Source organism: Lissotriton vulgaris, chromosome 1_2, assembly GCF_964263255.1.
Source record: "Lissotriton vulgaris chromosome 1_2, aLisVul1.2, whole genome shotgun sequence".
In the NCBI taxonomy this organism is placed as follows: domain Eukaryota; kingdom Metazoa; phylum Chordata; class Amphibia; order Caudata; family Salamandridae; genus Lissotriton; species Lissotriton vulgaris.
The window spans coordinates 193452174-193505377 of record NC_141686.1 but is presented as its reverse complement, the minus strand read 5'-3'; the positions used below and the strand labels follow the sequence as shown (position 1 = coordinate 193505377).

The following is a 53204-nucleotide window of genomic DNA, read 5'->3' as shown; positions in this document are numbered from 1 at the left end:
CACATTATAAGAAGATGTATAATGAACTGAATATGCATTGTCTAAATATGCAACAACGCCAAAGTCTCTTAAGACAGGAACAGGGGGGGTAGAATACAAGGAAAAGGAGCTGGGAAGAGAGAACACACTCCATGGTTATCTTCAAAGCTAAAGAGGCCACTGAAATCCCGAGTTATCTCTACACAGCTCAAGCATTTCAGACTGAAAGCATTTACCAGGTCTCATTTTATGTCTTTCACTTTGAAGATACCAAAAGGGCCACTTTTGAAAAGCATTTTACTAGGCCTAATTTGATGTTTTATGTGCCATGTGTTTTTCACTTGCATCAAAATCTGCGTGTCATTGTAAATGAATAGACAAGAAAACAAACAAATATCAATATTTTGATACAAGTACAAGCCACATAAATAAATATTCAATAAGTCATATGAAGAGCCCTGCCCCTGCCACCTCTATAACCTTGCAACTTGTGGGACACCCCCGCGCCGCACGGCCACCAGCTGCTGCGTGTGCCCCAGTGCCTGCCCTCTGCCTCAGCGCCGGCCTCGCTGGCGCCTGGAGCGCTCCCCTTTGGTTTTCGCCGGTTTTTTTGACCGAAATTTGTGCTTGTTTATTTTGTTTGCCGTATGCTCGTTTGTTATCTGTTTTTGCATCCGTTTTGACCTGCATTGTTGCCTGTATTTTTAGTACCGTTTTTTTCTTCGTGTTTTGCACTCCTTTGGTGCATCTGTGCCTGTCTCCTTCCTGTTTGCTCGCCGCCCTCCGCTCTCCCTCCCCGCTCCCGCTTCCCGCCACCGCCATTAGCCCCGCCCCTTTCTCTTCTGTTCCCTCCCCGCTCCCGCCTCCCAGCTGCTCCGCCCACCCGCGCACTTCGCCTTTATATGGCGACCGTGCGAACGCGCAGCGGTCACGCGCAGCGGGCGCGCCGATTGTGCGCCGAAGGCGCGCCAAAGGTAAGCCCGTCCGCGACCGGATCGCGACCAGCGCCAGGACCCCTGGCCCCCGAAGACCCCGACCGACCCGCCTGACGTACACCGCCGCCACCCTCATCGCACTCAACACCGGCCGACTCCCAGAATGCCATCAAGCCACTCCACGACGTACCCACGGACCTTTCAGCTGCCACGCCTGCAAGTTCTCCTGCATCCGGACCAGCCTCGCACCAGCACCCGCCAAGCTGAACACCAGCAGCACCCACCTCAAGTGCATCCTGCTCAACACCCGCTCCGTCCACAGACACGCCATCGAACTCTGGAACCTTCTAGACGCCACAGCCCCCGACGTTGCCTTCCTCACGGAGACCTGGATGAACGCCTCTTCAGCTCCCGACATCGCCATCGCTATCCCAGAGGGCTACAAGATCGTCCGGAGGGACCGCAACGCCAACCAGATGGGAGGAGGCATCGCCATCATCCACAGGAACACCATCCGTCTCACGACCAGCACCGACAACACCCTGACCAGCGCCGAACACCTGCATTTCCAGATCCACACCAACCCAAACACCACCCTCAGAGGCACCCTGATCTACCGACCCCCTGGACCACGCACACAATTCAGCGAGGACATCGCCGACTTCGTCAGCCCGCATGCCCTCCCCTCCGCTGACTACATCCTCCTGGGAGACCTCAACTTCCATCTAGAGAACAACAACGACCGCAACACCAGCACCCTGCTCGACAACCTCGCCAACCTGGGACTCAAGCAACTGGTGTCCACCCCCACCCACCTCGCCGGACACACACTCGACGCAGTCTTCTCTTCCAGCACAGACATCGACTTCAGCCACGCCACAGAGCTTCAATGGACAGACCACAGCTGCGTCCACTTCACCTTCAAGAGAACGACGACCCACCAACACCAGCAACAGGCCGCCCGCAGAAGCTGGAACAAGATCACAGCAGACCAGCTCGCCACCTCCCTGAGCCAGCACCCTCCTGCCAGCTCAGCGAACCCCAGCCAGGCCGCCGACAACCTCACGAAGTGGATCAGCAAGTGCGCGGACGAACTCGCCCCACTGAGGACCCCGCCTAGCAGACCCGGCAGCAAGAAGGCTCCATGGTTCACCGACAAACTCAAGAGCTCCAAGAAGAACTGCCGTGCCCTCGAGAGAGTCTGGAGAAAGGAACCAACACCGGACAACAGGACCTCCTTCAAACTTGCCACCCGGAAACACCACCAGCTGATCCGCGCCGCCAAGAAAACAGCATTCAAGGACCGGTTGGACAACAACGCACACAACTGCAAGGAACTCTTCAACATCGTGAAAGAGCTTTCCAACCCCAGCGCAGGAAACAACGACATCACCCCATCGCAAGACCTCTGCAACTCCCTCGCTTCATACTTCCACAACAAGATCGCGGACATACACAACAGCTTCTACAACCAACCAACACACACCATGACCGAACAACCACCCCCCACCACCACCCTCCATGCCTGGACCCCGATCAGCATCGAAGACACCGTCCGCACGATGAACTCCATCCACTCCGGATCACCGACCGACCCCTGCCCTCACCACGTCTTCAACAAGGCCGACGCTGTCATCGCACCCCACCTGCGAGACATCATCAACACATCCTTCGACACCGCCACCTTCCCTGAGAGCTGGAAACACGCCGAACTCAGCGCTCTACTCAAGAAACCAACAGCGGACCCCACCGACCTCAAGAACTACCGCCCCATCTCGCTCCTCCCGTTTCCAGCCAAAGTCATCGAGAAGACCGTCAACAAGCAGATGGCCGCCTTCCTCGAGACGAACGGATCCCTCGACCCCTCACAGTCTGGCTTCCGAGCCAACCACAGCACCGAGACCGCCCTCATCGCCGCCACCGATGACATCCGAGCCCTGATGGACAATGGAGAAACAGCGGCCCTCATCCTCCTGGACCTCTCCGCGGCATTCGACACGGTCTGCCACCGCACCCTAGTACGGCGCCTCGGCAACATCGGAATCCAGGACAAGGCGCTGGAATGGATCATCTCCTTCCTCGACGGAAGAACACAGAGAGTCCGCCTACCACCGTACAAGTCAGAGGCCTCCGAAATCATCTGCGGCGTCCCTCAAGGATCATCTCTGAGCCCCACCCTCTTCAACGTCTACATGAGCCCCCTCGCGGCCATCGTACGCAAACACAACCTCAGCATAATCTCCTACGCCGACGACACCCAGCTGATCCTCTCCCTGACCAACGACCCCACCGCCGCCAGAGCCAACCTGCACGAAGGGATGAAAGAGGTAGCCGAGTGGATGACGACCAGCCGCCTGAAACTGAACTCGGACAAGACGGAGGTCCTCATCCTGGGCCCCTCACCCTCCGCCTGGGACGACTCCTGGTGGCCTCCCGCCCTGGGCACCGCACCCAAACCGACAGACCACGCACGCAACCTGGGCTTCATCCTGGACTCCTCCCTCTCCTTGACCAGGCAAGTCAACAACGTCTCCTCGGCGTGCTTCAACATCCTACGCATGCTACGAAAGATCTTCTGGTGGATCCCCACCGAGACCAGGAAGACCGTCACCCAGGCCCTCGTCACCAGCCGACTGGACTACGGCAACGCCCTCTACGCCGGTACCACCGCCAAGCTCCAGAAGAGACTCCAGCGGATCCAGAACGCCTCAGCCAGACTCATCCTGGACATCCCACGAACCAGCCACATCTCCGGACATCTGAGAGACCTTCACTGGCTCCCCGTCAACAAAAGAATCACCTTCCGCCTCCTCACCCACGCACACAAAGCCCTACACGACCAAGGCCCGAGCTACCTCAACAGCCGAGTCAACTTCTACGCTCCCAAACGCCACCTCCGATCAGCCAACCACGCCCTCGCTGCCGTCCCCCGCATCCGAAGAGCGACTACAGGAGGAAGGTCCTTCTCCTACCTGGCCGCCAAGACCTGGAACTCCCTCCCTCCCGACCTGCGCCTGACCCAAGACCACCTCTCCTTCAGGAAGAAGCTGAAGACCTGGCTGTTCGAGCAGTATTGGCACCCCCCCACCCCCCCAGCGCCTTGAGACCCTACGGGTATGTAGCGCGCTTTATAAGTGTCATTGATTGATTGATTGATTGCAACAAACCCAAACAGTAACCGTTCTGGACAGATGGAAACACGCCGATGTCAGACCCGTCCTAAAAAAAAGCTTCCCCTACCCCTGCGATCTCAAAAATTATCATCCAATCTCCCTGCTCCCCTATCCGGCCAAAGTACCTGAGAAAGCCATCAACCAGAAGCTCACTGAGTTCCTAGAACAAAACCACCTACCGGATGCCTCACATCAGGATTCCGTGCTAAACACAGCACTGAAACCATGCTGATTGCCTCCAGAGAAAACATCGGAACATTCCTCAACTGCAGAAAACTGTGGCTCTGATCCTCCTTGACCTCTCCGCGGCGTTCAACACACTCTCCCAAAAAAACCTCATTAACAGACTCAACAACATAGGCAAACAGTAAGATGCTCTCAAGTGGATCACCTCCCTCCTTACAGCTCCTCAGAAGACTCCTGACCATATATAACTCCACAGCCAGACTTATCCTGAACCTCCCAAATCAAACCCACATCGCCCTCGCACCTGAAAGAACTCCACTGGTTCCCTATCCAGAACAGATGCCAGTTCAAGATCCTCACACATGCCTACAAAGTCCTTCATGACCTGCCTACTTCAACCATCGACTAAAGTTCCACCTACCCTCCTTACACATGCGCTTCTTTTCATTCGCCCTCACAAACCCCTATATCCATCACAGCCACAGTATTGGCCACTCCTTATCTTACATTTCTGCCAAGATCTAGAATGACCTTCCCCTACAGCTCCGTACAGTCCACTCAATGGTAGGTTTCAGAAAGAGACTCAAGACCTCAAGACTCTTCGACGGAGACACAACACAGCACCCTGATACCACTAGGGGTGACAGTTTTACGCTTTATAAATGCTGATTGATTGATTTGTTGATTGATACAAGTACAAACTACATAAATAAATATTCTATAAGTCAAATCACAAGGTTACAAATGTTCAATATAAAGTGCTGAGGAAAAGTGCTAAATGCAATTTAAAGTGCTGATACCAGTTCTAAAATATAAGCACATGATTTACATTACACACAACCACTGTAGGACGTAACTTTGAATCTCCTGTTCTACCTACTAGAACTTTCTACTCTGTTTTTAGAACTGCAGCATTTTTCTTTGTTTAGCTAGTACCCTGGATTAGAAACGGCTAACTGTTCTCTGTTCCATATGTCTAAAGATGTAGTTAACTGCCCTGCTCGCCTAGCTTAGGCTGATCCAGCAGTCATTTCACAGTAATTTCTTAATGCATGGCCTCATTTACCTCTATTTTACCGCTGTAAATATCCAAAGGTCCACTGGGTATCATCTTCAGGAGACTTTACATAAACATGAAAAATCAAAATAAAATGTATATCTAAGCCAATAAAGAGAGTTGGTGAGTATTTTAATGGGTTTTATTTTCTAGTCAAAAGTTAAGTTTCTCTGACCCTTTATTCATTAGTCAAATATCAATCAAGTTACAGAATTTGGAAAACAGGAAAAATAGAGAATATAATACAGAACATATTATAGGTTGCATACAAAGCATTCCATAAGGGAAGGGAATGAGGCATCAACTGTCAGTCAGAATTCTTTAAAGAGTTCAAGAAAATATAATTCAAAAGTGAGTTTTGCAAGGCTAATTAATAATTAATAATTGGCAAAAATCTCCCATAAAGAGAAATAAATGCATAAAACAAATACATCTTTTCAAATCAGTTAATTAGTCAAAGCATAAACTTAGAGTTTTAGCATCTAAATATAAACCTTTTCTATGTGTTGCTCTCTCTGCCCTGGTCTGTTCATCTCTGCCTGGTCTGTTCATCTCTGCCTCTCTGTGCTATACAGAGAGAGACAGCCCGCCCATCACAAGACCACAGAGGAATGTGATCTGCTTTGCCTAAAATATGACGTACAAAGACTTCTCTGCAAAAAAATATGAGCTACAACGCCCACCTCCCTCTGTCTCTCCTCGGACACAATCTCCTCCCAGGCTGCACCCGCGACGTTCACGTGCCTAACCCATATGATGTCTGGTCTAATCTGCTTCTTCTCCTCTCCTCCCTCTAAGACTTTTAAGGCTCTAAAGCTTAAGGTTCTAAAAGCACTAAAAGCAAACACGGCCCCTATGGGATAATTTTTATACTCTAATTCTTGGCTGACTATACTAATAACGTTGCAGTTTTTCAGTAGAAACCTGCACTGTGATTGGTTAGCATAGATGACATGAGGGTCTCACCATCCTGTTCTCATTGCAAATCCAACCCATACCAGTTTTAACAAAGGAAGCATTAAAACTTACCACAGTAATTATATAAATATAGAACCTTAAGGCAGAAAAATGTATCATTCCATATCCTTCTTCCTTTCACATCGCACACAGGAATAATATTTTCCACAAACACTGGTACATTGGCATGATAACAAGAATGTACAGTTCACTGTGGCCTTGACTTATTGTCTCTTTACTTGAGGCAGCTGGCATAATCTGCACATGCATCTCTCATTTCAGCACAATTCTCAGCCAAGCTGGATTCTTAGGCAGCATTTTATAGTGGGCCCATAAACAAAAAAAAACACATATCAGTATTAATTTATGAAAATAAAACCCATTATGTTGACCTTCCCCATACTTGTACCATGTATTAGTTATTACCTAGCAAAAGCTATTAGTTGGAGAAGCTTTTCTATCATTTGTGCACAACATGCAAAAAGTGCAAATTTTCAAAGCACACACAGTTAATACATACTCATAGCAACATGCTCTAATGTTTTAGATAGCTTTTCATGCAAAATGCGTTTTTCCCCACATGTAGTGTTGGTGCAAGGTTAATTAATACAAATTATAAGAAGATGTATAATGAACTGAATATGCATTGTCTAAATATGCAACAACGCGAAAGTCTCTTAAGACAGGAACGGGGGGGGGTAGATTACAAGGAAAAGGAGCTGGGAAGAGAGAACACACTCCATGGTTATCTTCAAAGCTAAAGAGGCCACTGAAATCCCGAGTTATCTCTACACAGCTCAAGCATTTCAGACTGAAAGCATTTACCAGGCCTCATTTCATGTCTTTCACTTTGAATGCACCAAAAGGGCCACTTTTGAAAAGCATTTGACTAGGCCTAATTTGATGTTTTATGTGCCATGTTTTTTTCACTTGCATCAAAATCTGTGTGTCATTGTAAATGCTGTCTGTCTGAAACACAAAAATAAAGCAATGGCTAAACCCAGATGAAATCTGAGCTACATCAGGCCTCCACAAAAATCTTGGGTCTTTGCATTTTGGCCTGCCAGTGTCTCAAAGAAGGAACCTCCTTTATTCTTCACTTCTGCAGTATTAAGCTGTGTGCGACAGAAATACCAATATAGAGCAAACACTTAACGCTGTTATAAGCTCTTCAAGTGACATATGAGGAGACAAACAAAGGAAGCAAGAACTCAGCGATGTATGAGTCTGCGTTATATCTGTAAGCTTCAGGAAACTATTCCCCCATAGATCTTGGAGTGCAGGCATGTAAAAAAACAATATCCAGCCAGTCTCCTGCTCCATTTAGCTTACAGCGAAAATACTGATCTGGAACAATGGCATGCATCCAATGCAATCTATTGGGAGTGTAATAGGCCACTCACCTTGACAAGAACGCCCTTCTCTTAAAATGTGTGGCTGTCAGGGACCTTTAACCCAATTCTAAGATATATACCCATTCTCCTTTGGAAATGAAATAACCAGTATTATGATTGAAAAAAAAAATCCTCAACCAAAACATTTTAATATTGTTCCATATATCTCCGGATAACAATCTCCCAAGCCTGTTAGGTTACCTTTATACAGCAGGCACGTCAGCACATATGTTTCAGGGCTTACAGTAGTAGAGTTTGAGGAAACAAAGCTAATAATCTGTTGTCCGCTAAATGTCAGGCCTCTAGCTTTTGCACCTAAGCGCAGGTTTGTTTCGTCCCACATTATGTGTCTTTCACTATTGTAAGTGTCATCTGGACTGGTGAACCCCTTTTGATTCCAGCTTTCCAGAATCGTATCAGGGATGCTAATATAAATGATTGACAGTCTTCTAATAGAGTTAAATAAAGCATGGCAGTTCGAGATTCCCCAAACCCTGAAAAGATCTCTCATGCAACATATTCAAGTGTGTGTAATGACTTACACCTAGTTCGTTTGAGAAGTTTGGGTATTTTAGAGAAAAAAAAACGATAACTTAGTCACCTAGTCTTCGGCCATCTGTATCAAAATTAAAATGTTTTTTTTTCAGTGCTTGTCATAATTTGAGCTATACTATCCAAAAGTGTGGCCTGGTAGTATGTGTGACAATGAGTTAATGCTAATCCCCTTTGCGATTTTTCTGACTGCAATACTGCAGGTCACACATCCTAAAAAAATAAGTGGGGGGACTATTCAAGTTAGGTGGTGCCATGGTAAGTGACATCACAGCAGGAAGTGACATCACGGCAGGAAGTGACATCACAACAGGAACTGACAGCACATGTGCAGCAGATCTATCATTTGCACGTATTGCAAGATTTAACAATTGAAGCTGCTCTGTTCTTAAGCCTGTGCCTTAAGGAATTAACAGCCCAAATGTGGATGGAGTTTGGTGTACAAGTACATTAGTCTAGCAGTGGATGTATTGTTAAGTAATATTTGCCAGCTTAAATACCTAAAACACAACAGACAGCAAAGTATGAGTGCACGTCTATCAGTTAAATAAATATGGAAATGTACAGTTTAACAACTTCATTTATACGCAAAGCACAAACTAAATATGGAAAAATACAGATAAATTGGCCAAAAGATAAATATAGATAAATACAGACGGAAATGTTAAAAAAATAAATACCATAAAACCGGAGCCCTACTCATGTGTGACATTTCCATGGTTTTAGTGTGTATTTGTGACACTTACAGTGACACTTCCCACTCAGTGAAAACCAAGCTACAAAGTGCAAAGCAGTAGATATAAGTCATTGCACCTGTTGGAAATGGCCCTTTTTGCAGGGTTATCCCCAAACTGTTTGCTTCTTCCTCCCTTGTTTTTCCTGACCTGTGGTTCAGTGCTAAAGTGCATATGCTCCCTGTATAAATTAAAATTATGATTGGTTATCCATGATTGGCAGATTTGTTTCATCAATAGGTCCCTAGTAAAGTGCACTGAGTGTACCAGGGCTGGTGCTTCAAATACTACTAGTGGGCCTGCAGCCCTGATTGTGCCACCCACATAAGTAGCCCTAAAATGATGTCTCAGGCCTGCTGCGCAGTGCCTGTGTGCAGTTGCTAACAGCCATGCTGACCTGACCAGTGCCCCACTGGCCAGGCCTAACCCTTCCCTTTCTGTACACAGTGGATACCCCTATGGAAGCCCCAAGGTACCCCCCTTGGCAGGGTGCAGTGTATGCGAAAGGTAGGACATGTACTAGTGTGGGTAACTTGTCCTGATAGTGAAATACTGCCATTTTCGTTTTTCACTATTGAAAGGCTGTCATGCCCATTGCCTACAATGGGAAATGTTGTGTATAATGTTTACCTGCATATCTTCCCATAGGAGCAAGATAGAAAATTGTAGTCTGGTATCCCTAAACTCAGAATTGAATAACCCATCTTTTAGGAAGGATGTTTTTTAAATCCTGTGTTTGAAAACAGCACTTTTACAAGGTGCTTGTTTTCTTGTCTGACCTTGCTGTGTGCCTTTGCCTGTTTGTGAATTGACTGTCTGGTCTGTGAGTGACAGGGGCTGGGGTGGCTCCAGGAGGCTGGGTGAGTCAGCACTCGGTTGAACATCTTCATCTGCATCTTGAGTGGTGCGAGGGGATAGCACCTGGGCCTGAATAGGGCTGTGCCTGCCTTCCACAATGTTGGCTCTACCTCCTGCTGGGCTGCTGATGACCCTACCCCTCTCTCTCAAAGGAAAGAAGGAGTCATGTAAACAGAGTGCTCCAGGACTGACAAGTACTGGCTCGGACGAGGCAAAGGCCTCTCTGCCTTCAGAGATCAAAGGGACTATTGGTATAAAAAGTGGTACTCAGACCCCAAGACTTTAGATCATCCTGGAATCAAGAAGGAACCTCTGCCATTGAGAAAAGCTGGAAGACTGAAGAGGAAGGACTGTCCTGCTGTGTGTTGTAGGCTGACCTGCATTTGCTATTCTGCCAAGGAGAGGGGAAGGTCTTTGCTTTTGCTGTGTCCCCTGCTTGAAGAGATCTCCAAGGGCCTGATGAGAGCTGGTCTCCTGTTAAGAAGTCCCAGGAACAAAAGGACTTCACCGCCAGCTTTCCCCCTGAACTCTGCTGTGTGGGTTCTGACCTGCCTAGAGTGCTTGATGGATTTGTGGGGCCTCTGGAGGTTGTTGCCTGCTGTTTGGGGAGCTGGAAAAGAAGAAGGAAAGACGATCTAAAATTTTGCATGCATCACTGGCTTGCAGAGCGCATCGTCGACGGTGCGAGAGAATTCCCGTCGCCGCGAAGATCGGCGCAGCGCCTGCTGCCGCTGCAAGAACCGACACATTGTTTGCTTGCGGAGCGCATCTTCCCGGTGCTGGGAGATTCCTGACACTGCGAATATCGTAGCATAGCCTGTTGTTGCTGTGAGAACCCGTTGCATCGCCTACCTGCGAACTGCATCCCATCGCTGCGTTCATTGTCGCAGACTCCAGTGACAAAGCATCGAGGGGGCGCGACGGAACAGGAACAACGCTGCGCCGCGCATCGCCTCTGCACCGAAGATCGTCACATTGTGCCTGTGCGAGATGCTTCCTCTGGAGAACCTGCACCCTGGAATCCATACAAGGTATCGCATCTCTCCCCATACAGACCACATTCGTCGCAACAAGCCTCCTGCGTGCAGCGGGGTTGTTGCATCACCTCCCCAGGGTCTCAGGAGTGGCGCATTGCTTGTTTTTCGATGCTGCAGTTGCTGCTAGGAACGTTTGTCGCATCTACAGGTACTTTGGGCTAAAACTGACGCAACTGTGGATTATTTTGACGCAAACCCTAGAACTCTTTTAAAATCATACTCTTGAACTGTGTATGTTGGATTTTTTGTTCTAGTGAAGTTTAGATAAAGATACTTTATTTTTCTGAACTGGTGTGGAGTAAATTTTTGTTGTTTTCACTGTGTTACTGTGAGTGTTGGTACAAATACTTTACACATTGCCTTTGATAAGCCTGTGTGCACGTGCCGAGCTACCAAGGGGGTGAGCAGGGGTTATCCAAAGAGTGTATCCCCCTTACCCTGACTAGAACAAGGGTCTGTATTTGGACATTAGTACCTATCACTGCCAACTAGAGACCCCCAGATCTAACAGCACCCTATTCAGCAATGAGAAGCTGTTGCAAAACACCTGAAATAAAAAGTTGTGTTTCATACCATGTTCACACATTCAAATGCAATCTATAGTTGTGAAAACTTGGAGAGCAAATATTGTTTAACCTAAAATGCTTCAAGCAAGGAAAATGTAACTTTCTAAAAGCCATCCAATTAAAAGTGATGGTAAAGTACCTATGCTTCTTTGGAGGGATGAACAAGATTGCAAGTTGAGACACAAGTACTGACCACACATCTTAGTCTTCAGTGTTGTGTTGCTTTATCCATCATGTGCTTTCTTCAGCTTCTAAACACCCCTGCACTCAGTGTTGCTCTCTCTCCTGTGTGCTTTCCCCTGCAAATCCCTGTCTTCCTCATTTCTCCCTTGCCCTTTTACTGTATTTCTCTCCCTCTTGTGTGCTTCTCTCCCCTTTAAACCTCCCTTGCCCCATGATCTCTGTTTCTCCCTATCTGTTCTGTGCTTCTCCCCCATGAATATGCTCGGTCTGCTCTGTGTTGCTATCTTACTCGTGTGCTTCCCCCTGCAAACTTCCTCCAGTCTTTGTGTTACTCTCTCCCCCTCTGTGTGATTCTCTACCCTGAAAACACCCCCTGCCCCGCACTCCATGTAGCTCTCTACCTTTGTGGTCCCCCAAAACCTGTTTTGCTCTCTGGCTTGTGTGCTTCCACTGCAATCACCCCTGTGACCCATGTTCTCCCCTCCTGGAAAACACCTCCCCTGCTCCGTGTTGGTCTCTCCCTCATGTGCCTCCCTCCTCTAACCAGCTAACCCCCCGAAACAGCATTGGCAAAACCAGTAGCCCAAAAAACGAGATTTATCGGCTGATCAGGTCCTAGTTCCCTGGCAACATGTGTCCATGCTGCTATCATCACTTGACATGAGCTCTTATCAGAATGTTTTATGTTCCATGCCCTAAATGTCTTTCGTCAAATCTGACCTTTTTTGAAGTTCAAAGCACAGAGAAGCGACCTGCAACTTTCATGGTTTAATCACTGACCTGCTTCCTTTCTAATGTATTTGACACCAGGATTCTTTTATTCGTTACAATAGTCACTCACGAACACAGCCCTCATGTTTGGAAATATTTTTTTTCCCACTGACTGGAACATTGTGTCATGAAATCACATTTTCTCAACAATTACGGTCTTTCTTAAGTTTCAAGAACAAAATTTTATTAAAAGAAGTTCAGATAAGGTAAGCATAACATATCATAAAAACATGTTACATAAAAATGAATTCAAATATTCTTAAAGAAAAGAAATAAGTATAAAGCATCGCAAAAGAGAAAAGAATGAAGGTATAGAAAAGAGAGAAAAGAAAAATGCAATATGCTATAAGCACGACTAATATCTATAACAAAATACAGCTGAGAAGGTATATACTATACATAACAGTCACAATGAAAACAAATGTAATTCAGAAATGCAAATATAAAGTAACAACATGTATTACATTTAAACAATATGGAACATCAAGGCATCCTCACGGAGGCTTAGAAACTTCTTTTTGCAAAGGAGAAATAGGCAAAGAATGTCTGGCACTATCATCAAACAAGGTGGTAACAGGTGCCCATAACAGTTTTCGATTTGTCGCCATGGACAATGGATAAACAAAAGTCGTATCTAATCTGTGATTATAACAGACTGCATACCATCAGGCCTGATAAGAAATTTTGGTAAAGTCTATCCAATTTTTTGTAATTTGTTGAAAAGCAACTGCTAACAATAGATCTATAATTCTGGTACCCATATTGCAGTGTTTCCAAATAGGAGAGACACTCCCCAGGAAAATGTGCGAGACGGAAAAGGGGTGTGTGGAGAGAAAAATTTTGTTAATCTGGGACCATACTTGGGTCCAAAAAGCATGTGAAAAAGATCTGCTCCGGGCTTAGAACACGACCAGCATGAGTCCGTGACAGCTAGAAATTGCTTGCTTAGAGTGAGAAGGGAAAATAATAGGCGATTATAAATAAAAAATAACGTCTGAGTTGCGCTGGCGGCTCTAGAAGATTTGCGTAGTTTAAGCCAAATTTTATCCCAGAGAGCAGTAGTCCAAGAAACTTGTAACTCTCTTTCCCAAGTCTCCTCCGTTTGTGTTTTAAGCCTAGGTGAGGGGGAGGATAAAAGAGCAGCATAAATATTGGAAGCCTTAGCACGTTTGAGGAGTAAAGAGTGCAAAGAAGGCATACAGGAGGGTATTGGATAAACAGGAGAAGGAGAAGTGAGATAGGTATTGTGAGCCTCTTGAAAAGCAGAAATTAACAAGGAATATTTGGTTCGGAAGGAAGAAGGAAAATTAAACAAAGAAGTGGCCGAAGAGAAGGAAAGGGGCCGACCATGGTTATATAGTTGGTGAACCCATATAAGACCATGTGATCTCCATGCCTTCCAAAAAATGGGCTTCTTATTTATCAAGATAGAACCATTATGCCAAATGGGTTGATCGAAAAAGGAAGTGATAGGGAGAGTAGGAAGAAGTTTAGTGGTATGTTTGATAATAGGAGTAACTACACCTTGTGGTTTGCGAGAGAACATAAGATACTCTTGAAAAAGAAAGGGAGAGATGAAAGATTCCTCTAGATCTAACCAAAGAGGAGAGGAAGCATTAATACCCAAAAGCCACCTGGAGATGTGGTGTAACAAAAAAGATTTATGGTACAAAGAGAAGTTGGGAAAATTCACCCCCCCCCTCTGATTTGGGTCGAGATAGTTTGTTCAAGGACATACGAGATTTTTTGTGCCCCCACAAGAAGGCTGAAAGGATAGAATTAATTTTCTTAAAATATTTGGAAGGAAAGGACAAAGGGATGTTGGAAACGGTAAAAAGTATAATAGGGGATAGCATCATCTTAATCGTATCTAGCCTCCCCCAAAAGGATAAATAAAGAGGATGCCATTTAGAAGTAAGGGTGAGAATCTTTTGAATACAATCCTCTAAACAGCGAACAACAATTACGGGTTAAATGGTCAGAAAATTGCTGTTGTGGGAGCTTCTACTGCAAACCTTTTTATACGATTCGCCAAATAATGATGGCTCTCGGGGTAAGACAATTGCCTGAAATGACGTCCGCTCTCTCTGAAAAGAACTAGTCAGTCGCATTAATGGCGCTCTGGCTGAACGTTTACCCTTCTGCTAATGGGACCTTTGGGTTCAGTTCGCCACCATGTGCACGAACTGTTAAGAAATTCAGCTCTTTGCCCATTATCACTTTATTGTAGTTTTTACAGTCGTAGCTTCGAAACTGAAGGCCCTGCTAATAAAATGGCACATGTGTAAGTAACTTATTTTAGTGTACTGACTTGTGATATCAAGAACTGCCATTCTCCAGTACCTAATCATGTTCTGCCCTGCTCGTCCACTACAGCATCAGCTCCGGCGCACTTGATCGTCTTAGTCCCAGGTAAAATGTCAGTTTGCCATTTGTGCCCTCCCAATCTTCGTGATCCAAGGCCATATTTTCCGGCTATGAGTTGGTATATGATGCCCTCTTGCTGACTCTCATGGTACCATAATGAGCCATAAAGCTAGAAGCACCCCTTGGTGGTCCTCGGTTTCTCTGAACCTGTAGGTTTTTCGTAAATTGCTAAATAGGGCCGAAAGACAATACTAACTTCAGAAATAGCCAAGAAAATAGCAAATTATCCCCGCTACACCCCACCCTCCCTGTCACGGACACTGCAGAGCCCTGGTGCCATCGGCTGGTCCCTTACCTTGTGATCGACTTCACAAAACCGTTGACAAGCCGAAAATAATTTTGTCACTGGATGTCAGCAGCACATTTTAACTTCTTCACTCTCGGGTAGGTCGGGCAGGTCAGGCAGGTCAGGCAGCAGGCAAGGCCAGGAAAGGAAGTGGAGTCTTGTTGAGTAGTAGGGCGATACATGACGATATCCGGATCAGGTGACTGAAATGCAAAAACAAGCATTGAAAGTGCAACAGTTCTCGCCTTTGGTTAAGTTAAAGCCATTTGCTTTGCTAATGGTATTGTACAGCAAAGCAAAATGGCTTTTACTTAATAAAAGGCGAGGTGTGATCTCACCACTTGTGATCCCAGCCTGTTACAACCTCTGTGGTAAGAAGGAGGCAATTAGGTTACCCCCCCAGGACATTGCACGCAAGCAGTGTGTATTGGCCGAATGAGTAAACACCAGCGACTTTCGACTCTAACTCCACAGGCGATGGGGCGCACCCCAGTCTCGTGAGTGGTTAGCCTGGACTCCAGGTCACAGGAAGCACCACCTTTACCACCCATTCATTTATTTAGAACAAAATGCATTCTGGGAGTTCTGGTCTAGATCAATGTGACTTGAAACAGTAGGACTACACAATTGGGTACTGAAGGGTAAATAAAGTCTGACACCACACAGGGCTTGTCTGCATTTAGAGAAAACACATGATGGGCAAGTGTGGGCCCAATTCGTACAAACTCACTGAATGTTCTAACATTATTCCCATACCAGGCAGCAGTTATTGCAAGGGGTAATTGTCTGTCCTTCAGCCATCTACCATGGCTATCGTAAAAAGTGGGTAGGTGGCTATTGGACTAAGTTCCACTCATCAAAATTAACTCTGTTGTTGCCAGCAGCAGACCGAAGCCATGAACGGTGGGGCGAAGCCTTCAACTTATTCTAACAGGTCACGCCGGGGACCCCTTTCTGTGGGTGGCTCCTTGATGCGGTGCAGCTGCAGGCTGTCCTCCCCCGTTGCTGCCGCGCCTCCGATACCCCTGTGTGGCCCTCCCTTCTTTATTCCACCTCCCCCTGGCTTGCCACTGTGGCGAGAGAGGCCGTGGGAGATCTTGCGGGCCAGGTGGGTGAGTGTGCCTCCTTTGACAACATAGTCTCGCTCCAGCTCCTCCCGGGAAATGTCGATATTGCCCATGTACCAGAAGATCCAACCAATGAGGCTCAGGAAAACCAGAATGGCGCCTGTGTAGATCAGCAAAGTCCCTCCCGTTGATCTGCAGCTGGGCGAAGATACCCACTAGGAGGGAGGCCAACCCCACCAGGTCCATCAGAACAAGGAACATGAGAGCCATCTGGCACCGTCCGAGAGCTGTTGGAGCCATGTCTGTGCAACCCCAGGTGGCAGCGTGAGGGCGAGGTGGCTGCAAAGGTGTGTTGTCCAGGAGACTCCGAAAAACGAACAAACCTGTTGTAGGAGGAAGATATCACGTTACAGACTGCTGGAGGTGGCGAGCAGGCTTAATTGTTTTGCCTCATCTCACCCCACACAAACACATGCTGCAATGACAGAACTAGATACCCGTAGGCATGGCTTGGCAGTTCGGTCTGGACTGTTCCCATGAGGCACAGGGTCAGACTGATTTTCATATAGCCATGTCTGAAATGGGGTGGCAGAGTGGGCTAAAGAATGGTGATGGATCAAACCCAGATCTTTTGACTGGGTGTGAGTGTTGATTGGTTCAGATGCTCCGTCCATCACTAACCCTTTTTGTACCACTTTGGCCGCCATAAGTGTGGAAGGGTATGCTCAGACGTGAGTCCCTTGCTCACTTTGCCACTGGATTCAAGCAAGCCGGGCTGAAGACAGCTGTAATGCCAGAAACCGGTCCTTAGAAGCTTGTTTCCGGTCCAGGGAAGGCATGGCTTGCCAGTTCGGGCTGGACTGTTCCCATGAGGCACAGGGTCAGACTGATTTGCATATAGCCATGTCTGAACTGGGGTGGCAGAGTGGGCTAAAAAATGGTGATGGATCAAACCCAGATCTTTTGACTGGGTGTGAGTGTTTGATTGGTTCAGATGCTCCGTCCATCACCACCCTCTTTTGTAACACAAGATTGACAGGCAGCCCTGTACTTGGTAGATGGACGGGTAAGTCAACGCCATCTAAGAACATTAGGGGCGGTTGTGCGGGCAAGTAACGTCGCCATCTTAGAAAGTCACTCTTTTCAGCAAGGGGTCCACATCCTGCGTGGACCACTGATCCGTGCCCTGCTGCTATTTTCGTCCTGGGCTGTCTCTTTTCCTAGATGATTTTTGAAACAATTGATCTAGTTCTCTAAAGTATGATTTATTAATTATAATGAGGAATGTAATTGATAGGAAAAGCCTTAACTGGACAACCAACATCTTTATCAAGGCCACTCTTTCAATAACCTTTGTATGAGGGAACCACGATATGATAAATAATGCGGGCCCGATTCACAGTACTAACTTAAGACAAAATCCTAAACTTACTACTTTTGGTATTCACAGAAGTTAGGATTTTGTCTTAAGTTTGTCTTAAGACAAACTTAAGACAGACTTAAGACAGACTTAAGTTAGGATTTTGTCTTAAGTCTGTCTTAAGACAAACTTAAGACAAAATCCTAACTTCTGTGAATACCAAAAGTAGTAAGTTTAGGATTTTGTCTTAAGTTAGTTCTGTGAATTGGGCCCTGCATGCCTGAACCACGCATGCGAAACAACAACAACACAAGAACAATGCACATTTTTACCAGGAATGTCTAAACCACACATTTCTTTACAATACGTTAAAAACGTATCAACCACGAAAATTAATACTCCGCATGCCTTAACCACGTATTTTTGCATATTAATAATAAAACTACCATTAAAATGAATATCCAAACATACTATATAATTTAAAAAAATGCATCACATGTTGCTTACAACACACTATTTATATATAAAAAAAAAAAAGATTTGAAGACTCAAAATGCAGTCCTTATCCAATTTTTACACATATCACAAAATACAGTGGGCCAGACTCAGAAGCCCCTTGCGTCATTTGTCATTTTATTTGCCCCCGTTGTGTCACTATTTAGGACACAGTGGCTGCGTAAAAATGCAGCCCATTTACAACATGGCGCATCTAGGGTGATGTGTCACATTGTAAAGTCCTGCATCTCATTATATCTGCGTCAGGAAGCCTGGTAGAAGTGACGCAGAGAAATCTAAAAGATTGCACGGCGCCACTTCTAGGACACCACTGCGTCAAAACCTTACGCCTGCTTGGAGCAGGCGCAAGGAGTGACACAGCACAATGAGGATAGGCCTCGTCATGCATTGCTGGAGTTGCGTCGTGATTGCAACACGACTCCAGCAATGCGTGACTTTTGCGCAAACAAATGCGTCAGAATTTCTGATGCATCTGTTAATCCTTGTGCCATGGTGCACCGTATTGTAAATAAGGCGCTTCCATGGTGGCGCAAGTGTTTCTCAGGGTGGCATAGGGAAAGCGGCGCATCTCTACAGTTGCACTTTCTTGTGAATCTGCCCCTATGGTTTCTAAAATGGTGGACAATCGAACACTAGAATGCGTGTAAATACATTTTATAAAACGTGGAAAAATTAATGCACTTTCTTTCATAACGAAACGTTCCCATTTAAACTCTTTTCAGAACATCATTTTTTTGTAAAAGAACAAATCTCGGAACATGTAAAACAAGCATTTGCAATGCAATAGGTCTTGCATTAATTACGTTTGAGCTATTGGCATGGCTAAATATTGCAACACCAACTGTAACAAAAGTCTATAAATGGTAGGCCAAAAAAATGTGAATTTATTTTTGTAGAAATGGTGGAATGCTGCGCTTTAGATAAATATGTTTAAAAGTACAGTGCGCCGTACTGCGATTGCTACACTATTTAATTGTGGATGCGTTAACAATTGATGTGTGAACGGATGGCTGGTGGTGTGTATGCCTGTAGAAATTGTGCACTGATGGCTGTTGGTGTGTGTGTGCACCTGGTGGAAGTGTGCACCACTGCTGGCTGGTGGTGCGTGTGCCTGGTGGCAGCGTGCACTGACGGCTGCTGGTGTGTGTGCCTGGTAAAAGCGTGCAATGATGGCTGGTGGTGTGTGCCTGGTGAAAGCATGCACTGACGGGTGGTGGTATGTGTGTGCGTGGTGAAAGTGTGCACTGACGGCTGGTGGTATGTGTGTGCCTGGTGGAAGCGTGCACTGACGGCTGGTGGTGTTTGTGCCCGGTGAAAGCGTGCACTGATGGCTGGTGGTGTTTGTGCCTGGAGAAAGTGTGCGCTGATGGTGTGGTTGTATGTGTGGTTGTGTGTGTGTGGTTGTGTGTGTGTGGTTGTATGTGTGGTTGTGGTTGTGTGTGGTTGCATGTGTGGTTGTGTGTGTGTGGTTGTATGTGTGGTTGTGGTTGTGTGTGTGTGGTTGTGTGGTTGTGGTTGTGTGTGTGGTTGTGTAGTTGTGTGTGTGTGGTTGTGTGGGTGTGTGTGGTTGTGTGTGTGGTTTTGGTTGTGTGTTTGTGATTGTGTGTGTGGTTGTGTGTGTGGTTGTGTGTGTGGCTGTATGTGTGGCTGTGTGTGTGGTTGTGTGTTTGGTTGTGTGTGTGGTTGTGTGTGTGTGGTTGTGTGTGTTGTCTGTATGGTTGTGTGTGTAGTTGTGTCTGGTTGTGTGTTTGGCTGTGTGTGTGGTTGTGTGGGTGGTTGTGTGGTTGTGTGTGGTTGTGTGTGTGTGGTTGTGTGTGTGGTTGTGTTTGGGTGGTTGTGTGGTTGTGTTTGGGTGTGTGTGTGGTTGTGGTTGTGTGTGTGGTTTTGTGTGTGGTTGTGTGTGGCTGTGTGTTTGGCTGTGTGGTTGTGGTTTTGTGGTTGGGTGGTTGTGTGTGTGTGTAGTTGGGTGTGTGGTTGTGGTTGTCTATGTGTAGTTGGTTGTGTGTGCAGTTGTGTGTGTGTGGTTGTGTGTGTGTAGTTGTGTGTGTGGTTGTGTGTGGTTGTATGGTTGTGTGTGTTGTTGTGTGTGTGGGTGTGTGGTTGTGTGTATGGTTGTGTTTGGGTGGTTGTGTGGTTGTGTGTGGTTGTATTAGATGGGTGTGTGGTTGTGGTTGTGTGTGGGTGTGGGTGTGTGGTTGTGTTTGTGCAGTTGGGTGTGTGGTTGTGGTTGTGTGTGTGTAGTTGGTTGTGTGTGTGGTTGTGATTGTGTGTGTGTGTGGTTGTGTTGTTGTGTGTGTGTGGCTGTGTGGTTGTGTTTGAGTGGTTGTGTGTGTGGGTGTATTTGTTGTGTATGTGGTTGTGGGTTTGTGGTTGTGTTTGTGTGTCATTGGGTGTGTGGTTGTGGTTGTGTGTGTGTGTAGTTGGTTGTGTGTGTGGTTGTGTGTGTGGTTTTGATTGTGTGTGTGGTTGTGGTTGTGTGTGTGTGGTTGTGGGGTGTGGTTGTGTGTGTGTGTGGTTGTGTGTGTGGTTGTGTGTGTATATGTGGTTGTGTGTGTAGTTATGTGGTTCTGGTTGTGTGTGTGGTTGTGGTTGTGTGTGTGGTTGTGTGTGTGTGGTGTGGTTGTGTGTGGGGTTGTGGTTGTTTGCAGTTGTGGTTGTGTGCGGTTGTGGTTCTGTGTGTGGCTGTGTGTGTGGTTTTGTGTGTGGTTATATGTGTGGTTGTGTGTGTGGTTGTGTGTGTGTGGTTGTGTGGTTGTGTATGGGTTGTGTTTGGGTGTGTGTTGGTGTGTGTGGGTGGGTGTGTGGTTGTGTGTGCGTGTGGTTGTGTGTGTGGTTGTGTTTGTGTGTGTATTTGTGTGGGTGTGGTTGTGTGTGGTTGTTGTTGTGTGTGTGCTTGTGTGCCGTCGTGGTTGTGTGTGATTGTGTGTATGGCTGTTTGTGGTTGTGTGTGTGGTTGTTTTTGTGTTTGTTTGGTTGTGTGTGTGGTTGTGTGTGTGTGTTGTTGTGTGTGTGGTTGTGTGGTTGTATGTGGGGTTGTGTTTGGGTGTGTGTGGTTGTGTGTGTTGTGTGGTTGTGTGTGTGTAGTTGGGTGTGTGGCTGTGTGTGTGTAGTTGGGTGTGTGGTTGTATATGTGGTTGTATGTGTGGTTGTGTGAGTGGTTGTGTGTGTGGTTGTGTGTATGTAGTTGGGTGTGGGTGGTTGGGTGTGCGTGGTTGTGTGTGTGTGGTTGTGTGTGTGTGGTAGTGTGTGTGGGGGTGTGGTTGTGGTTCTGTGTGGTTGTGTGTGTGTGGTTGTGAATGTGTGGTTGTGTGTGGGTGTATGTGGTTGGGTGTGTGTGTGGTTTTCATTGTGTGTGTGGTTGTGTGTGTGGTTGTGTGGTTGTGTGTGTGTGGTTGTGTGGTTGTGGTTGTGTGGTTGTGTGTTGCTATTTGGAAATCGTACAGCCAAACATATGTTCATCTGGCCTTATATTCCTTCTACTTATTAACCCTCAGCACAGTGCTCCGCTTCATCCACGGAGTGTGCGTAGTGTTGCCTACTTTGCGATAAGCAAAGTAGGCGTAGTAGGCAACACTATGCACACTTCATGGCGGAGCGAAGTTGCCCGGCACCCGCCTCCCTCCCGCCCTCTTCTACATGCCTAATTTGATGTTAAACTGATAAAAAGTAATTCAAAAAGACTTACCTGACATGCGGGCACCCATGCAGGCACATTTCTCGCAAGAAAAGAGCATGCGCGGGCGTCCGCGCATGCGCATTTGTCTGGAAGAATTTGGGGCGACAGCAGGAAGATGGAGCCCCAGGACGCAACATGTCATTTAAATCTTTTTTAATTACTTTCAATCAGTTTAATATTAAATTAGGCATGTAGAAGAGGGCGGGAGGGAGGCGGACGGCGAGTATTGGGGCTACGCGAAGTGTGTGGGTGGGTCTAGCTACCGCCCCGCTTTGCGGAGCTTCGCGTAGCCCCACTACGCACACTACGCCCACCTCTATTATGTATCCACAATCCTTTCTTGTTTCTATCCCATGAGAGTAATCTTTGAGGTTCTCTTTTCCTGAGGCCTTCTGTTCACTAGTGCCCTGTCTATCAAGAAGATTTTAGTTGATGATCGGTTCTCTCTGCCCCCGGGATAGATATGTGGATTTAAAATAGCAAGACAGACAATTAGACGGCTAGATGCTACCCGAGGGATAGCTTTGTTCCTTGCAATCAATGTTGACAATAATGTCAAAACAAAAGAAAACCGAGAGAATTAACACCAAAATACCCAGAGAGGGAAGCAAGACAGAACTGGGCTTCTTGACAAGTCTTCCATGTAGCAGTGCACTGAATCAAACAGCACAGCAGCCTTATATAGCCCTAGAGTACAATACTTTACATGACCAATTAACATCTAGCAAGATAAGATCCAGGTTATTTCCCTTACAGCCTCCCAAGAAACCATTCCCAAGATGTCAGCACCCATGCACAAAGGGCACGCGGCTGCGACTGTCATAGGGTGCATACTTGATATCTTTGCCATAGTAAATGAGCTATCCAACGCTAAGAGAATTCTCCCCAAGCCTGTGGCCACCCAAGCCCTGTGTGGTTTTGTGTGTGGTTATATGTGTGGTTGTGGTTGTGTGTGTGGTTGTGTGTGTGTGGTTGTGTGGTTGTGTATGGGTTGTGTTTGGGTGTGTGTTGGTGTGTGTGGGTGGGTGTGTGGTTGTGTGTGCGTGTGGTTGTGTGTGTGGTTGTGTGTGTGGTTGTGTTTGTGTGTGCATTTGTGTGGGTGTGGTTGTGTGTGGTTGTTGTTGTGTGTGTGCTTGTGTGCCATCGTGGTTGTGTGTGATTGTGTGTATGGCTGTTTGTGGTTGTGTGTGTGGTTGTTTTTGTGTTTGTGTGGTTGTGTGTGTGGTTGTGTGTGTGTGTGTTGTTGTGTGTGTGGTTGTGTGGTTGTATGTGGGGTTGTGTTTGGGTGTGTGTGGTTGTGTGTGTTGTGTGGTTGTGTGTGTGTAGTTGGGTGTATGGCTGTGTGTGTGTAGTTGGGTGTGTGGTTGTATGTGTGGTTGTATGTGTGGTTGTGTGGGTGGTTGTGTGTGTGGTTGTGTGTATGTAGTTGGGTGTGGGTGGTTGGGTGTGCGTGGTTGTGTGTGTGTGGTTGTGTGTGTGTGGTAGTGTGTGTGGGGGTGTGGTTGTGGTTGTGTGTGGTTGTGTGTGTGTGGTTGTGAATGTGTGGTTGTGTGTGGTTGTATTTGGTTGGGTGTGTGTGTGGTTTTCATTGTGTGTGTGGTTGTGTGTGTGGTTGTGTGGTTGTGTGTGTGTGGTTGTGTGGTTGTGGTTGTGTGGTTGTGTGTTGCTATTTGGAAATCGTACAGCCAAACATATGTTCATCTGGCCTCATATTCCTTCTACTTATTAACCCTCAGCGCAGTGCTCCGCTTCATCCACGGAGTGTGCGTAGTGTTGCCTACTTTGCGATAAGCAAAGTAGGCGTAGTAGGCAACACTATGCACACTTCATGGCGGAGCGAAGTTGCCCGGCACCCGCCTCCCTCCCGCCCTCTTCTACATGCCTAATTTAATGTTAAACTGATAAAAAGTAATTCAAAAAGACTTACCTGACATGCGGGCACCCATGCAGGCACATTTCTCCCAAGAAAAGAGCATGCGCGGGCGTCCGCGCATGCGCATTTGTGTGGAAGAATTTGGCGCGACAGCAGGAAGAGGGAGCCCCAGGACACAGCATGTCATTTAAATCTTTTTTAATTACTTTCAATCAGTTTAATATTAAATTAGGCATGTAGAAGAGGGCGGGAGGGAGGCGGGCGGCGAGTAGTGGGGCTACGCGAAGTGTGTGGGTGGGTCTAGCTACCGCCCCGCTTTGCGGAGCTTTGCGTAGCCCCACTACGCACACTACGCCCACCTCTATTATGTATCCACAATCCTTTCTTGTTTCTATCCCATGAGAGTAATCTTTGAGGTTCTCTTTTCCTGAGGCCTTCTGTTCACTAGTGCCCTGTCTATCAAGAAGATTTTAGTTGATGATCGGTTCTCTCTGCCCCCGGGATAGATATGTGGATTTAAAATAGCAAGACAGACAATTAGACGGCTAGATGCTACCCGAGGGATAGCTTTGTTCCTTGCAATCAATGTTGACAATAATGTCAAAACAAAAGAAAACCGAGAGAATTAACAGCAAAATACCCAGAGAGGGAAGCAAGACAGAACTGGGCTTCTTGACAAGTCTTCCATGTAGCAGTGCACTGAATCAAACAGCACAGCAGCCTTATATAGCCCTAGAGTACAATACTTTACATGACCAATTAACATCCAGCAAGATAAGGTTATTTCCCTTACAGCCTCCCAAGAAACCATTCCCAAGATGTCAGCACCCATGCACAAAGGGCACGCGGCTGCGATTGTCATAGGGTGCACACTTTATATCTTTGCCATAGTAAATGAGCTATCCAACGCCAAGAGAATTCTCCCCAAGCCCGTGGCCATCCAAGCCCTGTGTGATTCTCTGAATGCATACTTTCTAGAAAAGATTGTCAATATTAAAACCAGCATTCCCACCACCTGCCTTAAAGAGAATCAATTTGCTTTATTACCCAATCCCCATACTCTTGACCACTTTCCCCCCCATCAATGACCAGTCCCTTCAAGCTCTAGTGGCCAGGGTGAAATCTGGATTGCCAAGGGACAACTGTCCTCCTCATATTTTAAACAACGCATTCTCTGTCCTTTCCCCTCCCATCTTGGCTTTCCTGAATGAATCCTTGTCCCAGGGCAGGGTCCCCAAAGCGTTTAAGGATGCTATTGTAGTCCCCCTCTTGAAGAAGCTAGGGTCAGACCCACAAAACCTCTCCAACTACTGCTTCCCTTTCTGGCCAAGGTCCTTGAAGCTCATGTAACAACATGCCTTACTAACTTTATTGAGCAGTCTGACTACTTAGACCCTCATCAAGCAGGATTTCGCCCTGCCCATTCCACCGAGTCAGTAATTCTTGCAGTGCTGAATGCCTTAGGAGGTAACGCTGACAGAGGGATCCCCCAGGCCCTTGTCCTCTTGGACCTCTCGGCCGCGTTTGACATGGTCGATCATACTATCCAAATGGACCGTGTCAAACTAGCCGGCATCCGCAGGGCGACTTACAGCTGGATTCGATCCTTTCTCAGCGACCACTCTGAGGCCGTAAACCTAGCCCCTTTTACTGCCCCTAAGCTTCCCACGACTTGTGGGATTCCGCAGGGATCCTCACCCTCCCCTTTGTTGTTTAACTTATATCTGATACCTCTGATTCAGTCCTTAAAAGAAACGGAAAACAATCACCTTCAACTACGCTGATGATCTCCAGCTGATTTTTACTATCGACAACTCCCCCGAATCAATTCAGGATTTTCAGGGTACCATGCTTCACATCCGTCAGTGGATGGACCATAATCACCTGAAGCTAAACCCGGTAAGACTGAGCTGGTCCTTAATGGGCATAGCCAATTCCTCTGGAGCCCATACTATTGGCCCACCGACCTTGGCCCAGCCCCCACTCCATCAAGTTCAGTAAAAAGTCTAGGGGAGATCATCAACGACGATCTATCCTTAAAGACCCAAGTAGGCACGATGGTGTCCACCTGTTTCTTCCAACTTCGTAAGATCAGGAAAATCAGCCGCATGTTCACCCACTCAGCCGTGATCCAGGTCGTGATAACCTTGTTACTATCACATGTGGATTATGCCAACGCTATTTACCTGGGCCTTCCACTCGGCCTCCGCAAACGCCTCCAATTGGTCCAGAACCAGGCGGCCAGGCTAATCCATCAGCAACCTAGGTGGCAGTCTGCCAGACCACTGCTAAAAAAACTTCACTTGCTCCCCATCCCTCAACGCATCGCATTGAAGACGGCCTGTATCATCTTTAAGTCCCTTCACAGCCGCAGCCCTAAGTTCATCACATCCCTTATACCTAGGTATATCCCTGCCCGCAACCTCCACTCCGCTAATCTTCAACTCCTGGCCACTCCATCCTTTAAGCTACATCGCCAGGGCAAACGCAGGTTTGCAACTCTGGCCCCCAGACTATGGAATAACCTCCCATCAGAGATTCGATCCTGCAATGACCTCTTGTGCTTCAGTAAGATGCTCAAGACTTGGCTATTCACACAGGCACACGTGTAGTCCCTGTCTGGTTCCCCCATTCGTTAGAGTTAGCGCCATGAAACCTCCCGGTGAACGTGCGCTCTATAAGAAATTATTAACATAACATAACTCCCTCCATGAACATGGATTTCCTCTTTCACATACAGGAAGTCACTTACAGCACCCACCTGCTGAACTCTGGATGGCCCATCTGTCAGAAAGGCTCACTCAAAACCTAGTTTCCATGCACTGACCCCTGAGGCCTCCTTTTGGGGAAACCAAATAACTCTAAATAGACTCCAAAATGTTCAATGGGGTTTTGCTCCTCCCATGAGAAGGAGGCCTGCTCATTTTAACATGTGCCAGGGTCTTGCATGGTACATAAATAGTTTTAGAAAAAGGTCAAAATGAACTCAAATACAATAATATATTTAACAATTGTGCTTTATGACAAAACACATAAACACAGGCGTTTATGAATGTGCCCTCCTTAAAAGTGCCTGGTGTTCTCGGCCCCTGCTCCCTCCGTTGGTCCATGGGTGGATTGTCCCTTGGGCCCGGCTCACGCCCAATTTGCTTCAATGCATTATGAGACCGAGCCACTCCATGCGGTGAACAAACTTTACAACGCAACTTTTACAACGCACCACCATTCCAATGAAACCTTTACAACGCAACTTTTATAACGCACTACCATTACAACAAAACTTTTACAACGCAACATCCATTACATCGCATGCCATTACAATGCAATCATTACAGCGCATACCATTACAACGCATAACATTACAACGCATAATAGCCTTACACTTTCCAACATTCCAAATTCCAAATTGTTATTTTCATCCTGTAATGCAGACAGCACACCCCTAGGCCTTCTGCATGCATTTTCGCCAGTATTTTACTGCTCTAGCGGCCGTTTTTGTGCTTTATTGGGCTTTCTTTGGGGATTGTTAAATCTTTACACGGCGGCCATCTTGAGTGTGGCCCAGAGCGGTGAGAGGGCTCTAGTGGACCCCATAAAAGGAGCCCTGTGTCAGCGCTCGCGAGATTCTGCGCTAAAAACGATCTAGCAGCGCTACCTGCTAAGGGACATCAAAACTGGTGCTATTGTCAGCTGTTTGAAGCTTTTTAATTGGAAAATCGTTTTTTTTTTTTTAAATTGTTATTTTCATCCTGTAATGCAGACAGCACACCCCTAGGCCTTCTGCACGCATTTTCGCCAGTATTTTACTGCTCTAGCGGCCGTTTTTGTGCTTTATTGGGCTTTCTTTGGGGATAGTTACATCTTTACACGGTGGCCATCTTGAGTGTGGCCCAGAGCGGTGAGAGCGCTCTAGTGGACCACATAAAAGGAAATGGACGCTCTACCGCGCTAGCGGGCGCGTTTGCGTGAGCGCCGTCCCTAGCGCCGGAGTCTCGCCAGAGTCCTGCCCGTCTGCGCCCGTCAGCGTTCCGGCAGCAGACGGGGCAGGACGGCTGGCTGGCACCTTCCTCTGGCTGGTCCCTTACTGCTGTCAGTGTTAGCTATGTGTATCTCATATTCATCAGAGACCCTCTCCAATCTCCGTCCTTCGGTAGGTCGCTGCCACTCTGTCTTTCCGGGCCGTCGCATCCTCAGAAAAGGATGCAATGTCTGTGGTTGGCGCGTTCCTATATATAACAAACCAAAACTGACTCATCCTCCGATTATCACCACTTGCCTACTCCTTAATACACGCTCTTTAGGCTGTCATGCGCTAGATATATGGAATTTGCTCGATAATTCCGATATATCCTGCCTTTTTCTCACTGAGACATGGCTTAGTGATACCTCAGCCCCGGATTTAGTCAACGCCATTCCACCTAATTATTCCATCATTAGGAGGGATAGAACATCTGGACGCGGGGGTGGTGTGGCTATTATAGTTAACAACCAGCTGCACTGCACTACCTTCCTGATAGACAATATTCAAGACACCGAGGCACTCGGCTTCACTCTTCACTTGTCTCCCCATCAAGCATGCACCGGTATTCTTGCATATCGTACTCCCGGTCCATTAGGCTCTTTTCTGGATGAACTACAGGTAGCACTTTCAGTCCCATGCCTTAAATCTGAACATTGTCTACTCTTAGGCGACTTAAACATACACATGGACGAGGCTACAAATCCTGATACAATGAAACTCATGGAGGTCACAGCAACATTAGGACTCACACCTTTCATCCATGATTCTACGCACAATAAGGGCCATATTCTAGACCAAGTTTTTTCCACCGTTCCGATCAACGTACTTGCTCCTCAACCGGTATTATGGTCGGATCATTACTTAATCACTTTTAGCCTATCAAGCGCCCCTCCTCTTAGATCTAATCCCACTATCCCTACTAAACGTCTTTCCAGGCCTTTTCATCTGTTATCTAATGAGACGCTACTACAGGCCATGGCACGTTCACCTTGCACTTTGTCAGGTAATGTGGAAATCGATCTAGCTCGCTACACGGAATGGCTCTCAACTATATTGGCGGATCTCGTGCCCGAGAATGCCGCCAAACTCGGAAACAAACGTCCTTCCGCTCCTTGGTTCACATCTCAGCTTAGAGAAGCCCGGAAAAACTGCAAGAGAGCAGATAGAACCTGGCGGAAAGACTACAATCCTCTTGAGAAAGAAAAGTTTAAAAACCTAACTAAATCCTACCACAAGATGATTTGGAGTGGAAAAAAATCCTATCTTGAACGTCGGATAGACGAATCTGATAATTCCTGTAAGGAAATTTTTTAAATTGTTAAGGACTTCACTTCTCCATCCCTAGGCATCTCGGCTCAGTCTCACTCAGAACTTTGGCTGAATGAACTCGCACATTATTTTGTTGACAAAATAACATCCATCCAAGCCTCTCTTGCTACTTATTCCAAACAGCCTCAGGCAGCTGATCTTGATGCCCCCTCCTCCTTACAACCCACCCTCTGGGAATTTCCACAGCTAAGCCTTGTTGCCTCATTAGACCATCTGACTGGCTTGAAATCGGGCTCTCCTTTAGATCCCTGCCCGGTCTCTTGCCTCAACAAAATAGCCCCTTTGCTAAATGGCCCCATCAATTCCATTCTCAACTCCTCATTGTCTTCTGGCATAGTCCCTCAGGCCTGGAAGAGCGCTCTCATCCTTCCATTAATAAAAAAAACAACTCTGGATCCCATCATACATGCCAACTATAGGCCTATCTCTCTCCTCCCCGCTCTGGCGAAGGTGGCGGAAAGACACGTGCACAGATCTATCTCTGACTTTATCGAGAATAACAACTTGTTGCACACTACTCAATCTGGGTTTCGTGCGAATTACAGCACAGAGACCGCATTACTTGAAGTCACCACCGCCATTAGAGAGGTTTTAGATACTGGAGGAAAGGCCATGTTGGTCATGTTAGACCTGTCGGCGGCGTTCGACACCGTTCCCCATGATACCCTCCTAACTCGACTCTGGAATTGTGGTCTCAGGGGGACGGTGTGGAACTGGCTTAAATCATTTCTAGCCAGCCGTCGACAAACGATCTGGGCGCCACCTCACTCCGCAGCTATGGCAGCCCTGGAAGTGGGGGTCCCTCAGGGGTCTATTCTTAGCCCCCTGCTTTTTAACATCTTTATGGCCCCCCTTGCAGAGGTTGCGGAGTCGTTTGGCGCTCAGATCGTGTCTTACGCTGACGACACCCAGCTCTTGTTTACTTATAACAAGACGAGGTGTTTGATGGGATCCGTATCAGAGGCTGCTTAGAGGCAGTCTTTGATTGGTTCAAAAGACACGGTTTGAAATGCAACTCCGATAAATTGGAGCTGCTGTTCTTCGGATGTGTCTCTGAACCAAACTGGAAAAGTTGGTGGCCACAAGATCTGTTTCCTCCTGCCAATGCTAGTACCAAGGCTAAAAACCTGGGTATCATTGTTGATAATGAGTTAACCTTTGGGCCTCAAATTGCGTGTCTTTCGGGGAAATGCTTTGGAATCCTGCGGATGCTCAGGAAATTTCTCCCCTTGATTTCGGTGAACCATCGAAGGGTCATAGTCCAAGCACTTGTTGGGGCGCGTTTGGACTATGCAAATGCCCTCTATTTGGGACTCCCAAAATATTTGATAAGGAGACTGCAGGTAGTCCAAAATTCAGCCGCTAGGGCCATTTATGGACTCCCCAGACGAACTAGTGCCTCTAACTTGTTGAAGGAACTGCACTGGCTCCCTATAGCCCAGAGGGTTCTCTTCAAAAGCCTGACGTTAACCTATAAGGCTCTTCATGACTCAGGCCCTAGGTATATTAGAAAGCGCCTTGCTTTTTACAAGCCGAGCAGAGCTCTGCGATCTGCCTCCTTGTCTAAAATGGTCGTTCCATCCATCAAGCGAACCAGACAAGGAGGGCGTTCCTTCCACTACCTGGCTCCGCGCGCTTGGAATGAACTTCCTATTGTTCTTAGACAGGCCCCCAGTCTGTTGTCTTTTAGAAAGGCATTAAAGACCTGGCTTTTTACTAGTTAATTTTGCTGTTCCTTTTTTGCAGTTATGTTCCTTTCCATTAAAGGACTTCTTCGCCAAAGCGCCGGGACACTCCGACTGGAGTAGCCGTTGCGCTATAGAAGAGCCCAATTAACATAACATAACATAACAACAGTTACCCTACTGTTGCACCCCCCTGGAGTTAGAATAGTAATTTTTACCCCTACACTATCCAACACTTACCCTACTGTTGCACCCCCCTGGAGTTATAATGGTAATTTTTACCCCTACACTATCCAATACTTAGCATACATGCAATGTAATGTTATGCCTTGTAATGGTTTGCGTTGTAAAGGTAGTATGCGTTGTAATGGAATGCGTTGTAAAGGTAGTTTTTAAAAATTTGTTGTAATGGCATGCGTTGTAATGGAATGCGTTGTAATGGATGTTGCGTTGTAAAAAATGCGTTGTAAAGGTATGCTTTGTAACGTCTAACATCCCTCCATTATTCCGCTTCCTTTGGTATAGTCTTACCTCCTGGTCACAACACTAATTTCAAGAGACAGCACTCTCTTTACATAAACGCGCCACGCAGATTCATGTCAGCAAGGAGAAGAATGCCGCCATTCTTAAAGGGAACCTCCTGGACATGACCTAAGCAGGCATGTGATTTCTTCACTTACATGCTGCGATTGCTGGTCCTTTCTAGGTGCCTGCCTGGGAACAGGAACAGCTCTGTAGGTCTTTGTGAATGAGGTCAGATTAAAAATACCTTTGGAGATGAACAAATAAAGGAAGTAATTCCAGCTCTTCAGCACAGTAGACTTGGACAGCCTTATACAAAGACTTCCTCTGACTTAGCTGTTCTCCTCTCACACAACTTACTGGCTTTTCGTAAACAGTGATATATATTTTAAGGAGAGTCTCGTGCGTGCCACGGTCATCTGAATAAAGGAACTGAAATGTAATTATGTCCAGACGTAAATGGCAACCGTCCTGGCGATGTACAGTAAGTTCAAGGCAAATCATTCAATATAATAACCCTCTTCATTGCGCCCTTTTCTGTTTGTTCGACGTTCTTGTGCTTTGTAGATTATATTGCTCAAGAATTGTAGTTATTAATGTTGCTCTTCCAAAGACTTGTATGTCTATTAGAAGAATTGCTGGGTGTAAATGATGGCAAAGACGTACATCAAATGATAAATACAGCCAACAAAATAAGTATATGCATATGGTAATACCAATGTTATCAAAACTGAGAAAGGACAGCCAAGCTCGAATTTCTCATCAAATAACATTGGTCGAGCCCAGTTGCGTTTGAGGGTCGGGATTGAAAACTGATCACGTGATGTAGCAGAGAAGAATATGGGTGCTAGAGTATACACATGGGTGCGGCGCCGTCCATTTGAGGACCCAGGAAGAGCTGGTGATGGTTCCTGAACGTACGCTTCTCCCTACCCATCGCGTGGTTCCACTTCCGGTATGTATCAGTTGTGGATGGACGCATCTGGCATTATTGTTGTCCTTACATGTCACATACAATCTCATCAAGACGTGCCTCTTTAGAGTACAGGCTCAGAACAATGCCGTTCCTGCCATTTCTTCACCAGTTGCCAGTTTCATGGAGTAAATCTATTTTAAAGCTCCATGGCAGCACGAAAAGCCTCCTAGCATAGTCAGGCAGCCCTTTACGTCTAATTGAGCATGCCATGCAAAGTGCCTTCTCTTTGAGGGAAAAGCCGCACTAGGGTAATTTATATATACAGGCAGCTTTATGGCCATCTGGTGATCCCAATCATGGCTTCAAGATCTTTCGGGAATGTCTCTAAAAATGGCTTTTCTTGCCTGCCGCACTGCAGACATTTATCAAGAGGTAGGCCCTTTCCTTCTACTTTCCCAGGCTTGTAAAGCGCTGCTCTGCTCTGTGGAATCATGTAAAAACAGCTCTCGGCATTGCGTGGTGGGGGCGGGGGAGCGGCATTGCGTGGCGGGCCGTGGACGGGGGCGGGGGGGAGCGGCAGCACTGCTCTGCTCTCAGGGAACATGTAAAAACAAGCTCTCTGCATTGCGTGGTGGGGGCGGGGAGCGGCATTGCATGTCAGGCGGGAAGCGGTTTTCTTTGAAGTCTGATGCCGAGGCTCAGACAAATTGAATGGTGCGCGATGTGGCTGGCGATGTGCACGCGCCTGGCTCACATGAACTGTACCTGATCCGCAGTTTGGGTAGACTTTTGAAAGCCTTACTATAATCTCGACAAACAAGCACTGCTAAAGCAATGCTGTAGTCCAGACCTAATAACAGCCAACCAACTTTGTTTAGTAACTTAAACTCAGGATATCTTACTGAGCAGGCGGTTCGTTCCCAGCTGCTCTTCATAACCCACATAACTTAGTGAACAGTGCCATCTAACGGCTTCAGCAGTTACATTTCAAATTAATATAACTATTTCGACAATATTCAAAAGCATCAACCATATTTATATATTTTTTTGAAATATAACATTTTTCCAGATATTAAAAAAAAACTTTTCTGCATAATCAAACTCTGCCTCACAAATCTTTCAAATCTTTCCATTAGCGCAATGTGAGTAGCACGCTTTTGTGTAAATTTGAAATACGTTTTAACAACAAATCTCTTTCAAAATCTAAGCTAAGCTATGTGAATTTCTTGTGTGTTGGGGAGATCGTTAACCTGCACATCTTGATATTGGAGGAGTTAGAAGTGGGGCCAAGCAGGTGCTTCATTTGAATTTGAATTTGAATTTACAACAATTTGTAAAGCGCACTTATACCATGCAGTTTCATGGCGCTAGGACGACGTTTAGCCAGGGGTGAGTGATCGGGGAAGCAAGGTGCTAAGATGGAAAAGCACAGGAGAAAAGAAAGGTCTTAAGTGCTTTACGGTAATCAGAGTAGGAGGGGATGGATCTGATATGGAAAGGGAGAGAGTTCCAAAAGGTGGAGCCAGGGACCCTAAATTTCAAGCCCCCGGATTTCTTTTTCTTAAACCGGGGGACGGAGAGCAGAAATTTAGTAGAGGAGCGAAGTTCTCTGTTGGGGCAATAAGCACTGATGGCGGAGGAGATGAAGTCAGGGGCAGTCCCCGCCAAGGCCTGAAAGGTAGTGCACCCCAATTTAAAGAGGGCCCGCTCTTTCATAGGGAGCCAATGGAGGGATTGGAGGAGGGGAGTAACATGATGGAATCTGGGTAAGCCATGAATCAGGCGGGCAGCCTGATTCTGGACTAGTTGGAGAAGGTTGAAGGCATAGGCGGGAGCTCCATTGTATATAATGTTCCCATAGTCCAGCCGGGACAGAACTATTGCCATCAGAATGAGTTTAAGGGCCGGGACAGAGAAGAACTGGGAAATGTTGCGTATAGTGCGCAGGGCAAAGAAACAGGAAGAAACAACAGAATTAATCTGAGTGTGAGGGGTAAGGTGCTTGTTAAGTGAGATCCCTATAGTTTTTACCGAAAGAGATGGGGTGTGGGAAGTGCCCAGGGAAGGGGGCCAGAAACTGGGGGACCAGGGACTGGGGGTGCTACCAGTAACAACAAGTTCCGTCTTGTCCGGATTTAATTTCAGATGGTTACCGTTCATCCAATCGCTGATGAACAGCATGACCGACTGGAAGTTGAGTATACTGGTAGGGGAGTGTGACAGGTGAAAAATAAGTTCTAAAATTAAGAGAGAGGCAGAGCCTAGGGCTCGCTTACCTGGCTTTCCTGGCAATCGCTCTAAAGGGAAACTGGCATCTGAGAGGGGCTGTGATATAAGACAAGGTAAATGTGCATGGGAATGCTCTGACGCTCCTCGGCATTATCCACCAGAAAAGATGAGTCGCACCATGTTCTAACCCTCAATAGGGACTGTGTGGAAAGGAATGGCCCAACCCTGTGGCCATGTATGGATGGGATATGTCGAAAAAAATAGCTGTGGACATAGATGTGTCAATGAATGGCAGTGGGTACTCGAGCCCGTGAAAAATATCGGATGTATCAATATTCATGATTAGATAACATGATGTGCAGTGCCGATGCATTCTAGTGGAGTGGGTATCGGCAATGAAGTCCGAGTGGATCATTGAAGTGTATAATATCCATTATCATATACAGGTACGCAGTGCTTGTGGAGGCAACAGTAAGGGAACTACTGATATTACAGATCTCGTAACATGTTGAAATGCAAAAAAACATTGTGGCGACCTCATTGCATATACATGTTTCATAAAATCCTTACTTCCTAATATTAGGCAATATAGTTCCAAATTGCAAAGTGCCTAATTGCATAAAGACATTGTGGCAAACTCATTGGTTATACAGGTTTCATAAAATCCTTACTTCCTAACATTAGGCAATATAGTTCCAAGTATACCATGTCTGGATGGAGGTTGTGGACCATATCGTAGTGCATACCCAAGGGATATACATTACAGTTGGTTATCGATATAGCAAAATACAGTGCATTATAATCCCTCATCATAGGAATCCTTATGTATTCATACAATACCCTTATATATCGTGGTTATTAGTGCATGACCCATAGATATAGAAGTAGTCGGCATGATGCGCAGTCACCTTTTATAACTGGGTTCATGGTTTGAAGGAGCATATTGTATAATCACAATCAGTTGGTATGCAAACGTATCCTTTTTGGAGGACAAAGAGTTATTGGCAAAACGTTGGCATGCCTGGACCATCATGAACTCTTTCACAATCCAACATCCACAAGCATATTTGGTATCCCACTTCAGTGGTCATCTAAAAAAGGCCTTTACAGCCTACAGAATGGGGATGCATTTCTCAAAGGATTTACTACGGGCTTGGAAACTGTCTCACCAGACGAAACAATGCCGCCTCGGCGGTTACAAATTTGAAACCCTTGTCCACCTTTTCTGTATATGTCCGGCCCTGATAAGTCAGAGATTACTCTTATTGAAACCCATATTTAACACGTTAAACATCCGCTCCTGCAGACATGCAGTCACAAGCTGGCTTGGAGGCTTCTCCATAACTCGGGCATGCCGAGGAGCTAAATTCATGGCAGAAGCAAGAAAATGCCTAGAACTAACAGAACAGGAGGCCCAGCCAGCTGGCGGGAGAACTGGTTGACCCTAACCCCTGAATTTTATTATGCCCAGTCCCCAATAAAAAGAGAGTGAGAGACACTAATCTCAGTATTTTTAAATTTTGCACTGTTATTTTATTATGCACATTTTGTAACAATTTTAACTAATTATGCAAATAAAACTTTTGACTTTTTGTATAGTACAGAGACCCTACCAGTGTTGGTCTATTGGGAAAAAGAATGTTGATATAAGGATCATGTTATCCATTGTTTGCCCTCCTGACTGCTATTCAGTTCATTCAATCCATTATTTGCTGTGTCCAGAAGAAACATCATTGTTCACTCTCTTACATTCAAGATAGGTCCAATGTCACCACCCCTCTGTCCCAATGACACTTTATCCAGGATCAGCCATCTAATCTGGTGAGTGTGTGTGTTAAAATGTTTCACCAGTGGGGCACCGGGGGTGTTTCAGCGAATCCTGCTGCAATGCTGCAGTATCCTGGGCCTAGATGTATCAAGCATTTTGCGATTCGTTAAGGCCGAAATTCGCCTTAACGAATTGCAAATGGACATTTTGCATCTTTTGGGTTGTAAGTGAAATTAGCAAAATAAGGAATCGCAAAACATTGCCATTCCTTATTTTGCTTAAGCATTTAAGGAATCGCAATTTTGCGATTCCTTAAATGCCATGTATGAAGCTTTTTTAATTTGCGAATTCAGGTTAAGGAATCGCAAATTAACACCAACTTGAGGTTCGTGTTAATTTGCGAAATCCTTTCAAAAACCAAAATTTGGCAATTTTAAGGGTGGCATGTGACACACATACATGCCCGTGCGCCATATGCACACACATGTAAGTTTCAGGGGTGCAGCAGGGTGTCCATGAGACACCCCTGCACCCTTGCAATAATTCTCAAATTGCGATTAGCAAATTGCGAATTCGCAATTTGAGAATTATTTTGCAATCATTCCTATGGGCCTACTGGCCCATAGGAATGAATGGGAAATTATTCCTTATTTGCGAATTCGCAACCTGCGAATTCGCAAATTAGGAATAATAAGGAATCGCAAAAAATAGCGATTTTAAACATACATCCCATTTTGCGATTTCTTAATAGCGATTCGGTAAAAATCGCTAATAAGAAATCGCGAATAGGAACGATGATACATCTAGGCCCTGGTCTTAACTTTTTGTCTGGTTTGTCCTACATATACTAGATTACATGGGCATAGGATGGCGTAGATGACGTCACTAGAATTGCAATTTGTGTGGGCCTTGAGTTGGATGACGTGGTGTTTGTAAGTAAATGACTTGGTTTTGATCGCCATTTTCAAAGCCTTACAACTAGTACATTTAAAATGTCCCACAATTTCTGGAAGATTCCAATCATACAACACAAACTCAGGGGACATTGTCTATAAATAATTACTTGTCCGTTAGAGTTGTGTGTATTGTTAGGAACACTTGACCTACCTACGTCTGGAAAAGCTGATACCATGCAATGTTGATGTATATATGTCACAAATACCTTTTTCCTGTCCCCCACCCACACGTGACCACTTAACACCCATCCCTTTCCCTATTTTTCTCATCTGCACCAAGAGCACTGTAATGAACTGCACAAAAATCATACAGCCAGATTCATGAAGGTGAATTGCGCTTGCAAAGGGCCCGATTCTCAGAATCGGGCCCTTTGCGAGCGCAATTTTTGCATTTGGGATTCATCATCCCAAATGCAAAAATCGGTAATAGCGATTTCGCTATTTTGCGAGGAATTACATTTAAGGAATCTCTATTTGAGATTCCTTAAATGCAATTAATCATCCATTTAAAAATTTCGAATTCTCAATTTCGGCCCGCTATTTACCGCGAGGTCAAACCTCGTAGTAAATAGCGAAAACTTAGAAAAATGCTTTTAAAAGCATTTTTCTAAGTTGCATGTTGCACACACACATGTCCTTTTGACATGTGTGTGCGCAACACCTGTTTAAATTTGCATTTAAGGGGTGCTACAGGGTGTCCTTTGCACACCCCTGGCACCCTTTAAATCGCTATCTTATTTGCGATGGTGATGGTTCCTGAACGTACGCTTCTCCCTACCCATCGCGTGGTTCCACTTCCGGTATGTATCAGTTGTGGATGGACGCATCTGGCATTATTGTTGTCCTTACATGTCACATACAATCTCATCAAGTCGTGCCTCTTTAGAGTACAGGCTCAGAACAATGACGTTCCTGCCATTTCTTCACCAGTTGCCAGTTTCATGGAGTAAATCTATTTTAAAGCTCCGTGGCAGCACGAGAAGCCTCCTAGCATAGTCAGGCAGTCCTTTACGTCTAATTGAGCATGCCATTCAAAGTGCCTTCTCTTTGAGGGAAAAGCCGCACTAGGGTAATTTATTTATACAGGCAGCTTTATGGCCATCGGGTCATCCCAATCATGGCTTCAAGATCTTTCGGGAATGTTTCTAAAAATGGCTTTTCTTGCCTGCCGCACTGTAGACATTAATCAAGAGGTAGGCCCTTTCCTTCTACTTTCCCAGGCTTGTAAATCGCTGCTCTGCTCTGTGGAATCATGTAAAAACAGCTCTCGGCATTGCGTGGTGGGGGCGGGGGAGCGGCATTGCGTGGCGGGCCGGGGGCGGGGGGGAGCGGCAGCGCTGCTCTGCTCTCAGGGAACATGTAAACACAAGCTCTCTGCATTGCGTGGTGGGGGCGGGGAGCCGCATTGCATGGCAGGCGGGGAGCGGTTGCCTTTGAAGTCTGATGCCGAGGCTCCGACAAATGGAATGGTGCGCGATGTGGCTGACGATGTGCACGCGCCTGTCTCACATGAACTGTACCCGATCCGCAGTTTGGGTAGACTTTTGAAAGCCTTACTATAATCTCGACAAACAAGCACTGCTAAAGCAATGGTGTAGTCCAGACCTAATAACAGCCAACCAACATTGTTTAGTCACTTAAACTCAGGATATCTTACTGAGCAGGCGGTTCGTTCCCAGCTGCTCTTCATAACCCACATAACTTAGTGAACAGTGCCATCTAACGGCTTCAGCAGTTACATTTCAAATTAATATAACTATTTCGACAATATTCAAAAGCATCAACCATATTTATATATTTTTTTGAAATATAACATTTTTCCAGATATTCAAAAAAACTTTTCTGCATAATCAAACTCTGCTTTACAAATCTTTCAAATCTTTCCATTAGCGCAATGTGAGTAGCACGCTTTTGTGTAAATTTGAAATACGTTTTAACAACAAATCTCTTTCAAAATCTAAACTAAGCTATGTGAATTTCTTGTGTGTTGGGGAGATCGTTAACCTGCACATCTTGATATTGGAGGATGTAGAAGTGGGGCCAAGCAGGTGCTTCATTCTAAAATTAAGAGAGAGGCAGAGCCTAGGGCTCGCTTACCTGGCTTTCCTTCCGATCGCTCTAAAGGGAAACTGGCATCTGAGAGGGGCTGTGATATAAGACGAGGTATATGTGCACGGGAATGCTCTGACGCTCCTCGGCATTATCCACCAGAAAATATGAGTCGGACCATGTTCTAACCCTCAATAGGGACTGTGTGGAAAGGAATGGCCCAACCCTGTGGCCATGTATGGATGGGATATGTCGAAAAAAATAGCTGTGGACATAGATGTGTCAATGAATGGCAGTGGGTACTCGAGCCCGTGAAAAATATCGGATGTATCAATATTCATGATTAGATAACATGATGTGCAGTGCCGATGCATTCTATTGGAGTGGGTATCGGCAATGAAGTCCGAGTGGATCATTGAAGTGTATAATATCCATTATCATATACAGGTACGCAGTGCTTGTGGAGGCAACAGTAAGGGAACTACTGATATTACAGATCTCGTAGCATGTTGAAATGTAAAAAACATTGTGGCGACCTCATTGCATATACATGTTTCATAAAATCCTTACTTCCTAACATTAGGCAATGTAGTTCCAAGTATACCATGTCTGGATGGAGGTTGTGGACCACATAGTAGTGCATACTCAAGGGATATACATTACAGTTGGTTATCGATATAGCAAAATACAGTGCATTATAATCCCTCATCATAGGAATCCCTATGTATTGATACAATACCCTTATATATCGTGGTTATTAGTGCATGACCCATAGATATAGAAGTAGTCGGCATGATGCGCAGTCACCTTTTATAACTGGGTTCATGGTTTGAAGGAGCATATTGTATAATCACAATCAGTTGGTATGCAAACGTATCCTTTTTGGAGGACAAAGAGTTATTGGCAAAACGTTGGCATGCCTGGACCATCATGAACTCTTTCACAATCCAACATCCACAAGCATATTTGGTATCCCACTACAGTGGTCATCTAAAAAGGCCTTTACAGCCTACAGAATGGGGATGCATTTCTCAAAGGATTTACTACCGGCTTGGAAACTGTCTCACCAGACGAAACAATGCCGCCTCTGCGGTTACAAATTTGAAACCCTTGTCCACCTTTTCTGTATATGTCCGGCCCTGATAAGTCAGAGATTACTCCTATTGAAACCCATATTTAACGCGTTAAACATCCGCTCCTGCAGACATGCAGTCACAAGCTGGCTTGGAGGCTCCTCCATAATCCTGGCATGCCGTGGAGCTAAATTCATGGCAGAAGCAAGAAAATGCCTAGAACTAACAGAACAGGAGGCCCAGCCAGCTGGCGGGAGAACTGGTTGACCCTAACCCCTGAATTTTGTTATGCCCAGTCCCCATCAAAAAGAGACTGAGAGACACTAATTTCACTATTTTTAAATTTTGGACTGTTATTTTATTATGTAAATTTTGTAACAATTTTAACTAATTATGCAAATAAAACGTTTGACTTTTTGTATAGTACAGGGACCCTACCAGTGTTGGTCTATTGGGAAAAAGAATGTTGATATAAGGATCATGTTATCCATTGTTTGCCCCCCTGACTGCTATTCAGTTCATTCAATCCATTATTTGCTGTGTCCAGAAGAAACATCATCTTTCACTCTCTTACATTCAAGATAGGTCCAATGTCACCACCCCTCTGTCCCAATGACACTTTATCCAGGATCAGCCATCTAATGGAATCTGGTGACTGTGTGTGTTAAAATGTTTCACCAGTGGGGCACCGGGGGTGTTTCAGTGAATCCTGCTGCAATGCTGCAGTATCCTGGGCCTAGATGTATCAAGCATTTTGCGATTCGTTAAGGCCTGGATGAACGCCTCATCAGCTCCAGACATCGCCATAGCCATCCCGGACGGCTACAAGATCATCCGAAAGGACCGCATCAACCAGATAGGAGGAGGCATTGCCATCGTCCACAAGAACACCATCCACATCACGACCAGCTCCGACGACACCCTCACAGCCACCGAACACCTCCACTTCCAGATTCACACTGGCCCCAAGACCACACTTAGAGGCACCCTCATCTACAGACCACCAGGACGACACACACAATTCAGCGAAGACATCACTGACTTCATCAGCCCACACACCCTCCCCTCCGAAGACTACATTCTACTAGGGGACCTCAACTTCAACCTGGAAAAGAACAACAACAGCAACACCACCACCCTTCTGGACAACCTCACCAATCTCTGACGCAAACTACAGATAAACACCCCCACCCACTACGCCAGACACACGCTCTACCCAATCTTCTCCTCCAGCAAGCATGTCTCCTTCAATCATGTCACAGGACTCCACAGGACGGACCACAGCTGCGTTCACTTCAGCTTCAGAAAGACCACAACCAACCACCACCCACAACAAGTCCCCTGCAGAAACTGGAACAAACTTACCACCGACCAGCTCACCACATCGCTAAGCCAAATCAAGCAGCCATCAATCTCGCACAATGGATCACCCACTGCCCTGACCAATTAGCACCCTTGAAAAAGCAACACAACAAGCCAGGTAGCAAAAAAGCCTCCTGGTTCAATGATGACCTCAAGAACTTAAGAACTACCGCCCCATCTCGCTCCTCCCTTTCCCTGCCAAAGTCATAGAGAAGGCTCAGTCAGCTCACCGCCTTCCTCGTGTCCAACGACTCCCTCGACCCCTCACAGTCCGGCTTCCGAGCCAAACACAGCACCGAGACCGCCCTCATCGCAGCCACAGACGACACCCGAACACTACTCGACAACGGGGAAACAGCTGCCCTTATCCTCCTGGACCTCTCCGCAGCATTTGACACGGTCTGTTATAGCACCCTTGTACAACGCCTCAGCAACGTCGGGTTACAAGGAAAAGCATTAGATTGGATCATATCGTTCCTCGCCGGAAGAACCCAGAGAGTCCGCCTACCCCCTTTCAGATCAGAGGCCACCGAGTCATCTGCGGCGAACCACAAAGATCATCGCTCAGCCCTACCCTCTTCAACGTCTACATGAGCCCCCTTGCATCCATCGCACGCCAACACAACCTCAACATCATCTCCTACGCTGACGACACACAGCTGATCCTCTCCCTCACCAAAGACCCAAACACCGCCAAAACCAACCTACACGAAGGGATGAAAGACGTAGCCGAATGGATGAAGAACAGCCGTTTAAAACTGAACTCAGACAAGACGGAAGTCCTCATCCTAGGATCATCCCCCTTTGCATGGGACGACACACAAGTCGCCCCTACCTCAGTGCATCACAACTCATGAACCCTTTACAATAGAATCTTCTGTGTATTATTTCACATATAGTGCTCCTATCTTTGTACAGAAGTCATAAACCATTTACGATTGAATATCTATGTATGATATCATGATTACTATTCTACTTGTTACCAACAGCAACGTAATAAAATGGAGTCGAGCACACTTGCCCGTACCCACTTCAACTATCTATCTGTGTCTGTGTATATTATTATTTATGTTTGTAAAATTCTGCTCCTGCGCCCTACCACATTATATTGTGCTGTAAATAGTGTATGCAACCATCTTACCTCTGCCAGTAACAAAAACTTTGATTATATATCTTTCTTTCGCTCATTCTACAAATATGAATGTACAAACTGGATCATCACAATACTGCAAACAAAGTTTATAGTAAATTTATAAGTGTGTGCGAATGCTCGATTTTTTTATTTTGCATATTTATATAGCGCAAACTCGACCCAAAACTTTATCAGCAATTTACATGAGCACAGTATTTACAGTAAAATTTCAGGCATGAGTAGATGACGGCATTTCTCTAAAATAACAGGATGTGGATGTGACTCCGAGCATCAAACACTGATTTCCAGCATTAAGTTCCACAGTATACCCATATGACCACATATGTATCTATATTAGCTGCCCTTCATGTGCCAAAAACTGCAACCTAAAGCTTTCATAGCCTTGTATTAATACAGCTACAACACTCCACTGAATGTACAACAAACATTCATAATCGCAGAAATGCGTCAAGTCCACCACCTTTTATGTGTGCTACTATGGATGAATGTAGGATTAGAGATTTCCCGTACCTTCCACGTTTTACCATGTTGTGGGACTTTACCGACATAATGACACATTTGCGTTTAAGACCCAGGTAACGGCAGCACTACAACACGGACACCCGAATCAGTTGATTTCTCATATAGCTCACGACAGAACCAGGCCCATAGCTCTGAAGTCATCGTTCACAGCCTCGCTCAGCACTGCCATACGTCAGTCCAGCCTACTCCACTTACGCTTCCAGGAAAACTCAACAACGCTACATGGCCCAGATTTCCATTGTAGTGATTTCTTAGTTCCAGCTCTAGTTGTCAGAATGGCATACACACACTCCCTCATGGCTGGTATACACCCACACCACACCCTTCCAGCACATGCATCACAAAACAAGTGACCATACCAATAAAAAAGACAGGACGCACGTGCTCTATGCCAATTTAGAGTTGCTCCCATCTCAAGAGCTGTGATGGCCCTTCCTAGTGGTTTAGACGCCTCATGTAGGCCCAAACTACCAAACAGGGGGCCCACGACCACGTGCGTGGCGTCTTTGGTCACTGAATTCGTGTTACCGCAAGGACTGAGCGGGTGAGGAACCTTTGATGAAGATAGGGGCACAAGTATGTCCTTTGCCACAGTGATATCAAGACTCAGAACCAAATGTGAAACTTCTTGGTGGCAGAGCGGGACTGCATGATGTAGAATGTACCCTGTCTGCGAAAAGGTGAGCATTGATGCCTGGGTGCGCAGCGGAGGGAGTAGATGTAGATGAGTAGATGATTGGAGGATTCCGCGATGATGCGTGGCCATCGTAACAACGGATAAGAAGGCTGCTTCGACACAAGGTGGACCCTCTTTGAATCACACCAGTGGCACTGCTATGCAGTGGGAGTGCATGGGTATAGTACTCTGGGAGAAAAAGAGCTCACTGGCATAAAACAGAAATATACGTGTGCAGTTGTATGTACTCTGCTATTACTAACTCTATACTATCTTTCACTAAACTTGACGGTGCACGATGAACCGGCACATGGTTGGACACACACCGGCGGCAAAAAGGTGAGCTACGAAGATTTGCTCCAGTATCAACACTACCTCTCCTGCTCCATCTATTACTTTCTCTCTCTCACACTTTCATTGTCGTTTTTCTCTCTCTCTTTCTCTCTCTCCCTCTCTCTCACATGGTTTCCCTTTCTCTTTTCAAGTTATGGACACTGCTGTCCACTCTGCACATAAATAAATTGAGGTTGAATTTAATACAGTCTGCAGTATAGAACCAAAGCAGACTTCAAGTTGTGAACTCTGCTCAAAACAGTGTTTTTAAAAGGTAAGCAGAGCGGCCTAGATACACAATTAAATGCATTGCAAATAAACGATATTGTCCTGTATAATGACGTGATCTCTCACCTAATTCTGTCCCATCTCTGAATCACTGTAAAGACCTGCTTAACCATACTGTAGATCTGAGCCAGCAGGCACTTCCCTACAGACACCTCTTCAATGCAGGCCTATGAGAGGGGTGGGATGTATCAGGCACACTGCATAAGTGCGAATAAGCAATATTGCTAAGTGTTATGTTAATTTGTGATCTTTGATCTCAATCAGTCACATTGATCTAATTTTAAAGACTTATTTTCATTTTTGTTTTGCAGGTTACCTACCCTCCTACCATTGGAGTCCATCTCACATTTTGTTCATTATACTGTTATGTTAAAGTTATGTTTCTATTTATTTATTGTTGTTTTAATAAAAGTTAATTTAAAAAAAATGGTGTATACGTCTTCTTTTTCTGACAACATTTCACTATTATTTAGTGTGATAATAAGATGCTTAGAGAAGATTTAACAATTAAAACTAGAAATTATGTTTATAACTAGAACTATAATACTGAGGCTAACTCTTTACCAGCTCTTTAGCAGAGTCTGTAGCTGCGATTAGCGGTTCCTATGGAAAATTTTAAGAAGTCAAGCACACTTACTGTTTGGATTAGCAACATTGTGTGGTGAACTTGTGACCTGTGTGCCAGTTAAGTGTTCCATGAACTGTTACTATGGTAACAGGCAGTAAGCAGTTTGAGGGTAGGGCTGAAAGGTACTGGCTGTACAGAAGCCATTATATTTACCCAGAATCCTCTACAAGACAGAGGGGAAAGCAAACTGAGACGACAGAACACTGTGGTGCAGATTTACAAGCCCCTTGCGCCACTTTCCCGTCACGTTTCCCATGTTAAAATTGATGCAATAGTGGCGCAAGGGACTTGTAAATCTGCCCCCATGTACAATATGAGCAAAAGAAGTACACAACTCTTCGAATTAACCTCAAGAGTGGGCTCGAGGAATAGCCACTGACGTTACAAAACCCTATGTACAATTTACCTACTCTGTACTCAACAATGAGCAATTCTGTATCGATCACAATTAGACAGTGTTGCTTCACGATTCACAGTGTGCACTTCACTAAATAATTTGTGCCGATTTAAATGGGAGATGGGATTGTCGACATTCCAAAACTTAAGGGCATATCTACAAGGACAGCGTTAAAATTATTGCTCCTTTAACGGCAGCAAACTAAAGCTAAAACGGCGATAATGGACTTCAAAATCCTTCGTTGTCTTACCGGAAGACTTTTTCAACACTGCTGTTTGCTATGGCAGGTTGAGAGATGAGGCTCCTGCCGTGCCATAGCAAACTTGATTTGCATTTTGAGAGGGAGAACACGAAAACCTACTCTCTCTTTTAAAATGCAAAGCAGAATGCTTTTCCCCACGGGGAGCTCCAAATTAGCAGGTCCCCGTGTGGAAAAGTAATGGTGGCTTCCGAAGGAAGCAGGGTGCTGACTGGCACCGTAGGGACATTGGGCCTCCACCCACCTTCCCCAACATTGAATATACGCCCATGGGATGGGATCCCGAGGAAGAAACGAAAATTAGTAGTAGGTGATATTTTTTTTATGATAACATTAGGAGTCTGTACTGGACATATTTACAAGGACAGTGTTAAAATGTTCTAGTGTAAACCTGGGCTGCTATTGGAATTTTCACAGATTCTCAAAAGCCTATTATTGAGCTCATTATGGCCGCTTTATTGACACTTTCCTAATGCTAAAGCGACGATAATTTTAACCTTGTCCTTGTAAATTTGCCCCTAATATAGCGAGAAATACAGCAATAATTCATGTTGGCAAGTGAAAAGCTTGTTATTATAAGACTGTGGACTTAACATATCAATTCACCTCGCCTATTAAACATGCTTAAGTCTACTTAAGAACAGAGGTTAGGATCCGACATAAACCGCAATTACCAAGAGTTTTGCTATCTGTCCTCAAATCCAGGGCCGCCTTGTAAATACAACACAGTTGTCATAACTCCCTCTTCCATGCTATATTGTCATAGAAACACCTACCTTGCCACTGGGAAAGCCTACATTACAACTCATTGGAGATATGAGGCGAGCCGTTAGCAAACGCATATTAGCCTCACCTAGTAAATAGGGCAATATAATTGTCACCGCATTTTTTTAAAAAATTGCGGCAAAATGGCACTTGCTAATATGCCCTCAAGTTTGCTATGACAGAGCGGGAACCTCGACTCCCGCCCTGTCATAGCAAACAGCAGTGTCCCAAGGGTAGGCACCCCAAGACACAGCAGGAGCCGCTCCTGGGGGTGGTGTTCCCAAAGGCTTTGACTGCTCCTGAATGGGGACCATGCGGCCCCCCTCCCAAAATATAAAAAGCCCAAGAGGGTGGTAATCCTCAGGGCTTAGACGGACCTTTGAGCTCCCTCACCCATTTATTTTAGACCCAGGGATTTGGCCCTCCCAGGTAGCTAATTGTTAAACAAGCACAGAAGCCTACACTTTGTTTTTATTATTTGTACGGCAGATCCATGCACCCAGCGCACATTTCTCAGCATTTTAAAAAAAATGTTTTGGGGGCGCAAGGGATCAGCAGGTCTAGAGGGTCAAAATATTTCTTCCCTGCCCCCATTATACGTTTGGAACACTTGTTCAACTAATTTCGAGATCCTCGCTTTTACCGAGGCACAAAATGACTGCCAACACTTCCTGGTTTTGAATGTTGATAACCACTTGACAGCCAATTAGCATTCAGCGCATGATCAGGATGGTGCGCTTCGAGTGCGCGCAAGATGCGGGATCCACAGATGCCACAGATATATATGTACTTTTAATTGTAATTTTCTCAGGAACTACTGAACCGATTTTCACCATTTAAGCAAAAGGCACAATTCTGAACCAAGGACTATCTCCTTGCCATATTTGGTGTAATTCCGTTCAGCAGTTCGGTCTGTAGCCGCGATGAACAGTTCCTATGGAAAATTGCATGGGGACCCCCCTAATTTCACGAATCACCCCAAGACTTTCAGGATAGGAATGGACCGGAGCGCCCCACCAGTTTTGAAAATTGTGCAAAGGTTCGTCAACCGGTGCCAAAATTATTCCAAATAGAATGTTGCGGATTTCCTATGGAAAATAGGTCCTAACTATAACTACCTACTGGAAACTGCCAGTAGGTAATGTACATACATATATATACTTGTTACATTAGTAGAAAGAAGAAAACATAATATAAATTACAATTTTCAAATTTAGGTTTACGTTATATAATGTGTACATAAACATACATACATACACATATGTGTGTGTATGTTTAAATAAATATATGTTTTATATAGCTTTAAATACTATTTAAACATATTTAATTAATATTATATTAATGTTACAAGGTAATATATGTAATATTTAATATTTTAAACTATATTACCTACTGGCGTTCGCCAGTAGGTAGTTATAGGTAGGACCTAGTTTCCATAGGAAATCCGCAACATTCTATTTGGAATGACTTTTGCGCCGGTTGACGAATCTTTGCGAAATTATCCAAGAAGATGGGGTGCTCCGCTCCACTCCTATCAGTTTCAAGGTGATTCGTTAAGCAGGGGCGGAGAAAAAAGGGGGTCCAAAAACGTTTTTTCCCCATGCAATTTTCCATAGGGACCTTTAGACACAGCTACAGCCCAACCTGCTGTACTGAATTACACCAAATTTGGCAAAACGGTAGAGTTTGGTTCACAGATCATGCTTTTTGTATGGTGTAAATCCATGCACTAGTTCCTGAGAAAATCAAAAGTAAAATCATAGATATATCTATGGACGAAGCAGGGAACGCGTATTGTCCGAGGATTATGCGCATACACTTACGAGCACGAGCTTCATGCTAATTGGCTGTCAACTGACTGTCAACACTCCAAACCAGGCAGTGTTGGCAGCCATCTTGTGTCTCAGTAGAATCGAGGCACAAGAAAACTGAAAAACAACTGCGCAAAAGCCACAGGGGGCTCACGGCCCCCGCAGCTTCTTTTTTTTAATAATAATGGGGGGTCCCCGGGGACCGCCACCCCCGGGGCTTTAACATTATGTATGTGGGGGGGCTCATGGCCCCCGCAGCCCCAGGGACCGCCACCCCGGGGCATCAACATTATGTATGCAGGGGGCTCTCGCCCATAAACTGCAACTCCCCGGGGCATTGGTTTAATATGTGTCGGGGGGCTCATGGCCCCCCTGCAGCAAATGTAAATGTGTGGAGGGCTGACTGGCCCCCCCAAGCCCCGGTGTCAGACACATCCCCGGGTCACTAAATGTTTAAATTAAGGGCAGTTTTTTTACGGTAAAATTAGGATGCACGTACACAGCGTGGCGCTTAGCACGGCCTCTGGTGTGCACGCGACGGGTGCGCGTCTCGTACCCTGTATGCTGCACGATTTAAAAGGCGTCCGGTACGCGTATCCAAGCAAGAAAAATAAAAATATTTTTCAGATATCTATTAAGCTTATGTGTTTAGATGTTGGGTGGCTCTAAAAAGAGCCCTTGTGTTTATTGGGAGATTTTGGTACCTACAAGTAAGTACCAATGCAGACTCTAAAGTTCAAGAGGAAGACTCTGTTCCCCTCATCTGCAAAATGTACACCATCTCTGCTATAGATGCTATGCATATTGAAAGGCAGATTGTTGTGGTAAATGGACCCCATTCTATAGTCTCGGAGAAAAGAAGAAACCAACTTAGTCACATGTTTCCTAGCTTTCTCAATCTGTGGACAATATTGGTTGGACCAGTTCCATTTCTGCCTTTGGCATATATTAGAATAAGCAATGGCAGTTTGGGGGAAAAGTGCTATCAATTTTCCAAAGGTGTCCTTCAGAAGAATTTCCAGACCTACCCCAGTCTAATGTGCCTAGGTCATTGCCAGCACAGTGCACAATTATGAGGTCAGGGTGTTGGAGATGTAAAAAGCATTTAACCAATAGCATCATTTGGTGCCACTTTAACCCTCTCTGTCCAATCCATTTAATGTCTGCATTTGGTAAACCTAGGTCTGTGTGAATTCCTGAAAGGTATGTTACCTAAGATAAGCTGTTATGTTAAAAAGTCAAGCACATTTGCTGTTTTGATTAGTAACATTGTGTGATGAACTTTTGACCTGTGTGCTCTGTTAAGTGTCTCATGAGGTGTTTCATTGGTAACAGGCAGATGGCAGAATGGGGGTAGGGTTAAAAGTTATGTCAGTTGGAAAGGGTTAGAAAGTTCAACCAATAGAAATGTGTGTTTGCTTTTGAATTAATGTGGGATGAAATGTGGTTTGTTTATTAACATGTATATGTGTGTAGAATGAGAGGGCACATTTGCCATTTTCTGGTTTTGCTAAGAACAGTGAAGTACAGAGATTCTGTATAAGAATATCTGCTGTGTTACTGACATTCTTCTTAATCAACAAATCAATTTCAAAGGTGAGTAGTTAACTTGTAAGGGGATGGACGTGGTGCATTTTGTTTTTAATAAGAATAATGTGTTTCTGCTTCTAAAGTGCAAGGAGTAGGTTAGTTGTGTAGAATCACATTCTGAGTTTGTCTGCATTTGGATAACCATTGTGATAAAAGCATTTAGTAAGTTAATGTGTTTGGTGTGTCAGCTTTGTACAGTAAAGTGCAGTACTAAAAATGTAGAATGTGTGCAGTAACTTTTTCAGTTCCAGAGTAGTTAATAGTGATGCTTGTTTAGAATTAGCCTTGTGTTTCAAATGTACAATTTTCCAGGCAGTATACATACACTACTGCAAATTCTCTCTGGCAGATTTAAAATCCTCTTGCGCCTCTTTGTGCTGCCATTGTGTCACTTTTTTGATGTAATGTTGGCGCCAATAATGCAGCAGATTGCTTATGTATTTTCAAAATGAGTCAGGATTGTATAGTAAAATGCTGCAGTAATATATATAGAATGTGTTTGGTCACCTTACCATTTCTAGACTAGTAAATGATTTTTGGTAAAATGCAAGGTCTAATATTTTTTGTCTAGAATCACACTCTGTGTCTGTGTGCATTTAGGAATTATTCTGAGAAAAGCATTGTTGTTCGTTTTGTGTTTGAAGATATACAAGTGCTTAAAAACATATCCTTTTTTCAAGTTTTGATCGAATTAGAAACCAGTTATTGCTTTTGTATTTGCAAAATGACTCATGGTTTTACAGTAAAATGCAGTATTTATATTTCTGGAATGTGTTCAGTCCTATTAGCCTTTCAAGAGTAATTAGTAGTGTTGATTGTGTAAAATCAGACTTGTGTTCAAATCTAAAATTTACCAGTCAGCATACATACACTGCTGCATACACTCAGCTGATATGTTGAAAAGTGAAGCACACTAATCCATGTACTGCACTAAAACTCATGCACTATATTTAATTAGACACTATCTTTACAGTACTCTGATCATTCAGTCAGTACCCAAGTACTCATGCAGCGAAGTAGGCGTTAGGGCATGAACTGTTTCAAACCCCTATGCACTATGCATGTAGTTTTGCATCTACCTGCACACTTGTCTTTTATACCTTCAATTCCCTAGTCTGTATCCTTACACTTCCACCAAGCACCCTGTCACTGTTGTTGCACTGTTGTAGTGACCCATTCAACAGTATGTACTAATCCATTTACTGCATTAAAACTCAAGCACTTATATATTCACTCAGACACTCTCCTTACAGTACTCTTATCATACAGTCAGTAGCCAAGTACCCCTGCAGCGAAGTAATCCTTAGGGCATGTACTGCTTCAAACCCCTATGCGCTATGCATGTAGTCTTGTATCTACCTGCAAACCTGCCTTTTATACCTTCAATTCCCTAGTCTGTATCCATACATTTCCACCAAGTACTCTGTCACTGCTGTTGCACTGTTGTAGTGACCCATTCAGCAGTATGTGCTATTCCACTTACTGCACTAAAACTCAAGCACTTATATATTCACTTAGACACTCTCCTTCCAGTACTCTGATCATTAAGTCAGTACCCAAGTACTCATGCAGCGAAGTAGGCCTTAGGGAATGAACTGCTTCAAACCCCTATGCACTATGCATGTAGTTTTGTATCTACCTGCACACTTGTCCCCTAGTCTGTATCCTTACACTTCCACCAAGCACTCTGTCACTGCTGTTGCACTGTTGTAGTGACCCATTCAGCAGTATGTACTAATCCATTTACTGCACTAAAAATCAAGCACCTATATATTCGCTTAGACACTCTTCTTACAGTACTCTGATCATTCAGTCAGTACCCAAGTACTCATGCAGCAAAGTAGGCCATAGAGCATGAACTGCTTCAAACCCCTATGCACTGTGCTTGTAGCCTTGCATCTACCTGCACACTTGTCTTTTATACCTTCAATTCCCCAGTCGGTATCCTTCCACTTCCACCAAGCACTCTGTCACTGCTGTTGCACTGTTGAAGTGATCCATTCAGCAGTATGTACTAATCCATTCACTGTGCTAAAACTGAAACACTTATAAATTCAGTCAGGCACTCTCCTTGCAGAACTGTAATCATTCAGTCCGTACCTAAGTACTCATGCAGCAAAGTAGGCCTTAGGGCATGGACTGCTTGACACACCTATGCAGTGTGCATGCAGTCTTGTATCTACGTGCACATTTGTCCTTCACGCCTTCAATTCCCCAGATAGTATCCATGATGTTGCAGCAAATACTCTGTGTCTCTCCTTGTACTGCTCTAGTGATGCCTTCAGCACCATGGACTAATGCATTCACTGCTCCAAAATCCAACCACTTATAAATACATTCATGTACTCTTCTTGCAGATGTAGTTCTTGAAACTCCTTTGCAGTATGTATGCACTTCTGTTATCAGTTACATACTTGTTTTTTACACTTAGTCATTGTAGATTTTATTTGTTTAGTAATATAATTGTATATTTTATTGATTTATTTTTATAACATTATATATATTTTTTTACAACAGATTCTATTTATCAACACTAAAAGAAATTAATCATGCCTTCAAAAAGTGAAAAGAGGAAACAATATAAAATAAGCTTATCTTTTCAAGAGAAGTCATCCACAAGATTTACCTGAACAACAATGTGTGGACAAAAAGAAAAAAACTCCTGGTAAGACGAAAGGATTTTCTAAAAAAAACTAGGAATAGTGTGGAGAATGTGAAAAATCAAAAGAAAGTCAGCATTTTATAGGAAGAAGAAATATTTTGAAAGTGTTCTTGAGAAGGCTTTTGAATTTAAAAAAAATTATTTATTTTAATAATCAATAGAATTCGATCACTAGATAAACTAATCCATTTAATGAAGGCCAAGACTAATCGGAGAAGACTAATTAACAGAACTAATTTTTCTGAAGTAATTTTGGGTTCTGAGGCTTTTTTTAATAAAGAGAGTTATTTTCAGAGTAATGATTTGTTGAATGCAGTTGACACTAGTGGTCGAGCTCATGAGGTTAGAAATGGCTGTCCTATTGAGAAAGAGAAAAATTTTCCCAGAAATGCAGAAGAGGTGGTAGCTGATGAAGTTTTAGGGAGATGTCCTAAAGCTTCAGTGTACAGTCTATAGTCATAAGGAGTGACTGGTTTCGAATTCTACGAAAACTTAAAAACAAAATATCTTTATAAGCAATTATATTTATATAAGCAATTATATTTATATAAGATTAAGGACTACTAAAACTCTACAGTTGAAATGTTATTAGACAACTGTATTTACATATTATTATTTGGGGC

General features: G+C 45.0%; 1 pseudogene; it reads right to left on the bottom strand.

The window, feature by feature from the left end:
• Nucleotides 1-16017: 16017 nt before the first annotated feature.
• Nucleotides 16018-16462, bottom strand: LOC147734893 (transmembrane protein 238 pseudogene; annotated as a pseudogene).
• Nucleotides 16463-53204: the final 36742 nt, after the last annotated feature.